The sequence below is a fragment of the Archocentrus centrarchus genome, unplaced genomic scaffold (genome assembly GCF_007364275.1).
Source record: "Archocentrus centrarchus isolate MPI-CPG fArcCen1 unplaced genomic scaffold, fArcCen1 scaffold_37_ctg1, whole genome shotgun sequence".
NCBI classification, from domain to species: Eukaryota; Metazoa; Chordata; class Actinopteri; order Cichliformes; family Cichlidae; genus Archocentrus; species Archocentrus centrarchus.
Window position 1 is genome coordinate 2625205 of NW_022060264.1, and position 72089 is coordinate 2697293.

The 72089-nt window shown below is 39.2% G+C and overlaps 1 protein-coding gene and 1 long non-coding RNA gene across 2 annotated transcripts; one reads left to right on the top strand and one right to left on the bottom strand.

Annotated features, from left to right (window-relative positions):
* Positions 1 to 35388: 35388 nt before the first annotated feature.
* Positions 35389 to 37003, bottom strand: LOC115776811 (uncharacterized). Its single transcript, XR_004019508.1, has 3 exons — positions 36487 to 37003; positions 36128 to 36232; positions 35389 to 35718 (listed from the first exon to the last, which is right to left on the bottom strand). It is a non-coding gene; the product is annotated as an uncharacterized LOC115776811 (long non-coding RNA).
* Positions 37004 to 37041: 38 nt separating this feature from the next.
* On the top strand, positions 37042 to 39759 carry LOC115776737 (uncharacterized). Its single transcript, XM_030724495.1, has 5 exons — positions 37042 to 37168; positions 37605 to 37726; positions 38264 to 38407; positions 39118 to 39264; positions 39503 to 39759. The coding sequence occupies exons 2-5, from the start codon at positions 37609 to 37611 to the stop codon at positions 39757 to 39759; spliced, it is 666 nt and encodes a 221-aa protein (XP_030580355.1). The 5' UTR covers positions 37042 to 37168; positions 37605 to 37608.
* The last annotated feature ends 32330 nt before the right edge of the window (positions 39760 to 72089 follow it).

Sequence of the window (72089 nt, forward strand, 5' to 3'; positions counted from 1 at the left end):
TCAGGGGGGGATGAGTCAGCATACCGGGACGAGGTGCAGCGGCTGTCAAGGTGGTGCAGTGAGAATAACTTGATCCTGAACACCACTAAGACAAAGGAGATGGTAGTAGACTTTAGGAGGACAACACATGTCATTCAACCTCTGTTCATCGAGGGGGATGAAGTGGAGCTGGTTTCAGATTTTAGGTTCCTGGGAGTACATCTGCAGGATGATTTGACCTGGAGTATCAATACGACCAGCATTGTCAGAAAGGCCCAACAGAGACTGCATTTCCTGAGGGTTCTTAGGAGCAACCATCTGACCCAAAATCTGCTGGTGTCCTTCTACTGTTGCTCTGTAGAGAGCATCCTGACCTACTGTCTGTGTGTGTGGTTCAACAGCTGCACAGCAGCAGACAGGAAAACACTCCAGCGAATCATCAACACTGCTCAAAAGATCATAGGCTGTCTCCTGCCCTCCCTCTAGGAACTGTTCAATGCCCGCTGCCAGAGGAGGGCACAGAACATCCTCCAGGACCCTTCACACCCTAGACACTCCTTGTTTCAGCTACTGCCATCAGGCAGACGTTTCAGGACAATGAAGGCCAGAACAAACAGACTGAGGAACAGCTTTTATGCCAGGGCTATCATTGAACTGAACTCTGTGTGGTTAAATGGACAGTGATGTGGGGTGGTAGTGCTGAGTGTGTGCGTGCGTTGGTGTGTGTATCGGGGCTAGATTCTTCTGTTAATTTATTATTGTGTATTGCATTTTAGTAATCATTTTTATCACTCATATTTTTATTATTTATTGTCTGAGGCACCTAGAAAGGAAGGCATTTTAAATTCCGTTGTGCAACTTGTGTGTACAATGACAATAAAGATTCTGATTTATTATCCCTCCTCTGTTCATGTCCAATCCATCTCAGCCTTGGCTCTCTAACTTTGTCTCCAAAGCGCTCAGTCTGAGCTGTCCCTCTGATGTACTCATTTCTAATCTTATCCATCCTGGTCACTTCTAATGAGAAACTTAGCATCTTCAACTCTGCCACCTCCAGTTCAAGGATCAAGGCCTCCAGTCATTTTACCAGAGTCACCATCTCCAAACCATACATCATAGCAGGTCTCACTACCATCTTGTAAACCTTCCCTTTCACTCTTTCTACTATCCCTCAGTGATACGTCGCTGATACACATTTCCATCCACTCCACCCTGCCTCTATTGGGCTCAGAGGGTTGGATGCTACCACCACTGGTCTGGAAAGCAGGATATTACACTAGCAGTGGCCCCGGAAACACCTGAAACACTGCATCAGTCTGAGCAGGGGGCAGAAGCAGAGGAGTCCAATACAATACAAGTGATTTTGGACAACAACAGCACTGGAAGCGATGCCACAGGAGCAACACAACCTGGTCAGTGTGCAGATCTGCCCAGTGATCAGGAGACAGAGTTGCTTGACACACAGCTTTACAGGGCCCAGTGAGAGAGATTACCTAAAGAGACATTAACCTGAACACACTGACACCACACTTACACACTGAACACACCGACACCATCATTTCAATTCAATTCAATTCAATTTTATTTATATAGCACCAAATCACAACAAACAGTCACCTCAAGGTGCTTTGTATTGCGGGTAAAGACCCTACAATAATACAGAGAAAACCCAACAGTCAAAACGACCCGCTATGAGCAGCACTTGGTGACAGTGGAAAGGAAAAACTCCCTTTTAACAGGAAGAAACCTCCAGCAGAACCAGGCTCTGGGCAGTCATCTGCTGCGACCGGTTGGGCTGAGGGGAGAGAAAAAAAAGACATGCTGTGGAAGAGAGCCAGAGATTAATAACAATTAAATGCAGAGTGGAGTATAAACAAAGTAAATAAGGTGAACGAACAGAAACATTTGGTCATTATAATGCACCCTGGGTACTCTCTCAGATGTTTGGCTCACATATGATTTATCCTACTCTTGTCCCTGCAGGATACTACTAAGAGACAGTCAAGGCGTTGATATGCACTGTCTGGAAATCTAGTGGTTACTGCCCTTGACGTGCAGTCTAAAAAAAAGGGGAAGTAACTGCTAATATGTTTATTTGTTGTTAATGTTCACCTGGTTAAAATTACTAAAGAAAGATTCTTGTTATGCGTTAATATGTTAGACTCAAAGTGAGTCATGTCAAATAGATAAATGGATTGTTTTCAGCTCAGTGTTATACGTTTTTGTGTCTACCTAGAATTAACCTGGGGAAAAGCCGTAGCACTGTTGGGGAAAATTGTTATTATGTCACACAGTGATAGTAATGCACTGTCAAGGTAAAACCTGAATTTGCCACTAAATGTGTAATGTAAAATATCTCTGCCTTACACCTTAACTGTTATATTTTGTACCGTTGGGCTTTTTGGCTAATGCTGAACCAAGAAGCAAGGCTTATGTTGAGGACAACATTTATTTTGCAGGGGAGGAATGTGGCACCTGTAGAGTGTATTTTCACTGTACCTGCCTAGTGCTTTAAGGCAAGGCTTGATTTATTTAGTAGTCTATTTAGTAGTCTATTCTTTTATTCCATGTATATACTTACCTGACTTGCCAGCAGGGGGCAGGATGGGCTGTTGGTGATGTTTGGGCGAGTGTGTGTCAGCAGAAAAATGTACGGTGGTACAAAGGACCCCCAGACTTGTGTCCAGCCTGGTTCTTTCCGTGTGAATGTTCTTTATACCTAACATTGTTGCAGTCTGAGTGGTGTAACACCTGCACTCTCTTCATCACCTCTCTTGTGCACTGTCCTTTGCTGTGGATGGTTAACCACAGTTATAGAACAGATATAAAACCTTTTATACGACATGTCAGATAATAATAATTAATAATATATGTACTTATATATACTTTAACATTCTACCCTATTGTAGACAGACATGATGAACAATTATTAAATAAATGTTTATCTTCCAATCCTGTCATTATCATTCTTATTTAGGCCAGGATAATGTTTGATTATGATTATTTATTAATGTGAATGATCTTTGATAGGGCTTCAGTTAACTGTAATTTATTCTGGTTGGTGGATGTGAAAACACAAAATTTAAAAGACCAAAATCTTGGTTGTCTGAACATTTTAAAATTTCCAAAATGTTCAAATTATTATAAATAAATTCTCACACTGGGGAAGGTGGGACAATCATATTGTTTGTATGATCAACTTTTAGATTGATTGGATGATCATTTCAGCTCATATTCTTACTACTCAAAAGTGCTGAAAATATAACTGAAAATAAATATTAACTAATTTATGCACTTGGATTCACCACCCAGTAGTTTTCAGCATATGTTGGATGGTATGATAATGAATCAGGTATTGAATAGTGACAATAAAAAGGTCTTTATAGTTGAAACTAATGAGCCCTACAGACACCCTCAAACTGAGACTTGCCATGAATGTTGACAAGTCAGCCAGGCCAAGCTCACAAAGTTGCATACTGATATTTCATTTAAGACACAGCAGAGATCATTTTAAAACCTGGTTCAAATTGACTCGTGAACCTGACAGCATGTATAATAGCAGGTGTGAGCAGATGTTTAGCTGTTTAAAGCATGGGGAAAAGGCCACCTTCTGGACTGCAGGGAGTCTGTTTAAATCAAATCACATAGAAGATCCTGTGACTGCTGCTGGGAATCCCACATTCAGACCGCAGGAGATTTATCATTAAATCCCTTGTAGCATGAGACGACATCTGACTTGTAAATATTTTACGTTTTCACTTGGTGCTTGTAGAAAATGTGATATGATTGTTTAAAAAAAAAAAAAAAAGCAAAACGTGATTTAGAATACTCTGTACAATCAGCTTTTTACTCCTCATAAATCCTTATATATAATTACATAACCTGCACCACATCCAGTCCTGAATTTTTCATATCTAATCAGTTATTATCAGTTATTAATTTTGTATTGGCCTATGCCTCCCTGATCTGCTTCTGTAAATCACGTGCTCATGTGGACATCTGCTTCTGTAAATCATGCGGTCATAGAGACTTTAATGTCAAAGATGCTGCACACTATATATATATTTTAGATCTTAGCCTCTAGCTGTGCAGGGTATTGCTCCTTATTGCTGTTCATCTGTTCAACACCTACACCCTGCCAGTTCTCAGGTCCCCTGATGGGATAATAAGCTGGCCAAAAGAGGAAATAGAAGCCACTGATATCAAGACAAGAAAGCTCCTTATCATGCATTGAGGGGTTTCACCCCAAATCCAGCACCCTAAGACTGTACGCCAAGCAGAAGGAAGGAGGCTGAGGACTAGTGAGTGTCAGAACCACTAACCTAGATGAAATAATCAAGATCCATGAATACATCAGGAAGATGGCCACAACGGAACTGGTGCTTACTGAGTACCTCAGGCAGCAGAAACTCAAGAAAGAAGAGGAGGAAGAACAGGAACCATCATGGCAGGACAGGCCTCTGCACAGCACCACTGGCAGATCAAAGAAGTGGCTGTTATAGAAAAATCCTACCAATGGCTGGACAAAGTTGGACTGAGAGACTGCACAGAGGCACTAATCATGGCAGCACAGTATAGGAACAAGCTCTGAGCACAGGATCGATAGAGGCTGGCATCTACCACACAAGGCAAGACCCCAGGTGCAGACTGTGCAGAGATGGTCCTGAGAGAATCCAGCACATAACAGCAGGGTGCAAGATGTCCTGCCTGCTCCATGTATACATGCATACATGGAGCGCAATAGCCAAGTGGATGGTATTGTTATGGATGGCCGCTGCGCAGGTAGGAAGGAGGACCCCAGTATGCAGACTCGGGAGTAGTACTCTCACACACGTTTATTTACAAATTTTGACAAAGTCACAACCATAAGTTCTTCCCGGAAAAACACCGGATGGGGGAGAAACATGAAACAGACCAGACTTCAGACATGAACAAGACTTGGCACAGAACAGCGGACAACAACCATCAACAATGATGCGACGAGGACAAAGTGAAAACACAGACAATATATACACAGCAGGTAATGGGCGAATGGGAAACAGCTGGGAGGGAAACACAGGAAGCACAACAAAACCCAAAGCGCACCGACAAAAGACCCACCAAAATAAAACCTGAAAGAACCTAACAGAGTACACAGAGCTTAACAACTAGGAACACAGACACCGAAGGACAACCAGCACAACAGAACCGAAACAGTGAAACCATAATGAAACAGAACTATATCACAGGAACATAGAATACTGGGCCACCGGCCCAGGACCATGACAGGTATAGTATACAGGAACATCTGTGCCGTGTATGACCTGGAGGGGTAGTTGAGAATGACCGAGCTAAGATCCTGTGGGACTTCCAGATAGAGACGGACAAACTTGTGATGGCTAACCAACCAGACATTGTGGTGGTGGACAAACAGAGGAAGAAAGCTGTAGTGATCCATGTTACAATACCAAGTGACAGCAACATCAGGAAGAAAGAACACAAGGAGCTCGATAAATACCAAGGGCTCAGTGAAGAGCTAGAAAGTCTGTGGAAGGAGAAGGTAACAGTGGTCCCCGTGATAATTGGATCACTTGGGGCAGTGACCCCCAAATTGGGAGAATGGCTCCAGCAGATTCCATGAACTACATCTAGATAAGATAAGATAAGATAAAACTTTAATGATCCCACGACGGGGAAATTTGTGCATTACAGCAGCTCAATACAGAGAAAAAAATGAAAAGGATGAGTAAGAACAGATAACTAAACTAAAAACTAAAATTCAATAGAATAAAATAAAATAGCAAAAAACTATACACATATACATAAGCACTATATACATAAATATATATATCAGTGTCAATACCCACATTTACATATACACACATATATACACACACGTCAAAACACTATATACAGATATCAAAATATTATATACATTTGTAGCCGGTAAGGTACACAGCATACACGGTATGCATTATATGGGTGAGTGTAATAAATAAAATGTATCTGACTGTATGGATAAAGTGATGGCAGAGGAGGTAAAGTGTCCAAGTGACTCAAGACATTATGATGTGTTATACAGTCTAACTGCTGTTGGGATGAATGACCTGCGAAAGCGCTCCTTCCTGCAGCGAGGATGTTTCAGTCTCTGACTGAAGGAGCTGAGATCTCTGTCCAGAAGATCTATTTATCTATCTATCTGGACACACAAACCTTATTGTTTTTATGTTTTTTCCTACATTGTAAATTAAAACTGAAGTCAAGTTTTAATCTCTCTCTAGTTTTGACTTGGGAGATCAAATTAATAAAACAAAAAATGAATATTCTGTTAGAGTTAGGGTTAAATGTTCTACTCAATTAATGCAGTTCTGGCAACCTGTTCTTAACCTGATCTAATTGTGAGGCAGAGATGGAAGACTGAACTAAAAGCATCTATGCACACATGCTGGGTGTTATGAGAAAGCGAGAGAGAAAGAGAGAGGGGCAAAGAAACTGTTTTTAATATATGTAACGGCTAACAGCAACAGTAGCTAAGCAGCTTAATAGTAACTTTTGTATTAAAAAAGCAAATCAACAGTGTTAAGACCCAGTGGAGAGATAGCTTAGGGCAGGCAGACTGCCATTTTTGTAAGACACTGGCAAGAACCCTGACATGATCTGCAGCGAATCACATTACATGTTTGTAGCCTTTATGTTTGAAGGCTTACAATATTTTTTTCTTTCCCCCTTTCCCTTTGTTAAAGTTTTTTCTCATTTTTAGTTAGTCTTTAAAAATCAGGAGTTTTGCATAACTTTAGCTGCAATTGATGAGATCATGTTGGCACTAAACTAGGTCACAGCATCTCCCAAGAGGTTTATTATTGAGAGTTATGGCTGCTGCTGATGTTGAGCTTAACAATAATGTCTTGTTAGGCTTTTATTTGACAGGGATGGTATATGAGACAGAAAGGTGGTGAGAGACTACGACATGCAGCAAATGGCCTGGGGCTGGCAGTACGTGGGGCACATGTTGTAATTCACTGCTGTCTCTAAAAAGACAAACAGTAAAAAAAAAATTGAAACTAAACCAGCATGAACATATGTAACTCCTACAGTACATGCAGTACCCACAGCTAAACTGTAGCCACACTGTTAAGTTCCCAGGTTTTTATAAGATATTTGTTGAGTCTGGGCTCTTGTTAAATGTGTTTGTTTTCTTGTGTTTCTTTGTGTGCCTAGTTTCTTTTGATGTTTACATTCCCCTGTGTCTCATCGTGTTTTGTGTTAGCCTTCAGTTCTCAGTGAGAATAGAGTGTCTTTTGGGTACTTCCTGTTTTGCTTTGAAGGTGAGGTTTTTTTTTTTTTTTTTTTTTTTTTTAGGTTTATTTCCTGTTTTTGATCCTTTGCAGTTATTTACCCTGTCCTCATTAGTTTTGCTTGTGTTTGCTTTTCTTCTCTTTTTCCATTTATGCTGAATCACCAAACTACCAATTGTCTTTGTTGAATCCTCCATGTGTTCCACTGTTCTTGGCCCCTGTTTTTGTTTCACTTTTAGGATTTTGTATTTTAGGGTTTTTATGATGTAGAAAATGCCTACTTTTCCTTCATAGTCACACAGCTGTGAGTATAGGTGCAGGGCACAGCAGTGCATTTTAAAGGAGCAGCTAACGCAAGCTTAAACCAATCTCCATCCATCCATCCATCCATCCATCCATCCAGCCATCCATCCATCCAGCCAGCCATCCATCCATCTTCTTCCACTGGAAGACAGCTGGGGCCGGCTGGAGCCTATCAGGCAGGGTACATGCTGGACAGGCTGCCAGTCTGCCACAGGGGTAACACACAGACAATCATTTGCGCTCACATTCACACCTACGGCCAATTAAGACTCACCAATTAACCTAATACACATGCTTTTGAACCGTAGAGGAAGCCACAGTATCCACAGAGAACCCACAAAAAAGGCCTCAACTGGGAGGTGGATTCACACCCAGAGTCTTCTTGCTGTGAGGTGACAGTGGAAATTACACCATCATGCTGCCTGCTGAAAGAAGCGCGTGCTGTTAGATAATAATATGAACATTTCTTTAGACTTTCTGCTGTGAAAAGCCCCAGAGGGGAAAAAAATGGCAGAGTAAGATACATAATGTGACAGGGCAAGATTCATAGAGTCACAAAGTAACAGATGGCAGCACGAAAAAATATAGTGTCACAGCTTGTCAAGCTCTTCTAAAACAGCGTGCTCACACTGAGTCATCGTTGTCAGTAAAGGTTCAGATTTAGACCTTAATTCTCCCATTTCACTTTATTTGTTGTTGCTCAGATTTTAGAAGATTTAATAAATTCCCTTACAGCAGGGGTTTTATTTGCAATTATAGTTCACACAGAAAGTTTTTTTTTATATGCAATTGAAGCTTGCTTGGGGAGTCTGAACAGATGGAATGAACCCATTCAAGCTGAAGCTAATGCCATTGTTGAGTTGAAATTACAGGAGAGACGCCAGCTGAAAGCATAAATTTGTCTGATTGCTTAAAATGCAGGTTCAACAGCTCTCCTCCTCAGCTCTGAGTTTTTTACAAACATAATGAGCTGTAATTGGTCAAGAGACAAGTGTGATACCACCAGTCATACTGTACAATTATAATATAATGGATTTACATGTTTGAAGCTAACAAGAAATAAATGGCAAAAACAATGAATTTGTGTAATTATGATATAATTATATAATAATTATCTGAATGTGTACAAGATATCTGAATGTTTACATCCCAAACATCAATATATAGCATTACTGTAGTGTTGTTCAGTGGGTGTAAGTTATCTTGATTTGCAGCTGTGATTGATTTAATCATGGATTAGCAGAAAGTATATGTGGAGCTTCATACATGACTTATACATCAGAACTTCAAAGATTAATTTTTGCACCTAGCAAGTAAAGAATACAGACAGTATGTTGCTGGTGGGGAAGTAGTTCAAAGGTTGTAGTCAGCCAACTAGAGAAATTGTGATTAGTTATCAGGTACAGCAATCGTCCACCAAAGTCCAAAAACCGTCAAAGCTGTGGTGGTTGGGCTACACTTTTGGGTCAAATTTGTGCCTGGAAGGAGGCCAACCTTTGATACCATGTCTCCAACTCCCTGGTCATGAAAGAGCAGGCACTGTTTGCAAATAATGTCACCAGCATACGATAGTGGTGTCCAGTTCCACTATAAATAACCTACACTTTTCTAAATGTGACATTCATCTTGTTCTGAGTGGTGTATACTGCCTCCAAGAGAAACCAATTTGCTCTCAAGCCAATGCTGACAAAATGTTTCAGCCTAAAGCTGCTGATGTGAATTCCACCTCTTGGACAGAATCATTATCCTCGACATTTCCCATGCCTGCTGTAGCCTGTTGGTCAAACAAAAACCAGACGCTCCAACAGGGCAATCAGGCCTCATATCTAAAAGAACACTTGAATCCAAAAGTTATTCATTTAAACTAGGGGATGATTTAATATTTTGGGTGGGTGGATAATCAAATATATAATTTCATTTCCACTAAAACTAAACCAAAAATGGTATCGATATTGAGTTTTGGTTTAGCTTTTTCTGGTGTACCTTTTGTTTTAAATCTGTTAACTTTTCTAAGGTCTAACTCAAACCCTAGGCAATCACAAATTATGTTGTTATGAAAGTCCTCAATCAGGGAACAAAAAAAAAAAGATCTTTCAAACAGGCACACATCAAAACCTATTCACATTTTCATTTACAAAAGAATCAGTTTTGCCTTTTTCAACAATATAGTCTTAGGTTAGGATTATGTTTAAGTTTATGGTTAGTGCAGGGATGGGCAATTCCAGGCCTTGATGGCCGGTGTCCTGCAGGTTTTAGATGTGTCCCTGATCCAACACACCTGAATCAAATGGCTGAATTACCTCCTCAGTATGCAGTCAAGTTCTCCAGAGTCCTGCTAATGACATCTATATGTGATTCAGGTGTGTTGGCTCAGGCACACATCTAGAACATGCAGGACACCGGCCCTCGAGGCCTGGAGTTGCCCACCCCTGGGTTAGTGCTTGTGATCATTTAGACTTTAGTGGCTCAAGCTTATTTTGAAATGTGTCAACAATGTAAAAAATGAAAATATACAATAGAACTGCTGAATTACTGTATATTTCCATATACAATAGAAGTTTAATTTAACCTCTGAACATGAATGTTTATAAGTTAAATTCCAAACATAAATTATCGTGGAAATTACATACAACATGTGTAATTGAACTTATCGATTCCTCTCTGTATCGTGATACCGTTATTGTTGTGAGGATGGTATTGTGACTTTTTACTGCCCTTCATGAAGCACAATTCAAAATTATTCTGCCTAGGAGTGTAAAGAAAGTGGAGTTTAAGGTCTACGCACACTTGATCTCATTCATTTTCTCTTGTCCAGGCCTGGACACCTTCTGAATGACTCCAGCCAAGTGGCAGTCAGACAGACTTTTAATTACATAATAGTGACGTGCTGTAATATACACTGCAACATTTAAAGCTAGCTGCTGTAGTTTAAGGAGAAAGGCCATTATGCAATCATTTATCACTCATAAATCTTCTTTACAATGAGACAAAATCCACTTCTCAGCAGAAGTGGTCAGAAGCAGCAGAGATCAGGTGTACAAGCTACATGTATTGGGGAATGGGATGTAGATAAGATGGAGTGGTGTTGGTCCCAAATCAGTCAGATAAGGCACTGTATGAAGCTAACCTTTTCCTGACCTTTTGGAGGTCAGGATGGCTGTTGCTCTGCTTCAGTCAGTTAATGACCTGCCAAACTGAATGATCTCTGAAAATGTTGGATTGTGACATGCATGAAACCAAACACTCACGCTCCACGAGTTCAAGTCAGGTCAAAACCATCAACTCGGCTGACACATCTTTATGAAATGATCATCAGACATATAAAGTAAGTTACGTTTATCTTTGGGCCCCTACAAAGTCCCTGTTATACAAAGTCTCTAATAAAACCCTGAAATCCAAACATGGGGTCTTTAGCAACCCAGAAATCTCACTACTGTCTTGAATGATGTAGACTGTGGTCTGAATAATGTTAGACATCATCTGTGATGACCCCAGCTCCAAAACCTTTTTTTTTTTTTTTTTTTTTTGGTGTATACCACAATGATTGAGTTATTTGGCCCCTGATTTCCAGGACTTTGGAAATAATAATAAAAAATGTTCTGAAAGGACAGTGTTAGGCTCATCAACAATGATGACTTAGACCTTGGGTTAGTCTCATATATTTTATATTTCCACCGTTGTTTTTTTTTTTTTTTACCCATAACCCACTGCAACTCTCCAGTCGACTTGTGGTTACAGAAAAAGTGCCGAAGAGTTTTTTTTTTTTTCAAATGTTCACAAATTGGAAGTTGGACAGGTAGATCCTAACTTCTATTTGGAGCCTTTACTGGACCCATTCAGAGCATGTTATGGAAAAGGACAAGAAAATACTGCAATATCAATGAAAATGCTACACTGTAGTAAACCTGACACCTGGGGCTGCACAATTATGTTAGATCAGGGGTGTCCAAACTACAGCCAGCGGGCCAAACATGGCCCAAGCTCAGATTTTATATGGCATGTGTTAATTTTGGCCCACCGGCATATGCAATAAATACAACTCAGCAACTGTTCTGGCTGCCAAGTTCTGCCAACTGCTTCAAAACCTCAAAAAGAAGATTGAATGATTTACCCATTTACAGCCCGTGATGTGTGATGCTCTGCAGCTTGGGTGACACACAACAACTTTTCAGACTTTTTTCCCCCCCAAAAAGCAACTAGTGAGAAATTTAACGATTTCCTTCATATGTATGGACTTCACTTTGGCACTGAGGTGACATCCACCCAGCCCCCAGACCTTGTTGCAAACAAATCTGCAACTTTTCCAGAGACACTTTTCACAAACAGAGCCCTGCACCACAAGCTTCCCAGCTCTGCGGACGGTCACGGTTCCTAGTACGGGTGTGCAAACGAAGTGGTATTTGGGTTTTTGCCATTATTGAAAAGGACACATTGCTGTTTGACCCAGCATCTGTCTCTCAGACCTTTTTACTGGTGTTATGCCAAAAGGTGATTTTTTGGATTTGCTGTATTTAAACTGGTGTAAATGACTTTTTGGCCAATAATCTGTCAAGCATATCTCTCATGAATTATATCAATTCATTACGAGTGAGAAAGAACTCTCCTGTCACAGGTAGAAGCTGCAATCACATTTTGCAGAGTGACTTTTATATATTCTTTATCAGGGAAAAAAAACATTTTTTTCAGAGAAATCTGACCAAGGGGGCAGCAGAAGTTGCAACAAATATAACATCACAGCTCTATAAACATAGTTGAAGAGGACAAAAAGGACTGGATTGATTATAATGTAGATACAGTAACGCAGTCATGAAGATACAAAACAGGTCATTTCTTTATTTTAATTATAAGGCCTTCATAAATCCTGTTGACTACAGTCTACTTACCAATATGAGCAGAGACATTATACATCAAAAACACATAAAAACGATCATGATCACTTTTTGGCGCAACACCTGTATAAGAACAAGTTTCCAGAGATTGTTTGGCTCCACACATTCGCGTGCACAGATTTTCTCTGTTCTGAACTTGAATAAGAACTGTTTGAGATGCAGACTAAGTGACTCCCACCTACGTGACATTTTACATGTCTACCACTGCTCTGGAGCCAGACCTGCCCCATGTACCTGTGTGCCCTTCACATGTCAGTAGCTCACCTGTTGCTCTGTTATCAGAATTACACAGTAGTATTTTACAGTTTTTATATGTTATAAATTTCAGTTGGAAATTCAGAGCTTTTATGCTCTGACGTGTTCCTCTGAATGCTTACATCTGGTTACTTCATGTTTGTTTGCTGCATGGAAATGAAAGTGTCAAATAATATTTATATGCATCTTTCATTCTTTAAAATAATGTCATCAGGGACTGTTGGGCCTCGAGCACTTTCACATTGTCAAATCTGGCCCTCCTTGAAAAAAGTTTGGACACCCAGGTTAGTTCTTAAGATGCAGGTTTGTCAGGCAGCAGTCCAGGGTTGCACTCCATTGGAAACTTTGTCTTTTGCATTTTGATTGCCTTTTCTCCCACTTGCTCAGATGTTTTGTTTTTCACCAGCATTTAACGTTTGCTTCCACTTGCTGCTTTGATTTAGGTACTAAATGGTTAGGTTCAGAGAGAGATTGTGGTTTGTAGTTTGCGTAGTAGAACAACAGTAACCCTGCTTGTTGAAAAATGACAAAACAATATCACTAATGTCATATCCCAGTACCTAGGGCACAGATGTACAGCAATGGCATTAATTGATGTCTTGAGAATGGGAATGGGCTTTACTGTTATTTCTAAAAGCAATTAAATATAACATACCTTGAGTTACTGGCAAATCTTTGCATTTTCTATGTAGAAATGTTAGAAATGCAAAGACTATTGTCCATTTTGACATTTTAATACAAGAATATTGACCAATAATTTTAGGAATACCATGTAGCAGAGTCCTTAAAAAAAATGTATGAATTATACAGTGTTTTACAGTTGCACATCACTAACATGGTCTCACAGGTTCAGCCCTCCTTTGGGCCACAGCTACAGTCAACCTCACACAAATACTGAGACAAAATATCAAAGAAAAGAACCATGGTGACTTCTCAGCTGAGTCAGCAAGCTCCTCTCCCAGCAACAGAGGAGAAGGAGGGCAGATACAGAGAAACAGAGGAAACTGCTGTGTCTTAGTTTTGATAACCAGCCAACAAAATCGCTGAACCTTTCATCTGGGGGTGTTTGGCAGGGTGGAGTATGTGTATGTTCTGCTGTGAGTGTCTGTGCTTCACCCGCCCGTTTCTGCTTCCCTAAGACAGTCAAACAGAGATGCTAATCCATCTTCATCTGTTACGGCTGCTGTGCTGTGTGCAGACCATGGCCTCTGAAGGGAAATGCATTTCAGTGCATGCACACTTAAAAACTCTCTTTCACCTAACGTGCTGAGCTAGTGCAAATTTGTTAACAACACCCCCTTATATTACAGGATGCCAAGTGACCCCGTGCTTCTAATCACAAGTCTTATGATAACTCAGAACAGCACAGTCATCACATTTCAGGATCAGTTATGATTGCTGATTAAGCTGGAACAGGAAAAAAAAAGAGGAAATGAGTATAATTCAAAAAAGAAAATAATTTTGGGGCTTGGAGACATGAATCATCACTGATATTACAGAATCTGAAATTAAGCACTTTGATGCAGCAGAGGGCCCTTGTCCTATACTGTCCCATATTTATAGTCACGTCAAGTCAAGTTTATTTCTAAAGCACATTTAAACACAACAGGAGTTGACCAAAGTGCTGTACATTTAAAATAAATACAATAACTTAAAACACAAGCTAAGGAGACAAACATAAAACATAAAACAATAAAAATCAGTAAAAGAAAACAACATCACTAATGTATCCAGGACTTAGGACTCATTCTGACTTAAAAGCCAAATAATAAAAATGGGTTTTCAAATGGTTTTTAAAGGTGTCAACTGTAGGAGAGGTCCTGATATGAAGAGGCAATTTGTTCCAGAGTTTCAGAGCAACAGCTGCAAAGGCCCGATCACCTCTGTGTTTTAATCTTGACCTCGGTACAGTTAGGAGCATTTGCTCAGCAGACCTCAGTGACCTAGTGGGAGTATGCAGGCTTATAAGATCAGAGAGGTAAGACGGTGCTAACCCATGCAGTACTTTAAAAACAAATAGTAAAACCTTATAATCAATTCTAAAACTGACTGGCAACCAGTGTAGGGATGCTAGTATGGGGGATATTTGGTCTCGTTTATGAGTGCCGGTTAGTAACCGTGCTGCTGCGTTTTGGATCTGTTGTAGTCGATGAAGTAGCATCAGACTGACACCTGAATAGATACTATTACAGTAGTCAAGTCGGGATGAAATGAAGGCCTGGACCGCTCTCTCAAAGTCCACGAAACAGAGAAATGGCTTCACCTTTGCAAGTAGACGAAGATGGAAGAAGCTAGAATTGATGACAGCATTAATGTATTTGTCAAAAGTAAGAATAGTGTCAAAGATCATCCCAAGTTCCTTGCAAAGGGTTTATTATATATCTTTAAGGGGCCAAGATCATAGAGGTCAGGGGTACCAAACACAATGACCTCGGTTTTCTGCTCATTCAAATTAAGAATGTTTAAGAAGAAGAAGAAGAAGAAACAGCCTTTATTGTCCCGCAAAGGGGAAATTTAGGTGTAACAGCAGCAAAAATGTCAAAACACAACAGGACAAGATTAACAATACTACTACTACTACTAATAATAATAATAAAAATAAAATAATATATACTGTACAGGATTATAACTAGAGGAAATGACAATATACTAGAGCCATCCATGTTTTAACTTCTTCCAGACAATCCAGTAAGGCCTTCAAAGGACTCATAGAATTTTGTTTCAGTGGCAGATAGATCTCCGAGTCATCTGCGTAACAGTGAAAGGGGATGCAATGTTTTTTTAAAAATTGAGCCCAAGGAGAGCATATAATTGGAACAAAGGGCTGGGCCAAGAATGGACCCCTGCGGCACCCCACCTGAGAGCAGGCTTTCAGAGGAAGAAGTATCTCCCAGCCTAACTGTAAAAATGTTTGTTAAATGGGATTTAAACCATTCAAGTGCAGTTACTTTGATTCCAACAAAGTGCTCCAGTCAAGATATAAGGATACCATGAGCTATGGTATCAAAGGCCACACTAAGGTCTAAAAGTACTAAAATGGCAGAGTCCCCCAAGTCAGTAATAGTTAAAAGGTCATTTAAAACTTTTAAAAGTTTAATTTCAGTACTGTGGTGTGCTTTAAACCTAGACTGAAATACTTCAGTAATACCATTCTGGTCTAAGAAAGTCTGGAGCCAAAGGAGGACAACTTTATCTAAGACTTTAGAAAGAAATGGCAGTTTAAAAATCAATCTGAAATTGGATAAAACTGTTGGATCAAGGTTTTGTTTTTTAAGAATAGGTTCTACCACAGCATGTTTAAAATCAGCAGGGACACACTCAGAATTAAGACTACTATTGATAATAGACATCACACTCTTTCTCACTGTGTGAAGAAAATCCTTTAGTAGGCGAGATGGAATAATATCCAGAGGACATTTCATGGGTTTTAATTGGCTGACTACTTCATTCAACAGTGAGAAAGACACGGGCTCAAAGTGGTCAAAGGTAACAGAGGTTAGTGTGTGAGCAGATGGGTCAGTGACAGGAGGGATAATATGAGACCTACAGTAGTATTAGCAATCCTGTCAAAAAAAATTTACTCTAAGCATCTGAAGAAAAGCTACAACTGTTAGTTCAATAAGGAAAGTTAATTTGAAAGAACTGAACATGATTTATTGAGATACAGAATTCAATTAAGCTATTTAACAAAACATAATTTCAGCCAGTCTCAATGGCTGAAATTGCTCGAGGCCATGGTCCTCAACCGGAAAAGGGTGGAGTTCCCTATCCGGCTCAGGAACAAGTTCTTGCCCCAAGTATCTCAGGTTCTTGTTCACGAATGATGGGAGAAGGGAGCGGGAGATCGACAGACGGATCGGGGCTGCTTCTGCAGTTATGCGGACGCTGCACCGGTCTGTCGTGGTGAAGAGGGAGCTTAGTGTAAAAGCGAAGCTCTCGATTTACCGGTCGATCTACGGTCCTACCCTCACCTATGGTCACGAGCTTTGGGTAGTGACCGAAAGAATAAGATCGGGAATACAAGCGGCAGAAATGAGTTTCCTTTGAAGGGTGGCTGGCCTCTCCCTTAGAGATAAGGTGAGGAGTGCGGCCATCCGGGAGGGGCTCAGAGTAGAGCCGCTGCTCCTCCACATCAAAAGGACCCAGTTGAGGTGGCTCGGGCATCTGATTAGGATGCCTCCTGGCCGCCTCTTGAGTGAGGTGTTCTGGGCATGTCCCACCGGGAGGAGGCCCCATGGTAGACCCAGGACACACTGGAGAGATTATATCTCTCAGCTGGCCTGGGAACACCTTGGGGTCCCTCTGGATGAGCTGGAGGAGATGGCTGGGGAGAGGGAAGCCTGGGCTTCTCTGCTTAGGCTCCTGCCCCCGCGACCCGGCCCCGGATAACCGGAAGAGAATGGATGGCTGGATGGATGGATGGATAATTTCAGCCATGATAAGAATTAAGTCTGTACACCCAGAGTCTAGAACCCCCACTTGTGGAGGTGAAGATGAAGATGGAGTCTTGGATGGAGCTCTGAGTGAGCAGGGTGAGATGGTGGTGGGTTGCACGAATGAGAATCTGAAAGGCACTGAGAACACTGAGGGTTAAAGTGCGCAGAATGGAGGCTGACTGGCTCGAAGAAAGAAGTCAAGAAGATAATTGGACCAGAGTAATCATGTCGATATAGGGTTTGACAGTATGGGGAAATGATGTAAAAAAAAATAAATAAATAAATAAATAGACTAGCAGCCAAACACCAAGGAAAGAAGGCAGATGAGTGATCACAGATTTTCCTTATTGAACTTAGACATAAGCTTCATTTTGATAATGCTATCTGATATGATATCAGTCTACTGTTTCCATTACACATAAACTATAAAGAAGTTGAAAATGTGATTAAAAAAAAAAAAACAAGCCAAATGTCATGACTTAATATTTCACCTGTTTGGCTGAAATCTGTCCTCTTGTGACCAAACTCCTAGACATGCATGTCCAATAATATCAACATAAATAACTTCATCCACTGAATTTCTTCTTAAATTTCTTTTTAAAATATGTTAAGATTTAACCGATACTGGGAACAAACCTTTTCAGCTGCCGTTTCAAATGAGCAATAGCATTCCCAAATTCTCTGTGCTGATGCAGAGCTGTTGAAGCATTAAGTAATTTCAGGTGCAGGAAACATATATGAAAAAGATGTAGAGCAGAGCCAAAGGGGGAGAGAAGCAGAGAGAAAAGACATGAACAAGACAGGACCAAGCTGCTTCACGGGCATCATGTTTTTGCCACTTATACTTTCAGTACAGTTTGGAACATTTTCCTTTTATCAAAAGGAAAAAGGAAAAGGACCTAATCAGCTACTGTTTTCATGGTAGACCATGAGGTCATACCTGATGTTTACTGTCCGGTTCAGTTTAGACTCTAATCCATTTGGCTACAAAAGCTGCAGATTCAAATTGTATGCTGAAAGAACTCTGCCAATTTTCTTTGAAAAGAGGGGAGTCTTTTAAACTCTGAAAGTGCAATCTGATTCATACCAACCACAGATATGAAGGTATGTAAGATGTAAGATATGTAAGAAGGTATGTTTCCTCTTGATTGCAGATCCAAATTAAGATCATTAATTATAACGTTCCTCATCTTCTCAGTGCAAAGTATTCACTTTACAAAACTCTGAACAGTAATGGTTAGTTTTAATACATGAAACCTAAGGTATTATATGTAGACTGAAAATTTCTTGAAGATTTTTCTTTGAAGAAATTTTTAAAGATGCTATCCATCACCGAAGGTAATCCAGTGGTGACTGACCTTATTACTAAGTGATGAAAGTATTGCAGTATTTATATATTTACAGTATCATAAACTGTGCATCAAAGGCAACTTCCTTCACTGTGATCTGTTGTTCACATTGACCTATAATGTGTACACCTTAAAATCAGGTCATTGTTGCTCACAGAATGATGGAAAAGATCAATTATTGCCTGGCTTCTTTATTAACAAAGGTAGCTCGTATTGCTGCCCCAGGACTGTGTGTGTGTACGAAACAACATTTGCTGTGAGTGTGTGAGTGACTCAGTCTAACTTGGTGGGTTTGTTGTGGGAAGTGAGTCTCTCAATATGTGAGAGAAATAGCTTTGGTAACAGAAAAGTGAGTGCTGTTAGTGCAGCCAGCTTACGTTAGTAAAGTAGTTAAGGGAAGAGAGCTGTAGTAAAGTAGAAACTGAGTTTGACTAAGTACTGGTGCTAGATCTTTTAAAATGTCATATTTTTGACATATATATTTTTTTAATATCACAGTTCTTCTGAGTTTTGACTAATGAGACTCTCTTCTCTAAGACCCTGGCATCTGTGCACACACTATAGTTCCCCTTCTAAACAAGTAGACCACCATCCCATTTTGCCAATCCAGAGACACTGTCACCGACCTCAATACAATGTTGCAAAGGCTTGTCAAGCAGGTCAACCTCACAACATCCAGAGCCCTGAGGAACTTGGGCCAAATCTTGTCCTCCCCAGCAGCCCTGCCACAGAGGAGTGGTTGCCCTCAGTGGAGGAGTACAAGTGTGGCACACCCAAAATGTATGGCCACTTTTGTGTTAATCTGTTAATTTCATTTATTTAATTTGCTTACCTGTGATTTCCAGCGACAAAGACTCAAAATATTTTTGGGAAACATGACCAATATTTGTGCTGATTTATTGGGCAACATGGACTATACAGAAGGACAGTAAAATTGGAGCAACACCTCAGGTGGAACTGTTGATTCCAGGGAAGATGCACCCCGGTTGCTTTAGGGGGGTGAATTTCCGCCCGCTAAACAGATGCAATCTGGAAGGCAAACCGAGTGCACTGCGTCTTCATTGCTCCTGAATGTTACCTGTATTTGCAGGTTAGTACTTGGTTAAAAATGATACCACTGTCTGTCATTTGGAGAAAATGTTATTCTGCATGCTACGTTTGTAAAGTTGCATTGTTTTACACTTGTGAGCAGCAGTCTGGAGACCTGCAGCAGCCTCAGCTAGGGGACAGGCTCTGCAGGCCGCTGGCAAATACGTCACGGTAACGTTGTGTGGTATTGTGGGTCGTATGCCCCGAGTGTGGTCTTGCAGGAGTGTCACTGCAGGTTTATTTGTTTTACATGATGAATATTTGTACTCCTACACACCTTACTGTTTAGAATAGAAATGTTTAAGATGTTTTGGCACTTTAAGTTTGAATGAGTATGAATGCCTCACATGTTATACGGGACTGTTTTATTTTCACAATGCTGTTAAGAATGTGTGATTAATTGCTTAGTTTCAGTATCCAGAACAGATACAGTGTCTACCGTAAATTGGAACAGCTAAAAGCATTGTTTTAAAATACAGTTGAGAATGACTGTAAGGTGCACTATAGACATGTAGTAGCTTTCCATTGCTTATGCAAGGGCAACTGTGTACTGTTATTCCACCTGCACAGAGAGGTTGTACATTGGAGATAGTGGAGTGTTGATGTGTGAACACATCTACTTCTATGTTTATAACTGTTGGAAATATGGACATATGTGAGTTGTAAAGACACTGGAACTGAAAGAAAGTAATGCATACATGAATGTTGTTAATGTTTATGGAAATCTGAAACAGATGCAATCTGGAAGGCAAACCGAGTGCACTGCGTCTTCATTGCTCCTGAATGTTACCTGTATTTGCAGGGATTTCATTTTTGTTATGGTGGCACCATCCCTGGGGCCCGTAACACAAGCATCTCAGAGTTCTGCACACGAGTGGGGAAGAGCACAGCATTCTATTACAAAGACAGATTGGTGCAGCATCTGCAGTGATTCAGATGCTGAGCATGAGTGTGAAATGATTTACTGGTTGATCAACATTCCTACTATTACCTATGTCCAAAGGCTGTGATCAGTGACCAAAAAGAATATAATCACAGATACATGTGGCAGAAAAAAGCTTCCACTTAAAGGTGTCTGAGCTTACCCTTATAGAGAGAGGGTGAGGAGTTTGGTCATTTAAAAATGGTCAGAGTAGAGCTGCTGCTCCTCTGCATTGAAAATAATGAGTTGAAGTGATCCAGCCTTGAGCTAGGGGGTGTCTAGGATGTTTTCTAGACACCTCCCTTTATGACCTATAATAGAACAAGTCCACCAGACCATATCTGTACATTTATACATGCTGTAGTACCATTTTGTGGAATATTTCAACTTACTGTACATCAATGGAATCTTCAGAACCCTAATTTTAATAATATGTAAAAAAGAAATCCATAGCAATTAAAAAAGAAATTAAAAGAAATTGAAAATTTCTTTTCCTCCTCCTGTCTCTCTACCCTCAGCCCCAACTAGTCACAGCAAATGACTGCCCCTCCCTGAGCCTGGTTCTACTGGAGGTTTCTTCCTGTTAAAAGGGAGTTTTTCCTTCCCACTGTCGCCAAATGCTTGCTCATAGGGGGTCGTTTCGACTGTTGGGTTTTCTCTGTATTATTGTGGGGTCTTTACCTACAATACAAACTGCCTTGAGGCAACTGTTTGTTGTGATTTGGCGCTATAGAGATGAAATTGAATTGAATTGAATTGAAAATCATTTTTTGTATTTATATATTTTGCTAGATACATAGTTGTAAATTCTAATGACAACGATAAAGTGCACGGAGTGCGTTTTGTTTTTTGTGCTTTTTACCCAATTTCTGCAAACCCGTCATAGGATGGATACAGTCCTCTGGGACATATTGAATGCATGATATGTAAGTGTAAATTCTCTGGTTTTATATGCAAAAAGAATTATTGGTTTAGCATATGTGGTTGCAATTACGAAATTGGGAGTGCCAGCGCTCTGGTTGGTCACAAAGGGCTACGTAAGGCATTTTGGGCATGTTCCTGCCAGGAGGTTACCAAGGCCAGACCTAGGACATGCTAGAGGTTTTGTCTGTCCACCTGGAAATGCCGGAGGTGGTGGCATGGAAAAAGGCGATCTGAGCATCTCTGCTTAGACTGCTAGTGATCCAAAGCAGTATAAGTGGATAGATGGATATCATAGATGGCCCTTGGCTTACTCCAGTAGTGTTTATACTCAGGTAGTCATCATACTTAATTAAACATTCACCAAATCTCCAACAACTTGTCCAGGGTTAGGATTAGGTTTGAGTTTAGTTTTATCCACAGAAACTAGAAGCTAATCAATGTCATATTTCAATATTTGACATTACATTTTTTCTGATAAATGATTCTCCACTTGGGTGTTGTGTGTTTTCTGTACATTGCCTTGGGTTTACTTCTCATGGTTAACTTTGAAATAGTCACCTTTGCCATTTCATCCCTTCTGACTAGGCAGAGGTACAGGAAAATATGTTCAAGAAATAAATCAATCGGTATTCAGAATTGGCTAGAGGGAGACACATATTTCTTTACATCTTCTATTCATCCTCCTACATCTGTCCAGGCTATTCAAAAACACTTGCTGACCCAGGTATATAATAGACCAGATAGATGTGCCATGGTCATGCCGCAGTCATTGGCCAGGGAGTCATCTAATTAGATGTGCTGAATTAAAAGTGGCTAGCGAAGATGTCTGTTAACAAGAGAAACTAAATATCCTTTGAATTTCCTGTCACCTTTCCTCTCAGTTCCCCCTATGTGAGCTTTGGCAGCCACAAAAAAATCTTTAGATCTTTAGCTCATTCTGACGGCTTCTACACATTCAGTACTGCAAGCAAGTGAACTCTAAAGAAACATAAAGTTATATACAATCCACATTCTGAATAGGGATATTCATTCTGGCAAAGTGCACCAACTGGTGAAGTGAGCAAAGCTACTTTGTGTTGAACTTACACCTCCAGGATGTTTCTTTCAGGTCATTAAACATGTTTTGCTGCCTAGTCTGAAATATGTTCATTAAGGGTAAAAACTGTTGGACCAGTCTGGATAGAGTCGGCCATCACACAGCCAGTAACTGGTTTTAAAATTCAGTGGAAATCTCTTCATGCTCCATAACTTCCAGTTTCTTACTGGGAGAATACTGAAACCAGAATAAAGCCAGGGCAGCAACACTGAAAAAATGAGAAAGTGAAAGCTGGGAAGCTAAGGTACAAGGCACGAAGACAATGAGGCAAATGACTAGTGAACAGCTGAGGCACCTACACTGTGGTGAGTGAAGAGAATAGGTGGGTCAGATAACACGGCTGGGGGGGAAAGGCAGTCCTAATTCTTTCATTTTAGTATGCATGACAAACTGTTGTTTACATTAACCTCAGTTATTTTGGTACGTTTTGCACAAGTGACGTGTAACACATTTTGGTAATTTTCACATCCTATTGCAAAATTGTGCAGTATTTATAGGGACTCTTAATTGAGTTACAACATACCGTGGTTTCCTTAAACAGGCCTAACTTTAAAAAAAACACAAAAAAACCCCCAAAACAAACAAACAATATATTACTCCATTTCTCTTTTAAAAATAAATTATCTCCAAAAGATTAATTGTGTTTCAAATCTGCTACATTATAAGGCCCAATTTGCTATTTTGCCCTCAAGACATTTGTTCAGTGCCGCTTCCTTTCCTCTGGTGGTAATTTGTCACTTTACAACTTTGTTCTTTTTGCCTTGATTCTCCACACACTGATGAACACTTAAACACCACCCCCACTGTTTCCAACATTTTCTCTACAAGTTTGACACTGTCAGATATTTGTTAGCTTCTCTCCTCCAGGCTTTGTCTGGAAATAGGAATTTATTGTCCACAAATAATGAGGTTAAATAAATGAGAGAATATGCAGATGGCAGAAATTAGCACCAGCTTTTTTGTTTGTGTTCAGAGATAGTTTTCAAATTGTGTGTTGGTGTGCATCTTGGTACTTTCAAAACTTATCTATGGTAAGTTCATAAATACATATGCAAAAAATAAAAAATAAATCAGACAGATTTCAGGCATGTCAAGCTTTCAGAAGAATGTTTATGAGAACCTATGGCTCTGATGGTGCATTACTTTTCCAAAGGCAAAAATTCTTACAACCGAATCCAAAAAACATCAATAAAATTATGTAGCCTCCTAACATCTACCAGGTTAGGTTAGTGTTAGTTTCATACCTAGTACCTTTTCATGTTGAACTTTCACCTTTATTGCATAATCAGATGTAAATCTTATAATAGAAGAACTGTGAGGCTGGAATACCTGGAGGTGAGCTGATTTTGAAAGGTAACTTCTAGTTTCTGAAACTGTGTTTGTTCAGCATGTGTCTAAAATGTTGCCTAACGTGACCTCTTGGTGGTTTGCTACTGACCTGGTGGATGAAAAGAGATTCATTGTTCCAGTGTTAGATAGTTGAGTTGTTAGCAACTTGTATACACAGTCATAGACTGTATACCCTTTAACCCCGTGAGGACTAAATCATCAGCAGTGACCCCAACCCTAATCCTAATGTTAACTTTAACCCTAGGCAATCAGAATATGCCTTTTTTTTTAATTAAAGTCTTTTCCTAAGTCTAAACAACAAGGTGCAAGGATACATACACCACTGTGCAAAAGCCTTGAACCACCCCTCATTTCTTTTGCTTCCAAGGAGCCAGACTTTCTCATAATTTTTCAAAGTGGTTTCGATCAATAGGTCTTCAGGTAGATCTGCTTCACAAAAAGCAACATCCATTTTTTTCATTTTGTTTTTTATATATTGTTTCTCATACAAGCTCAGGCTGATGAAAAAGAGGGCTATTGGTATTTTGGCTATGGGTATTTCCAAGGCATGACTTTACAGGTGTATAAATAGTGGTAAAACAGCATCAATGAGAATTATTCCAAAGGACACCTGGTGAAATGCAATAGTGCTTAATAGCTTATTTTTTTTATAATCTCACATTGTTTATTGTGTATAAATAACTGGATAGATCTAAATAATAAAATAAAAACAAAAGATTTTATGATGATTGAAAGGAAAGATTGCTGCAGTGTAGTAAGCCCCAGATGTTTCAAGAGCTTAATGCCTCCAGTGGTGCTTATAGTGTGTCACTCTATCGTGGGTATGTACAGGGCTGGGAGGGAATATGCGTGTACTCATCATAAAAACTATTTTGGTTTACTTTAAGCAAGCAAACAAGGGATTTTATTTTCTAGCAAGAAGCTAAGACTTAAATAGGAAGAAAAAAAGAAGCATTTTACTGTATATGTTTGTGTGACTATGTACTGTCAGGTAGTGGGGTAGCTCATGCTTCGTTATGCATAGTTCTGAGTGTAATGACTGGAATTTGTATGTGCACTGAGACATAATATGAAATCTTTTAACATGTGTATCTGTAAGGAAACAAGCTTAAAGATTTGTGCAGCAAAGAAAACAGCATTCTCTTAGGAGCCTCCGTTGACCTCCATCCTCTGTGCTTTTACTTGTCATTTACCCACCGCCTGCATCCAATTAAGTCTGAGATTCAGATCCTGATGTCACTGTAGATCCTGAAGTCTCTCTCTCTCTCTCTGTGTGTGCCTGTGTGTGTGTGTGTGTGTGTGTGTGTGTGTGTGTGTGTGTGTGTGTGTGTGTGTGTGTGTGTGTGTGTGTGTGTGTGTGTGTGTGTGAGTGTGTGTGAGAGAGAGAGAGAGCTTGTGCAATCAATCTGTTCAGTGTCTCTATCTAGACTTCATTAGACAGCGATTTCTAATTTGCATTGAATGCTGGCCAGACTGATGCTTCTAGTTAATGTCATCTTGCTCAATTATATTTATATGCTTCCTATATTACAATGAGATATTAAAATCTTTTGTAGCTCCGTGTATATGTCTGTGTGTACAGCCAGTCATGCCCAGTCATGACCAGTCATGACCACTGCAACCAGTAATGACTTCTTACGACAAAATACATTCATCAGGGTGCTGAACTCAAGGCCAATCGGGCAGCTAATGAAGCCTGCGGCGTAACAAGGAGCCGAGTAACAGTGACAAACTCTCACGGTGACTGACCTTGACAACTTTGTTCCAGCACGGGCTGCTTTCACATACACACATACACACTCCCAGCTCAGAAGACTCTCTCTCAAGTCAGAAAGCAGGTGTCAAGGAGATCTCCTCTTGCCACCTGGTTCAGTTGATATCATGGTTGCCCCTAAAGATCCAGCTCTAGCTGGCATGTGTATCCATGTCCTCTGACCTATGTCGATATTTACACAATCAAAGATCGAAAAAAGACATTCACACCGGATGCTATTCAGCTTGCATCTCCAAAATGTGATATTTGGTTGCAGTGTATAAATACCTGCTCAGCAGGTATGCTGCAGATAAAATCAGTACTTTATCAACAAAGCAATATAAATAGAGACTGAGATTAGCTGGCATGATGGTAGATCAAGGTCTACTCGTATCATAACTGATTGTTTGTTCACTTCCTGTATACATTCAGTTTTGTATGATGCAGGCCAGTCAAGTTCTTCCACACCAAACTTGCTCATCCATGTTTTTATGGACCTGCTTTGTGCACTGGTGTGCAGTCATGTTAGAACAGGAAGGCGCCATCTCCAAACTGTTCCCACAGTGTTCGGAGCATGAAATTGTCTAAAATGTCTTCCTTTCACTGGAACTAAGGAGGTGAGCCCAACAATTTTATTAATGAGCTTCATTCTATAAATACAAGATCTAGTGCATCACCCTTGCACTTACCCAGGGTTGAGTCTTTTGGAAAATTTAGTTTTTTTATACCGGCATTCTGGCATGGAATAGTCTTCCTTCAGAGTTGCATTTTATAAGAGATCTGACTCTTTTTATGAAAACTATAAAAAGGTACCTTTTGAAGAAAATTTCTATTTATTTTTCGTTTTTGTAACTTGTATGTTTTAGGTGTTTCTTTGGTGTTGTTGGTTGCTTTTGGGGACCACAATGGAAATAAGTGTTGTGCCAAGTTTTGTTTTTGTTTATGTTTGTGTGTTCTGGCATGACAAATCTGAATAAACTAAACTAAATTAAACTCCCGAAAAACAACCCCACACCATAATCCCCCCTTCACCAAACTTTACACTTGACACAATGCAGTCAGACAAGTACCGTTCTTCTGGCAACCGCCAATCATTTTATGTGGCCTCCCACTTCATGGCTGAGTTCTTGGCATTCCCATTGGGGTGGCTGTAGCTCAGGAGGTAGAGCAGGTCACCTACTGATCGGAAGGTCAGTGGTCCGATTCCTGGCTACTCCAGGCTGCGTGCCAATGTATCCTTGGGCAAGGTAGTTAACCCCAAGTTGCTCTCCGACGCAACCGTTAGAATGTGAATGTGTGTGAATGTTAGATAATTAAAAGCACTTAGCTTAGTTAATCATGGAAGTGCTTGTATGAATGGGTGTGCATGGGTAAATGTAAAACATGTTGTATAAGCGCTTGAGTGCTCAGACTGAGTAGAAAAGCACTATATAAGAACTAGTCCAGTTACCATTGGCTTTCACTTTGTTTATAACACTACTAACAGATGACTGTGGAATATTTAGTAGTGAGGAATTTCATGACCAGACTTATTGCACATGTGGCAACCTATCACGGTACCACGCTAGAATTTACTGAGCTCCTAAGAGTGACCCATTCTTTCACAAATGTTGGTAGAAGCAGTCTTGCATGGTTAGGCAGATGTTTCTTTTTTTTTTTACATCTGTGGCCATGTAAGTGATTGGAACACCTGAATCATCATGTTGCATAGCAGAGTCCCCAGGCTTGATATAAGACAGGTAAGAAATCTCACTTCAAAGTTTAGGAAGAAAAATCAGAGTTTTTAATTTTTGACTATGCATCTTTACACATAGTCAAAAGCTGTCACAGATGCAGTACAGCCCTGTCTCTTTTTGGACTTTATTAAGTATCTAACTCCCTCAGCTTGGACATTGAAATCGTCCTCACCCTGCCAGATCCATAGTACGAGAATCATGTGATAATTGACTACTCCTTTATGACATTAGTGCAGATTTCTGCCCAGTTTATTCACAGCAAGCAAGTAGATGTCAGAAAGTGCCTGATGTGGCCTCTGTATGAGAAAGGACAGCTTCAGACAGTGTCTTAATATCATTCTTCAACCACTGTAAGGACTTTATGTATGAAAAAATGAAACAGCTCAATGCCAGAAATGTCTTTGTTTATTTATTTTAGTGGTACAACCAACTTAAGAAGGTTGTACCACTTGAAATGGGGCAGCACGGTGGCATGGTGGTTACCACTGCTGCCACACAATAAGAAGGTCCTGGGTTCTAATCCATCATCTGGATGGGGACTTTCTGCATTGAGTTTGCATGTTCTCCGCATAGGGGGGGGGTCAGGCACTTTGTGCATTGGACAGTGGCCCTGGTGGACCAGTCACCAGCTAGGGGTTCACTGTTGTAGACTTTGCACCGGTCTGTCGTGTTGAACAGAGCTGTCTTGTGACAGACCAGTGCATAGTTGAAGATGCCAGTTTGGTCCTGATGAGAACATTATATCTGCTGTAGTGTTATGACATGTGCAGCTACTCAGTAGGTCAAAATGAGAAAGTAATTGGAAAGTGCATCTGCATTACAGGCTCTCTGCTCTCCTTTTGATCTTGGCCTTTCATTCCCGCTACCTTTCTCTTTGGCTTTGACGTGTCTTTTTTTTTTCTTTTTTGTCATCGTTTCTAGTGTTTCAGGTGCATTTGTTCAGCCTCGTCTCTGAACCTGCTCAATTTATCTAAAACCTTTCATGTTCTAAAGGAGTCACTGGCTTATGTCTTTTCACTTCAAAAGGTTCAACTACAATGACTCTGGCCTGGATTCTGTAAGAATTTATGATTTGTAAATATAATGATTCACATTTATAAAGCGGTAGCTGTTTAGAAGTGCATCAAATGTTAGCTCAAGGTTACTCATTCAGAAAACTGCAGAAATGTTACTTAGGTTTGAATGATTTTTCCCTGTGTTTTTTTTCTTTTCTTTTTTTTCCACTTTCATTTCAGATGTGTAGCCTATCTGTAAGGTTTAAGGCAGCCCATATGGATTAATCTGTCTACTTAAACATACAGACTGAAATGGTAAAAGGAACAAACAAAGCTTCATATGTCTTTCACCTGCTCCTGTGACCAAGTTAAAATCAATAGTTCACCTTTAACATGCATATCTTTGGACTGTGGGAGGACACTCTTGCACAGGTTGTAAAAAGGCAAATGATGCTGAAAAATGAAAATGGTGTAAATATAAACCTTTATCTGCCTGAGAACATAGTGCATTAGTGCATCTAAAAAAAGAGAACATTTTATGAATATTTATATTCATAATATTTTATTGTATATATTTAATATGTTATTTCATAATATTCATGTACGTCATTATACTTAAAATGAAATATTTCAAGCTTTTTTGGTTGAATTTTGATGATTATGGCTTACAACTCATGAAAATCGACCTCACATCTTTCATCTGAAAAGAGGACTTTTGACACTGCACAATAGTCCAGTTCTTTTTCCTGACCCCAGGTAAGAGGTTTCTGATGTTGTCTCTGGTTCAGGAGTGACTTAGGATATTGGGAATGCAACAGCTGTAGCTCCTCCTCAGGCTTAGCTGCTGACTGGCAGTTATTGTAAAGATGTTTAGATGCTGATGTGTAATGGATCTTTGCAGACACCCTATTCAATCCATGCCTTTGTCTCATCTATCACCAAACAGCTGGGCAAGGACTGACTTGTATTTTTTCCCCTTTTCTTTCTTTCTTTCTTTCTTTCTTTCTTTCTTTCTTTCTTTCTTTCTTTCTTTCTTTCTTTCTTTCTTTCGCGCACAATCATTAGCCTTATATTTACCTTGTTCATCAGCTTTTTTCTTTCAGTTTAATCTGTCTTGTGGTAAAAAGCTGTTTTGGCTGCAAATCCTTTCTTCACTGATGTAAAACTGTGTTAGCTGAACCATTGTGTTGTCTGTACTGACACCAAAGCAAATGATCCCAAGTGATTGACCTTGCACTTTCATCAATTTGCTATTCATTTAGAGACCAAAGGTTGGTCTGGGCCTCTGATAATTTGGTTCTCCTTGAAGTAATTATAATTCTATTGCCTCCTTTATTAGCTTTGTGCACTGCTGGTGTCTGATGTGTTCCAGTCATTGATGATAGAATCCAGACACCTTAAACAAAGAAAAGTACTCCATCCTTAGTATGCTTACCATTGTTGATCACACTTACATTACAGAGTCAGAGCATTAATTATAATGGGCCTTGTGGAGCAAGCAATTAAGCTGAAAGTCTTTAAATGAAATCTTGTTAGTTGCTGTTAAATTTAACCAATAAGCAGAGAAATATGTTGATTTCAGAGGAAAACAAAACAACGGTTGTATGTTTATATAATAATGCCAAAACAGGCCTGGTTCAGCCCCTTAGTTCAGTTCATCATCTGCTTGAAACAAGCCATTTTAGTTATCTTTAATTCAGCTTTCCTCTGTTTGGCGGGGCTTCTGTGGTCTGTGCCTGTGATGACCATATAGAGGCAAGAAGAAGAAAAACCTCAAGCCTGATCTTTTGGCTCACAGTTGGTACTTATACAGAATCTAAATGCTTCTTCTAACCTCTGAACTAAAAAAAGAGCCATGCACCATAGTTTATGCACCAGGCACTTTAAACTAAAGGGTATATTATATTTAGGGTGTGTGGGGGTGGGGAGGTCTACATTATTTTATCCCTGGTGGGGATAAAAATGTCTTCACCTCTCTGATTTTTAACATTGCATCTTGAAAGTAGCACAACAGCAATGTGTGTGTCGAAGGGCAGGTCTGTCCCAACTTTTCACTTAGCCACTAAAACTGCCGTTAAATAGCTGTTAAAATCTAAATGAGGAGATTCACAAAAAATATCCTAGAAATATTTCCACTGTGTGTGTGCTGACCACCAGTGTGATAGTTGACATCAGAATTCCCTACAAAGGTGAGTTGTGTAACTTTTGCTTTCACATTGTTAAGCCGCAGCTATGCACTGGCTTCTGTCTGCAACATCCTGCAGTTAGAAACTCTTGCTTTGAAGGGTGTCTGTGAAGAAATTACACACATGGCTTTTTGGCTTTGCAAGTAACGGTGCAGCTGCTGTGATTGGCTGATAAAGAGGAGCAGCTACACTCCTGTGTCAGGAGTCACATAACTGATAGTCACTGCATCATTCACATATCAGAACCCGTGCATGACGATGCAGAACATATTACAAAGCTGATTTTTGTATATTTATTTATACTTTCAAACTCCAAAGGTTGAACAGGAAAGATTAGATTCAGATCAGAAGTCAGATTAGCAGATGTGGTCCATCTCATTGGTCCAAACCTTATTCTGGAGCAGGAAAACAGGCATCTCATTTATTTTCTTTCCCTTTGGTTTATTGGGAGGGAGGAAGTCCCCCACATGGCAATGGTAAAGGAAACACTGGCAGCAGACCATGTACGCTAAAAAAGTAAAAAACAATGTTGAGCTAGTTTAACGACAAGGAGGACTTCTACCAACTATTGGTTTGGTTAATATTCTCTCACTTTACTGTATTTTGGATGAAATTCAACAATAAATTTAACATTGACAGTAGATTCTGAAAGCACCTTCACTTTATGTTGAATGCATCCATTTTTCCTTAAATAATAAATGTGAAGAAATCTCATCTGTGATTTTGCTTAACTGTACAAGCTCCTCTGTCTGATTGCTGCAGCTCTAATGACTTTCCACCCAGGCCTAACATGACGCTGTGAATCACAAAAGCAACTTAATGATGTTTGTCGGACTCATGTAATGGGAGTCGACACAGTCGGGGAACAAATCACGCTCCCGGTAAAAAGAGGACGATTGCCTCTATTCTGTTAAGAGTTCTCATCAGCATCGTCTGATCCACATGAAAACAATTCACTTACTGCAGACGTGCGAGACAACAAAACAGCTAATGAGAGAGTAAATGGAAGAAACATAGCTTTCACACAAGAGACGACGTGTCAGCGGAATCTGTGTTTTCTTCTTTTTTTTAAGATTAACAGGAAACTTGGAGGGTTTTAAATGCAAAGAGATTTAAATATGTTAAAAAGCTTGAATTGCTGTAAACTTAAGTCCCTGAGGACAACAGCACAGGAAAACAAAAAGGAGGATTCAGGGACACTGATTGGCCAGGTTCCCCCCTGATGTCGGGGTCAAGTCGAGCTCATCTTTGTGTTTGTGTCTCCCCCCTTCATTAAAAATCCATTACACTTGCGCTAATGGAGGCTTAATGAGGACAAGCCTGCTGGATCGTCCTTCATATGTGGCTCAGGGGAAACTAATCACTGCCTGATTCCCCCAATTGGGCTGTTTGGCAGGATGGGAAGAAAAAAGCAGACGGAGGAGATTCACAGATGCTTGTTTTGGTGATTGGCAGCACCCTCGCTCGCGGCTCTCCATCTGAAGACGAAGGTTCAAAAGGTGGGAACAGCACTGCTTGCTCAAGGTGAAATGCACTGACCTTGTAACCTGGATTTGAATTTCTTCTCTCTTACATGCTTTATATTTTCTTTTAAGTGGATAAAATTAGCTCATTTGGTGTATTAACATGCACACATGCAGTCGAGGTGCTTCAACCTTTCAAGCAATAACCTGCTGACTACAAGCATAATGAAATCAGCCCGCAGAAAATTTAGGAAACTCCTTGACTCGCCCCCCCACACTTTTTTGAATCCTGAAAGAAATGAGCTTTGTGATGAGTTGAACCTCCAGCTACTGATTTCCCGACCCTCTCCCATGAAATTTTGTGAAATGAGTACTATGGCTGGAAATGCAAATAACCCGCTGCTTGCACCAAAAGTGAGAGAAATCCATTTTCACACAGTGGGAACGTTCAGGTGAAGGAGACACAGCTGGAAAAGAGGAGGCTGATGCAGAAAAAGTTGAAAAGAATCATGTTGTAAGGTGAATCAGCAGAGACTTCCTGACAACTATGTAGGAAAAAGGAACAAAAGTTCTTAAAATTAGTCTTTTCCCTTGTATACTGGATGTGAATGGAAACATAATTATTGAGGGTACGATTCTGTTAAAAGTAACTGGTAACTCCAGCCATCAGATTAGCGCAAAGAGCACACTGTGTTTCTACAGTATGGGGATATGTAATTTCAGCTGAAGAAACCACCTGAATATCACTAGTGAGAGCTGCTCAGCAGTGTCTTCCTCAGAATGCTATCCTAAATCTTCTTGGCTCCTTGAAGGATTATCTGTGGATCTGGAGAAGCTTTGATGAAAAGCTGCAAGCTGTGACTCAATGAGACCACGGCCTTGACCTGTGACAGCCGGGGTCGGCCTTCAGATTAAGGTAAGAATAATTCTGAATCATGCAAGTGTTTGGTCAGTGGAGAGATCATGGTTAAAGAAAAGATTAATGAATTTATCAATAATGCTTTTTATCAATATTATACCCCAGTCATAAAGAACAGCTATTACATTTTAAATTTCATTCACTCACTTAAAGTGGACCATTGTGCTTTTTTCTGTAATATACATTATATACTGTTGCAGTGGTGGATGCTAATATTAAACATGGCAAGTTTCAAATAATGACGTCAGTGTCTTTATACTGTAAGCAATTCCTGTGAGCCAATAGTTCAGGATTGAGGCTGCTCTAAATTTTCAGTTTCAGGCATTTTTTTCTTTCTTTGAGTATATCAGTGAGAATAGATATAGATAACATTGTCTAAGCTTTGCTAAAAGAATCTCAAGTTGAAAAATTCAGGACATAATAATTGATATTGTTCCGCAATTTTCAAAACTATTCCAGTAAATTGTTGCCTATGCGTCCCTTTACTGTTGAAATAACCTGCTAATTGCACCACAATAATGACAAAACACTGACAGGTTTCTTTGGTAGCACTTTCTATTACAGCTCGGTAATAATGTGGTAATAAGGGGGTAATAATGGGGTAACAAGCTGGAAACAAAAGGTAATAATGGGGTAATATACAGGACATTATCATCCAATTACCAAGGTAATTACCAGCTAATATCCAAGTAATACCACTAGTAACAACAGCGAAAAAGCTGGAAACAGAAGGTAATAATGAGGAAATTTAACGGTTATTGCCATCCAATTATCAAGGTAATTACCAGCTAATATCAAGTAATACTGCTGGTAACAACAGCGGTTACAATTGAGTAATATTCCACTGAAATTTATGTAAATGGATCGTAAGGCCCCCAAAACTGATGGTAATGCTGTGGAAACAGAGATATGCCCATGAGGCTAAACCCTTTAGTAATAGTAGCTTAAAAATGTGGTAAAAATATTGTATGGAGATAGCAATAAGGAAGTAATGTTTATGCATTTAACTTTTCATAATTTTTAATAAATTGTAATAAACGCAAAATTATGAAGTAATATTGGCTAATGTTTTAACATAATAGGATGGTATTACCATGTTATAAGGCTTGAATTAATTATACCTTAGGTTCTCAGCATTCTGCTTTGCTTAATAGCCTAAATATTATGCTTAATGCTTTGGCTTATTAAATGGAAATATTTATGGTAATTTCTTTGTAATAAGAAGGAATCAGGGCTGCAAAATACAAAACCGACTGTTTCTATGCAATAACCTATTAAAGCAAACTACAAGAAGTGTGAGCATTATCTGGAAATAATGGTGGTAGGTTCTGTGTAATAAGCAAGAATCAGGCTTGTAAACTGACTGTATTTATTGCCAAGTTAATCACTGAATAAAACAAAAGTCAAGAGTTCTGATGATGAACTGGAAACACATGGAAAATGCTAAACTACCTGTTTGAAAAACATTAAGTATTAGATTTAAAAAAATAAACATGCATAAAACACTCATTAAAAGCTCGCTGGAAAATAACTGCATTGTATTTGTTTGAGGATCACAATATTAAGCATAGCTAAGAGGTCTATTTAAAATAGTTTTTGAAATTGCATAGGAGTGTAGAAGTCACAGCACATTTTATATCTGGATGACAATGGAATACATATTTTAAATGTCCAATACACAAAAACAAAATGCCATCTATCTATGCATTTTTTCCAGGGGAGCGGGACCCTGTCTCAGCTGTCATTTGCGGGAGATGGGCTACACATTGGACAGGTCACCAGTCTGTCATCGGGCTAATGCCGAGACGAACTATTCACATTTACAACTAGGGTCAATTTACACAGTCAGACCTAGAGCTAATCACCAATTTATCTAACCCCATGCATGACTGTGGGAGGAAGCCAGAGTAGCCAGAGAGAGCCCACACAGATCTGGAGATAACATACAAACTCCATGCAAAAAGGCTCCAGCCACAGGGGTGATGTTATTGTACTGGATGTATGGCTCTTATATCCTTGAAAAGGCGACCAAGGGGTCCATTTCTGTGTTGTCTACCCAGCCAGTAGTTCCACTCAATAAAATGTAGGATCTCTCTCAGTGACTTCTCAGTCATGTTGCCTCTGAAACGGTACACCTCTTGCTTAAAGGTTCTCCAGGACCTTTCTATATGCTGGGTATGTGCTCCTGTAGCAGGGTGAACAAAAAACCTCTGGTGATTGACTTGGTAGTGTATATACCCATGTTGCCTCAGTCTGCAGTAGGAACGCCAAGAGTCACTCAAAATTGTACTTGCAGGTCTAACATATCGCTGTATAATAGGAAGTAGTCTTTCAGAATTTCGTCTGCGAACAAATTTCAACACAGGCCTCCTTCTCCGTTGATTGACTTCCAACAATCCAAAAACCCAGCCTCTCCTGCACCAAGTAGCACCAAATCGCCCGCGTGCATACTGAAAAATTAGAAGTTTTTGGAAAGAGGACAGTGTTAAGGCATGATTTATTTGCAGTTGTCTGAACAACAATTTCATAGATACAGATGTACCTATCACCATTATTCACCAATTAATATCTTAAATAAATTCATATCTTTACCTTTCTCTTGTGACAAAACTTGCTCTCATCAATGACAACAAAACCATGTCTTCCACCTATTCTCATTTTCCCCATCCTCTTCAGGTGCTTAACTGCTTGCACACACACCCTCCTTAGTGTCTTGGACATCTTGGACAAAGTGCGGCTGCTTCCACAGACTCCCTCTTCAATTAAGTCCACTTGCCTCAGTCTTAGCCCTTGTGCAAACCTGCAGCAATGTAGTAAACCTATATGAATAATGTTAATGTGATATTAACACAGTTTATTACTGACTTCTTAATCATGTAAAAGGTGTTACTGTTATGTCACATGTATGAAATTATTATAAAATAATAATGTGGTAGAATAGAAGGGATATTACTAAAGGTGGTTCTACACACTACTTAATCATGGGGTGTACTTAGTTAGTACTTAATTTTCATATACTGCTTCTTCATTTTTGCGTAGCTTTTATTAAATAAATAATGAAATGTTGTTGCTGCTCATTCAAGGTTGCATTTACCTAATTTTACAACAGTTTGTGTTTAATATTATGCTATGAGTCAAAATAGTTTACTACATGCAGTACATATGTACTTACTGTTTATCATGACTATATGTATGTCTGTGTAACAAACCTATGCATGAACATCATCCAAGAAGTCAAGGAGGAGCGAGAGCCTGAGAAAATAGACCCATCTCTTATGGATTTGGACATGAATCTATTATGTCTTCGACACACCCTTTGAACAAAATATGCCATTTGGTAAAACATAATGAATACATGAATTAATACATTAAATATCAATAAACAACAATAATAATATTTTAAATTTTTGTGACTGTGCTGATTAGCTGATGGTATTTTACAAAATGTCTTACTAAAGTACTTTCAAAGTACTCTCCAAATGCAAATAACTAACCTAGAAATGTGTAATTCAGGCATATGGAAGACATAGGTCAAATTTAAGAAATTTATAGGAAATCAAGAACTTACCAGCGATATCCATCTCTTGTGTTGCCACCTTTTCTCATTTTCATTTTTCTTTCACACAGAGAGCATCTCTTCTTTTTTGAGAGTAATTTCAGTTTTTGAAGCCATTTTATAAGTACAAGCTTCTTCTTATTTCCCCTTTGTGTTATGTTTAATAATTTTTCAGCGGTGTTCATGTTGAATGGACTGCAAGTCGAGTATGAATCACATACTGGCGCCAGATAGTAAAGCAGCTGTCTGGTCCGTCAGTTAATGGTCCCCCATTCACTCTGCTTCCACGGCAGTAAGAAAAGTAAATAAAAAATAATAAATAACTTCATTCTTTAAGTGCAAAAAGCAAATTTATTTGGATTTATTGTCAATTTAGATTCAGTTAAGTGGGACAATGTACCCTGTTTTCGTTACAGCCGTAGGAGTGCCTGTGCATCACTTTAAATCTTCCCCCTCCAAACTAAGCTCTGCTGGAAAGAACCGGCTGCCAGTAGGTGGCAGACTGCGGTCTGGTGGGAATATGCACATTTTCTTTTATCTCTGGAGGAGAGAGAAAGAAGAAGTTGGCGCCAACAGCCACACTTTGCCTCCTTTTTTGGCGTACCTCGCAGTTCCAAGCTGGCAAAAACCACTGGATTACAAGAGTGTCTTTGGAATAAAATCGCCATACTTTCTACTGTTGTAAGGTTGCAAGGTAAGAACATGAATTCTTAATATTACAGAAAATTATGCACATTTTTGTCTTTTTTTGATAACATGCTGTGATGTTTCGGGGTTGGCACATTTTTATTATATATATATATATATATACATACATACAACAAAGTAACTAGTTTGTGTCAGTCTGAATCACTGTGTGGTTTATTTTGATCCTGATAATTGATGTTTTGAGGTTTGTCAAAAAATACTTGATATTGGACCATTGTGTATATGTGTAGACCCAGAGGGTTATTGGTTTATAGTCAGGTGTATTTCCTGTATCCTTATTTAAAAAAAAAAAAAAAAGTTAAATTCTGCACTTTGTATTTGCTTAACTATATTACTGGCTCATTATTAATGATAGCCATTAAATATTCCAAAGTTACCAGTAAACCATTGAATGTTTCCAATACAATATTCTAACATTTCAGAGCTATGCCTTTAAGAAGAAGGTACAACACAGCCAACCAGGTACATCCATCTGTGAGTGCTGATGGCAGTGCTGGATCTGCACAGGTGGAACAACTTGACAATGTAGAGGGTAAAGGAGAAAGTAAGTATACAATCTTATCCACAAGCATTAATTGACTACACTCATGTAGGCTTTTTCAGTATGACACCTTTAATGCACCAGTATTTATAAATCACTACCCCCTAATTCTATACTCCTCTCAAACTTCCTACAGTTCACTATTAAGTCTTCAAAAATACAGGGGGAAAATACCTATCATTACTCATTTTTGTAAGCGCAAACTGTCATATATGTTAAAAAGCATTCTGTTGTAGAATTTGACTGTATTCACAAGTAAAGTTTGAAGCAAAAGTTAGTATTTATTGGCAGCCATAGACTGAAACGTAACATATATTTTAGAATCTGCTAATAACACAACAGTGAAGACACCGAAATAATTTAATTGTTGTAGAAGAAGAACATTATGGAAAAGAGAAACTCAACAAAAAACCCAACAATGTTGCCATACATTGTATAATACAATTAAAACATCAAAATTGATTCCTTGGTTTTCATTGTATCTAAACATGTCCTTTTTCTTTTGTTTTGTGATGATATATATATTTTTTACCATTATAGCGCCAGGAACTCCATCTACGTTGGCTCCAACTGCTACAGCAATAATTCAGCAGCTAAGAGACAAAATTACTGTCCTTGAAGATGAAAGAAATTTCCTCAGAGAACAGCTGAAAAAAGCACTGGATAACATCCCTACTACTTCAGGTGAAACACAGAAATTGTGATCTGCTTTGATTGATTGATAATTTAAAAATGCAATATGGCTTATATATATATATATATATATATATATATATATATATATATATATATATATATATATATATATATATATATATATATATAAAAACAGAGGACACCTACAATCTAAAGCCTCATCCATTTTTTTAGAGTTTATAATCTAACCTGTTGAAGAACTTCAACTGTCAGTCATCTTCCATCAGTCCGGTCAATGAAAAAAATGGTTTGTTTTTAGAGTCGTGGCCAAAGGCTTCAGCAGTTGCAACACTAAGAAAGCAAAATTTATTTGCCAGTAACAGTTTTTGAAAAATATGAATTGCTTGCGAGTTAGCACTCTGTGTTGACCCTGCGACAGGCTAGCGACCTGTACAGGGTGTACCCTGCCTCTTGCCCTATGTCAGCTGGGAGAGGCTCCAGCCCCCCCGTGACCCTGAAAAGGATAAGCGGAAGAGAATGGATGGATGGATGGATGGACGGACGAATTGTTTGTGATAGATTTTCACTGTGTCATAGACACATTTATAAATAATTTAATATAAACATGTAAAAGTAGATGGATACAAAACTTTGTGCCATTGTCACAACTTTTGATCACAACTGTATACTCCACTTGTCTCTTTTTCACAGTACACTTTATTTTATTTTTTTATTTATTTATTTTTTACAATTCTCAGCAAAACGACATCATTCCCCCTCAAGTTCCAGTTCCTCAGATTCATCAGCCTCAGACTCTGAGTCGTCTTCTTCACCGAGTGACGGGAAAAAGAGCAAGAAGGCCAAGAAGAAGAAGAAGAAGAAAGTGTCACAGTTTGGCAAAAGAAGTATGTTATGTAGCAGTTAACATTCTTTTTTTACATTTTTTTTTAGAAAATGTCAGATTTGCTGACACAGTCATATAGCTATGTGTCACAGTGAGTTCTGTCTTGTATGACTGCTCAGTTGTGTGATTTAACATTTTAGGTATTAAGAGTGTAAATATTGGAAACAATTCAACACATATATACTTACTTGTTCATGCCTCTGGATGTGTTGTGATTGTTTTGTTCTTGGCTTTTACAGTGAAACACCCAGAAGATGTCAAACACAGGTATATGTTTGTTCTTAAAACATTCAAGAAAACACACAGCCTGAACCGAAGTTGTGAAAAACTCAACGTGGATCGAAACACTATTGCCTACACAGCCGTCATTGCTGAAGTCCTTTTGGTAGCGGACAGCGAGGAGAAATGTAGGGTTCCACCCTTTACTGGCGGCTCACTCCTTAAGTATGCAAAAGAGGTGAAGGTTTTCCTTTATGATGAGCCAGAGCAAGAATAGACAAAAAGAAAAAAGAGAGAGTTGTTTGCCCATCTCTTACAAAATCAAAGGGAATTAGGAAGTTCTTTTTGCTTTTTTCTGTTTTTCTGTCACAACCTTTTGAGAAAATGTTTGCAGTTTTAACATGAATAGTTTAGGTAATGAGAAGTCTGTTTTTCCAGCTATTTCCAGGATTGGATGATGTTTTATTAATTTCTTTGTGATAAATATTCATGTGTGATAAGTGTTTCTTTGAATATTATCCATATGAAGTGAAAACATAGGGTTGTTTTACTGATTTACTTGGTTTTATTTTTTCGCATGTCTTTGTGTTGTTGATGTTGGTTGTTTGTTTGTATTTTCATTTTGTAAATCCTGATCTCATATCTTAGAATACAATATTTCTTTATTTACTTATGTTCAGGCATTGATCAAGTTATCATTTTTATAAGGTTGCTTCAAGTTTATCCATGTTGTGTTATACAGACATTGCTTTGTTCTTTAAGGAAAATGACAATAAAACTGCAAGTTCATGAAGGAATTTGGTCAGCATTTTTAGTTTAGTATATGTAAACAAGCAGAAATTTCTTCTTGTAATCTGATGGTTTTTGCAGTTATTGCTATAGAACCTACCACCATTATTTCCAGATAATGCTCACACTTCTTGTAGTTTGCTTTAATAGGTTATTACATAGAAACAGTCGGTTTTGCATTTTGCAGCCCTGATTCCTGCTTATTACACAGAAACTACCACCATTATTTCCAGATAATGCTCACACTTGTTGTAGTTTACTTAAATAGGTTATTGCATAGAAACAGTCGGTTTTGCATTTTGCAGCCCTGATTCCTGCTTATTACAAAGAAATTACCATAAATATTTCCATTTAATAAGCCAAAGCATTAAGCATAATATTTAGGCTATTAAGCAAAGCAGAATGCTGAGAACCTAAGGTATAATTAATTCAAGCCTTATAACATGGTAATACCATCCTATTATGTTAAAACATTAGCCAATATTACTTCATAATTTTGCATTTATTACAATTTATTAAAAATTATGAAAAGTTAAATGCATAAACATTACTTCCTTATTGCTATCTCCATACAATATTTTTACCACATTTTTAAGCTACTATTACTAAAGGGTTTAGCCTCATGGGCATATCTCTGTTTCCACAGCATTACCATCAGTTTTGGGGGCCTTACGGTCCATTTACATAAATTTCAGTGGAATATTACTCAATTGTAACCGCTGTTGTTACCAGCAGTATTACTTGATATTAGCTGGTAATTACCTTGATAATTGGATGGCAATAACCGTTAAATTTCCTCATTATTACCTTCTGTTTCCAGCTTTTTCGCTGTTGTTACTAGTGGTATTACTTGGATATTAGCTGGTAATTACCTTGGTAATTGGATGATAATGTCCTGTATATTACCCCATTATTACCTTTTGTTTCCAGCTTGTTACCCCATTATTACCCCCTTATTACCACATTATTACCGAGCTGTAATAGAAAGTGCTACCGTTTCTTTATATGTTCATGTGTTCAATATCAGAGTAAATAGAGACAGGACACCCCAACAGCTGCACAGTGTGAAGAACCTTTTCATAGCATAAAAAATAACAAGCACACATACAGTACAGATGGTATAACTGAAGATCAAATTGGTGTCACAGATGGCTGGAATCCAATTTACGCCATTTGTGACACACACTTTTAACAGTTTGACCTTTGTGTGCTGCATATGCATGTTGTATTTGTGTCTCGCTCTGTTTTCACATGTGTATATGCTGCGTGTTTAATACTTACTGTTTAGTTTTTTGTTTTTCTTCCTTAACTCTTACAGTTCAGGCTATTTTTTTTATATTTAAGAACTTGTGTTTGTATCATTTAACTTGCTGTGTGGGTTCTGAGCTGAAAGTATAGATAACACAACTGGAACAAGGAAGATGTGTATTTTTTCTCTTGTATGTAAACACTTTGACTAGATGTTCCTAAGATTTGTTGTACATGGGACAACAAGCATCATCAGCCCTACTTTTGTAAAGAATAACCAATATTTCAACCTTGCAACTAAGACCAGGTTGTGTGTGTGTGTGTGTGTGTGTGTGTGTGTGTGTGTGTGTGTGTGTGTGTGTGTGTGTGTGTGTGTGTCTAAGAATAGCTAAAATGTTTCACAAGTGCCAATAACCTCAAAAATAACTGTTACTACGGTCTCAGTAGTGTTACACTTTGATCCCGTACTGACCTTTGACAAAAAGCTTTATCTTAGACGGCTTGGAAAAGACAACGTTTTGCTGTTTATGAACATCATGCTCTCCTGGTTGTGTTGTTCATATGGTTAGGTCTCAGCTAGAGCTTAACTTACCATATGTAATGTAGCAATTAAAATAAAAGCCAAGTTTTTATAAGTCTGTGAGTGTAAATTTTATGTTACCATTATGGGGAATAATCCTTTAAGATCTGTCACCTATCTAGCTTAACCAGTGTAAATCTAAACTTAACCTACCTCCAAACAGACAGTATCAATATATTTTAAATGTCTTTTAAATAGGACATATAGATATATCTTGTACACTGAAATTACAACAAAAGGTTTCAGTTATGCAGCATTGCTGGCAATATAACCTGATCTGAGTAACATCTATTTTTGGTGAGAGCAGTGCAAAACAAGCTGTATGCTGAAACGCTACAGCATGATGCACTATTGCAGCTACACTCGAGTTCTGCCTCAGAACTGTGTGACTGGTCTAAGTTGTTAAAATAGGCACTTAAACGAAAAGGAAGAGGTCCACCTCAACTCCACAGATAAGGAAAGACATTATTCATGGTACAAACCAAAACTTTGGAGCCAAAATGAGAGAGGAGCTGAGCAGACGGAGGTAGGTCCTTTGTTCAGGCCTCCTCTGTACAATCAGAATGAATGAAAGGTTAATCCTCCAAAAATCGATTATATCTACCAAACTGCTAGGCCCACCAGCAAAATAGAAATTAAAGGAGCAAAATAAGATATAAAACCTGCCTATCCTATGTTTTCAAACAGGGAGCCACTACTGAATATTCAAACTGAAAGTTATACTCACATGCAACTATATCCCACTGAATTACATTATGAGGACTTCCTTTTGGGGGACAAAAAGAGAGTCTAGTCCCTATCATGTAATTCTTCCTCACAGTTCCAATGACAGGATTAATATGCAGCAAAGAATTTATGCATAGCTCATCTCTTTCATGATTTCATTCCTACCTTCTATGCACCCTTCCTTCTTTTTAAGCAGGACTTTTAAAAAAGCAGTTCATGTTCAATTTAAATTCGTTCGTGGATTCATTCTTGTACACATTTCAAACAAGCTTGAATACACACACAAGCATCCTATGGATACCAGATCCTTTCCCCCTTTCCGACTTAGGTCTCCTCTCTTCTACTGTGCCTTCTTCCGCTGTCTCTCCACAGTGTAAATTACATTAAGCTCTAACAGGCAGCTTAGGTGAGCACCCAAAGCACCACGGGCCATTACCGGCTCCATTTTAAGAAGAAGATCTCTGCAGCAATAACTGCCGGTTACTGGAAATTAAGTCACCTGCCTTCTGGCCAGAACAAGTAATGTCCAGAGATTGTCAGATTATCGAGCTTTCCACTGACATTTCAGCAAGGATGTGGGGTAAAGGTAGGGTGGGGTCGGAAGACATCACACATAATGACAATTTGGCTGAAACTCAGATTGGGTACTGGAACCACAGTTGCAGGTCCAAATCCAGCCTCAGGAGAACAGGTGAAGAGAATGACTTGCAAGCAATCTTTTTGGTTGTCACAGCAGCAATAAAAATAATTCAAATATAAGTAATCAGCTTTATTTGCACAGCTGGTTTCCTGCAGAGTTACAAAGTGCTTTACAGAAATAAAAGGCACAGAGATCATAAAACACCCAGGGATAGAGTAAAGTAGAAATATAAAATAGCCAGAGTGGAAGGTTAAAACCCAGCTTCATATTAAATATTTATGAACCATTTCCTATAAAAGAATGTAGAAAGAAGTTTAAAAGATGCTCAGGATGAATCCGTTCAATATGCAGAGTCTTCAACATTCTGGGGCTCTGTGAGTCTCAGTTTACCTTTGGTCACTAGCCAAGACCGTGAGAGCCGTGTCGACTGGGGAATCAAAGCCTTAATAGTGTTGATCGATAGAACTTCAAAATCAGTATGGAACATAATGGGCAGCCAGTGTACTTTGGCTTCCACATAAGTAATGTGTTTGCTGTTCGTATGCCAAGTTCAGACAGCAGGATATTTTTGTCTGACAGGATTTTTCATATCTTAGATGAGGAGATTATAGACTCCTGAAACCTTAGCAGGAAGTGCTCAACCAGTAATGGCTGTCAGTCATGAAAAAAAAGATTTTATGAGTCTATAAATGCCTAATCTGACACAGTAACCGTCATAATAGATGGTCATTGTAACAGAGAAAAATATTGTAGCATCTGAAGGCAGCAGAGTCAGAGAACAAAGCTAACTGTGTAAATGGTTGGTAAAGTATGCTGGAACAAAAATCAACATGGTTACAATGAAAATATTACATTACAACACATTTACATTTGTATACATCTTGCCAGTTTTTGGATATTTACTGTACCACTGCACAGGTTAAAGGCTCATTGCAATATTTCACATTGAAGTTCCTTACCATAATGCTCTCTCTTATTGATTTTATGGCTCTTGTATTGCTTTCATATTAGGTCACTGTGGCCCAGATTGAGGTGGTGCCAGTGAATCCCTGCAGAACCAGACACATACTCTTGAGCTAAAGCAATCACACAACTAATGGCTCACACTGGTAGAGTGGTTAACACTGTTGCCTCACAGCACGATGGGTTCAAATCTCCTTGTTCCTGTGCTTTCTCCCACAGTTCAAAGATGTGCATGTTAGGTTAACTGGTGATGTGATTTTAATTTAACTGTAAATTATATTGTGGTTAGGTTAAGGTTGTGGTTATGAATGTGAGGTAAATTACGTGTATAGACTGTTATAAAAGTAAAGTAGAAGTGTTGTGTGAATGCATGGGTATGTGTGGCTTGTTTAAAGGGCATTGATCAATCAGTTAGACTTCTAATGTGCTAAATATTTGCCATTTCCATTTTATTTGAGAGAAAAATATTACAGTGAAAAATGTCAGCTTCCCAAATGCGAATATTTGATACTTTCCTTTAGAGTAAACTCAATATATTTGTTATTTTGACAGTTTGTTGGACAATATCAAGACACGTCAATATCTTAACTTGTGATTGAGGGTATAATGATGGACCTTTTTCACTGTTCTCTGACTTTGATTCACTGAACAATCGAACAGCTATTAAAGAAAATGTCAGCTGTATGAATAATTGAAAATATTTGTTGGGTGCAACCCTGCAGTTCTTCTATAAAGAATCATCAGCATGTTTCCTGAGGTTTTCTGTATGTACATTATTTGGCAGGCAAAAACAAAGCAGTCTGATGAAATGAAAAACTAAAACAAATCTTAAAAGGAGATCTTGATGCAGAGTTCCAAGACCAGAATGCCCTTTTTCGTGTTTTTGAGGTCGTGTTTTGCCTTTCTCTGTTGAGGATGCTGCCTTTGGGGAGTGCCATTACTACAGGGGTATGTGCTCGACCTGCAACAATGCTCCACATGAATGCCAGGACCAAAGGGTTTGCTTTACAGCACTGCATTCTAACAGGATGACCAATGCTATTCACTTTACATGTCAGTGATTGTAAAGTTGTAGTCTAGGCATCTCTGTTATTATTAATCAGTGTACATTTTACCCATTAATTTCAAATGATTGTTTTAGTAATTCAGAAACTATCATCTGAAATGTCTTGCACTGGGTATTCTTGCACCACAAGAATAACAAAGCTGAAGAACAAACACTGAAAAGATAATTCGAGTATTAAGAAAAAATCTCAACAAGTAGATGTTCCAAGTTCTCTTATGTGATCTCCACCAAGAATCCTTCACCTAAAGTGTTTCAGAGGTACTTGTTCTGATTATGCACAGAACAAGTTAAGAGATCAGCCAAGGCTGATCAAGTAAATAAAAAAGAAGTACCCAGCATTGCCATCGCATGGAGACTTAAAATATTGTTTCAGTTTCATTGAGGCAGCTGGCTTATGTTTTATAACCAAGGCTGAATCGTCAGCGGAACAAAATACGCAACCACCAAGTGACCCCAGAGTTCTTCACCAGGTCACATTAATGCTCAGTTTAGACTACTAGTTTGTTCAGTTTTATAATCACTTAAGAGATTTACCAGAGATGTGAATGCTGGCAGTGATAACAAAAAAACTGACAACATTCTTGCATTTGGAGCCTCATTGTGTCTCTAGACATATATATATATATATATATAAAAACATAAATAAAAGAGAAAATATAAAGAGAAAGGGGGATGGGGATGTTACATACACACATATTATATAACTAATACATCACCAAAATACATATTACATATTGTCATGTTTTCACAATGTTACAATTCTTAAATAATAGCAATTATATCTCACCTATAGTATATTCACATAATAATGTTAAACTAAATAGTAATACATAAATATAATATATTTAGTTGATTCTAATATTATAACTAATATATATATATATATATATATATATATATATATATATATATATATATATATTTTAATTACACATTATTTATTATTAGGTTTTAATGATGACAAAATATTAGCACTGCTATACTAGTTGACAATATATTGTATATGTCTTCATATTTTCATCATCATAATCATGAATACTATAACAAAAATAGTGTATATGGCAGGTGGGTCATTATATAACACTATAACAGTAGAGCAAGTGTTACAGAAATAAAAGAGCTGCAGTTGGCAGTGGATAATATTAACTAAGATCTTATATAACGAGACAGGGAACAAGCAAAGTGCCATTTCATGTTTTGATACCCTGTTTCTGACAGTTTCATGTTTCTACAGTGTTCCCCATGCTCAACACAAGCCAAGCAGGGACACTGTGCACAAATAGATCTGACAACAACAACAGCAACAACAACAGCAGCAGCAGCAGTAACAACAGTAATAGTACAGATAGTAATAGTAGTAGTCATAGACTTCGTAGCATCAGTAATAGTCATAGTAGCATCAATAGAAAAGTAACATTATTGACTTTATTTTTTTAATTGTTGTCTATTTTAAATCATACTCACTGAACCATTTATGGTCATCTATGCATGAAATAAAAACAATAATTGCCTATAAAAGTACTAAACCTGCAATAACAGCAGTAACAGTGACAGACCCTGACCTTGGCTGCAGGGCTGATGGAGACAGAATTCTACCCCAATGATTTTGGAGCACATAGGCCTTTATGAGTCTGACATAGGAAGTACACCGCATGTCCATCTGGACCTAAGAGGCACCACACAGCACGATCTCACTGGAATCTCACTCAAAAATTACAAAAAAATGATAAAAAAATAATAATATGTTGAGGAAATGCTGCACTCAATCAGTAATAAGACATATGAGGCCACAAACTTTGTACAATTCTAATGAGCTTGAAAGTCAATATTTAGTATGACCACACTCATTTTTTTCAACACAGCCTGATCTCTTAGGAAGCTTTCTTGTCATTTCTTTAAGTACTTTTCAGGAAGAGTTCTCCAGGCTTCTTGAAGGACATTCCAAAGTACTTCTCTGGATGCTGGCTGCCTTTTGTTCCATTTTCTGTCACACTGCTTTAATGATGTTGAGGTCCAGGCTGTGGGGAGGCCAGTCCATTAATGATAGGGTTCCACTATGTGCTTTTCTATCCAGGTCTGTTTTTACTGCATTAGCAGTGTGTTTAGGATCACTGGGCCTCATACACTAATTGAAGAAGGAATGTTCTTGCCCTGTGCAAAAAATAAGCGTGCATGCTAAATTACAGTCAGATTCATGAAATGTGTTCACCACAATATGTTGTTCTCACCACTTTTCGTATGTTAGTGAATGAGCATCAATCTAAACCAACAGAAGTGTGCAATCTGCACCACCACAGAAATGGCAGTATGGCAGATACCAGGATTTCTCTGGAAACATGTTTATCTCCAGGTGAAGAAGACAAAGCAGCAACTATGTTGTAAGAAAGAAGCCTGCACCTCAGAATCAGTGGGATAGTTCCAATAAATTAGACTAAGTAACAAATGACATGGAAGCCATTTTACAGTCATTTGGAGCCAGAGAATCCTGAGTATTCTGAGCAACATGTGCTGGTTAAACCTGAGCCATCTTCTGAGCCAGTTAACTCAGAGACTTTGCTTACTGTGGTTGGGCTGGCTTCTGAGTCTTCTGAGTATCCTGAGTTCTGTCTAGAGAAGCCCCAGCCAGTGAAGTCTGTGCTCTGCACAGCCTCAAGTCAGTGTCCAGAGTCACTGGGTCTCATTTTGCCCTAATTGACCTTGCTTTGTCCCCAGTCTCCAACCTGGCCTTCAGGCAGGCACTGCCTTCACTGCTGGCCATCTTGCCATTGCTGGCTTCCAGCCAAACCTCCAGGGGGTTCCTGTCTATTTCGCTGCTGGCCGCCAGAGTTTCTTCATCACCTCAGTTGATGACCTCCAGAAAGCTCTGTCCGCTGTACTCTGCATCCTGGCCGGCCCACTGAATGATTTCTCAGCCTAGCTCCTCCTCTGGATCAATCCCCTGAACTGTCTCTCTGCTGTGCCCTACAAATGGGTCATCTGCAGCCACTGTACTTCTGCTCTTCCTGGCCACGAGGCCAGCCCCCTGAACTGTTCCTCTGCTTTGTTTTGTCTCCAGCTCGACCCCAGAACTGTTCCTCTGCCTTGCTCCATGGTCAGGTTGACCTCCTAAGCTGTTGTCTCTGTTTTTTGGATGCACTGTTTTTTTGTTATTGTTTTTTTTGTTGTTTTTTAAACTTTGGATATGTGTATATGCACTGTTTGTGAATGAGGGTTCTTGCTGAAAAAAAGAAGCCATTGCCAATCAGATCCTTTCAAATGGAATTGCATGGTGGCTCAGAATCTGACAGTACTCTTCAGTGTTCATAATTCTACAAGACAAGATCAATCCATAAGACCTGTTGGCACTGATTTTTAGCCCAGTTCTTGTGGAAATTGGCATATCTCAGTCCTTTCTTCCTGTTACCCTGCTTTGAGAATAACTTCTAGACAGCCACTATTCCACTGAGTAGATCTATTTAGGGACCAGAATCCTGTGTCAGGCTGGATTTTTTTTTCTATTTCTTAAGGACATTATTTTCAGACACTACTCATCTGCTCAAGATAGCTTTATAACCCTGGTACTTCTCCTCCAATTGTCCAATTTCCTCCAATTTTTTTTAGGGCCACACTAGGGATACCATTTAAAATTGGTTTCTTGCAAAGTTGTCTGTTATGTTCAGACAAAAAAGGTTCATCCCTTAAGTTAGGTGCCTTTTTTATTCTTTGATTCAAATGTAACTGTTAAGTGGCTCAACAAACAAAAAATATTCCTCTGAAAATGGTCAGGTACAGGTAATGAGTTAAAAAAAAGCAGCCAATGTTCAAAGAAAATTATTGCTCAAGCCTACATTAAAAGATCATAAGAAAGTCTGGCTCCTCGAAACCAAAATATAAATAAATGAGTGGTGACTCAAGAACTTACAGATTACTGTGTGCAGTAAAATTTTTATTTTTGTTTTAGAAATATTGATTTCTTAGTATTTGTGCAAAGTAGCAACATTGCATTTGCATGTCCTCTGTAGATACCTGATTTACACTGCTCAAAAGAAATTAAAAGAACAACTTAAAATGATACTCAGTAGTTTGTATAGTGAAAAACTAGTGAAAAAAGATGGTGGGAAGAACATGTCAGTGGCCTCCACCTTTAAAACCAACTGCAAAAGCAGTTGTCTCATTGTTGCCCCTCTAGTGCACTTATTGGTAATTTCATTAACACTAAAACAGTTGAAACTGATTTAAAAAAAAACCCTCTGCTACTAGGACCACTCACATCAGAAGACAAAACAATTAGTTGTCATAAATTCTACACATTTTATGAATACCATTAAAGCATTCCTAAAATTGTTGCATGATATGTGACGAAAAAATTATGGGCTGATTTAAGTTAGCTATGCTGATGTTCAAAATAATCATCTTGTTAATCATGTTCAAGATAATTATCTTGGAAACTGTGGATTTTTCTGCTAAAAATAGACCAAAACTACCCTGTCATAGCTGGAGACCCAACTGTTAGAGCCAGCTTTCATTCACATGAAATTCAGGTCAGTTTAAAACAGAAGTTGGTGTTTATTACTCTCTGTTTAAGTTTGAGGACCATGCTGAAATACAACTGCAGTACAACATAACCCCTCAAAACTGGACTTCCAATGAGCAATCTAGAAAGAGTAGCAATGCTGGAAGCTGTCTGGACATTTTTAGGCCAAACTTTTGAAGACACCTCATACTATATTTTACACAGTGGTGCTCAAACCTTTACGCAATAATTGTAAACACCACCATTTGTACTATCTCTATTCAGAGATAGTACACACGGTGTTACTGGGTGAATGTCAGTAGAGTGTATCAGATAAAACAGTTCTTTTGTTGCTCTTGACTTAGTATGAATGTGACCTTTTCTGTTAACTTCTATACACAGTGTTGGCATCAGAGGTCCATCTGGATGCTGTTGTACTGCCATGACAAACAGTTTGATAGCTGAGGATAGAAAACACTTGCAAGAGAGACAAAAAAGAAAAGAGACAGCATACCTGCTGAAAGCAGACTAAATTTACATAATCAGTGGACAGCAGGTTGAGACAAAGTCAGCTGAAACCAAGTTATACAGGGGCAGGAGGTAAGAGTTTTAAGAAGTCTAAAATAGGTGACAGTGGGGCGTGACTCGGTGATGACCTTGCCAGCTGTTGAGGTGTGAGATTAAGTGTGCAGACCAAACTGGGGACAAACAGGACAGTGCTACATTTAAAATTCTGCATTGTTGGTCCATTTGTGCTGTCATTTTTGTCATTTTCATAAATTTGGCAGAAAATTAAGGACTGGGAGTTGGATGTTATAAAGTGAACTTCAGCAGTCTGAAACCCAATCAAAAGACTATTATCAACAATGACAGAAGCCGCACACTTCACTCAGGACAATTTACAACCTCTGAAGGCAGGAGGATGAAGGCTGTAAATGTCTTTAGTTGATCGAGAAACAGGGCTAGTCATGCCTCATTGTTTCCTGACCCGTTTGACAACATTTGAGAAGGTATTCATTTGTATGTATGCTTTTCAAAGCCTGTTAGCCATAAGTTTAAAATCACAATTAAGTGTGAAAACCTTAACCTAACACTGACATAAAATCTAATTCTAACTTTAATCCTAAAACCAAGTCTTAATCCTCAAAACAGCCTTTTGAAGGAATGTAAAGAAATGAAAACTGTGCAGAAGCTTAGGTTGTAAGTTCAATAAGGAAGATATGCGTTCACTCTGCTGTCTGCTGTCTGCTTCCTGCGTATTTGGCTGCTAGTTTATTCTTCTCATCACTTCTGCTTTCCCATGCTGTCAAACTCAAAACTGACATCATTGCTCCAGTCCAATCATTTTTCTGCCCGCCTTCTTTGAGCCAATCAGCCAATCTGCGTACTTTAAATCTCACCACTTACCTGTCATTCTTCCTTGCAAACTCATTTGTGCAACCCACCCCCACCCCCTCCCCATCTCCACCTCACCCAAGTCACTCAGTTCACCATCCAAGCCTCAATCTTTCTTCACCACCACCAGTGTCGAGACTCCTCCTGTCCTAATTCCCATCATTGATGGGATTCCATTCTGCTTCGATGGGCCATTGGAGTCTAACCGCCAAATAGCTTGATTGAATTCTGCATATCAATAAAATAATGTTCAACTCTTCTTAATGATCTCTCCTAATTAACTGCTTTTACAATATTTCACTGTATCTCTGAAGTGGTCCAAAAAAAATCAAAGTGGTGCAGGCAACGCTAGCACTGACTAGTCCATCCAGCCTCACACTTGTGTGTCAAGCTGAATGTTGATCTCAAAGAAGCAGCATCGGAATCCAATTAGAGGTGAACCAAGGCTCCCCTTTCCAGCCAGTGTCAGTCTGTTTGTTTAGTTCATGCCAGAATTTGAGTGACAGCTTTCGCACCAGCCTAAAGTTCATTTGAGCCAAACCAAACAGCTTGGGTGTGAAAGAACCCGCCCGCAGTGGTTAATTTTGATAAGCCATGACTTCAGTGAACTTTCCAAAGCCCAAACACGCACTAAAACACACAGCAGTGTGGCATTCACAGCACTGTATTTGCAATGCTTTTTTTTCCTTTACTCACATCACACAAGTAGCAGAAGACATCCTTGTAGGACCAAACATAGAAACAGTGTTATCTAATTTCAACCTTTTATTCAAATGAGTCCTGGCAAATATAACTTCAAACACTCATTAAATACAAAAGTCATAAACAGACAATTTTTCTCAAGACTATTTCAGTGGTCAGTAGTAACTGTCATGGTCCTGATTTATTACTCAGTGTTTAGCATTTTCTGGACATTGAAGTTTTGTTTATTTAATTATTTCTTCATGGTTCCTCAGTTTGTGGCTCAGTGTTTTGAGTTTTGTCTTTTCTTCATTCTTCTGGAATTTGTGAGAAACAGGTTTTTCTCCTAGTTTCTTCTTTCAGTGAATTGTGTTCTTGTTCCTTTTGTCACTGAGTTTATGATTAACCTTCTTTCAGCTTTTCCTGCCTTCCCTGTGTTTCCCATGTCCAGTTGTTGAGTCTCCCCCAGTGTAGATGCTTCTTTCCACAGTGTGTCTGCCTTCCTGTGTTGTGTCAAGTCTGCCTTCCTGTCTCCATGTTCAGTTGACCTGATGAACCTGTTTTATTTTGTTAGTCTTTCATCTCATGTGTGTTTTACATTGCTTCCTCTGCTTTGTTTCCTTGAATAATCAGGCCCCATCTTATCTTAAAGACCTCATAGCACCATATCACCCCAATAGAACACTTTGCTGTCAGACTGCTGGCTTACTTGTGATTTCTAGGATACTTAAGAGTAGAATGGGAGGCAGAGCCTTCAGCTTTCAGGCCCCTCTTCTGTGGAACCAGCTTCCAGTTTGGATTCAGGAGGCAGACACCCTCTCTATGTTTAAGATTAAGCCTATGTCATGGTTGTGGGCCGGTGGCGCAGAGTCTTGAGTTCCTTTTTGTGTAGTTCTGTTCTGTTGTATTTTTGGCTTGTGTTTCTTACAGTTTAGATCCTCACTTTGTTATGGTTAGGTGTTTTGTTTTAGTTATTTGTATGTTATTCAGGTGTCCCTTCGTCGTATTCCTGTGTCTGTTTTGTTCCCGTGTCTTGGTTTCCCTTCCCGTTGTTTCCTTGTGTGATGTTTAGATGTCCTCTGTCAGGTTTTCTTGTGTTAGGTCTGTGTGTGTTATGTTTAGTCACTTCCTGTTTTATTTTGGCAGTCCCGTGTTCCCTGTGTTTTGTGTTGAGTTTTGCTTCCTATGTTAGTTTCATTCAGTTCACCTGTGGTGCCCAGCTGTTTCCACTCACCCCTTGTTCCCTCTGTGTATTTAAGGTCTCAGTGCTGTTTAGTTCTTCGTTTGGGTCCTTGTCATTGTAACACCTAGGTTGATGGCTGCTGTGTGTTTTGTGTTTTTGAGTTTCTTTGTGTAGCTGGCTCCTGGCCAGCCTGTTTTGAGTTAAAGCATTTTCAATAAAAGCTAAGTCCTATTAAAGCTCTCACCTCGCGTCCTGCATTGGTGTCCTCCCTGCCTTGCCTGCACCAGCCAAGACAGCCTAAAACTTTACTTTTTGATCAGGCTTATAGTTATGGCTGGATAAGGTGACCCTGAACCATCCCTCAGTTATGCTGCTATAGGCCTAGGCTGTATTTCTTTGTCATTCCCCTCTTTTTAGTCTGTTTTTACTCCACTCTGCATTCAGTCATTAGTTATTATTAATCTCTGGCTCTCTTCCACAGCATGTCTTTTGTCCTGTCTCTCTCCCCTCAGCTCCAACTGGTCACAGCATATGACTGCCCCTCCCTGAGCCTGGTTCTGCTGGAGGTTTCTTCCTGTTTTCCTTTCTTTTAGCCTACTTTACCTACAAAGATGAAAATCGAAACCATAAGCAAATTAAGAACCAAAATGAAGATATTCAATAACAGAACTTCAACGATGAAAAGACACAAATGACAGATAATTGTCATACTAACTGCAAATATCCACAGCTACCCTAGACATTGAAAATGATCTTGCTAGGCATCTAAATAAAAGTGAAAAGTTAATAGCTGTCCTTCAGGTTGTTGAAAATATCCCTAAACCTGGAGTCCAATGGCATTCATCATCTTCAAGACTGCTGCAAACTCCTCAGACAAGCAACAGATTCAAACCTAGACCCTCCTTACTGCAAAGCAGCAGTGCTAACCACTGCATCATAAAACACATAATGAGACATAACCACATGAGACACATAATTTACAGCACATGCAGACATATGTAAAGAGGGCAATAACATCTGTGGATATCTAGTGGTAGGTGGGTCTTTTTTCTGCACACCTATATGATTTTTTTCCACTAAAGATGAACAGATCAATGAACAGTTACAAGATTTTTGGGCTGCCTTTTTATTTTCGAGTTTAAGAATTCATTTGGGAATGAGGTTGGCTTGGAAGATGAACCTTTGGACTTAGCTTGGCGTGCCACTTCTTCACTATGGACAGACATGCTAAATTAATTCACAAGAGACAAACAAACAGCAAGAGTACAGCATGAGACCGGTGCCTACACCGCCCACCAGCATTCTGCAGATCACTGGCAGCTATAGTTAAATTCACTTCTGCCCACTGCTCTGGCCCTGAATACTGAAGTAATAAAACTCAGACGGACAAGACAGTTATGCATACTTTAGCAAAGTTATAGTGTCAGAAGTGCAGCGTTGAAAGAGAAGGACGTGTTTAATTATGAGTTATGAAATATAGATGGAACAACCGTGTGCGAGGAAAAAAACAGGCAGTGCCTGGGAATGTGAGGAAAAAAGATTCTGCTGGATTGTGACGAGAGAACAAAAATGGGATCGAGGAGCAGATGGTACTTTATCTCTCTTTACAGAACAGCATCACATTACCACCAAATTTAATCTAATCTCCACAAAACTGCGACAGATCCATTTGGATACGGCCTCTGAGAAGAGCCTGAGGGCAAGATGTGTGTATGTGTGTTTGTGTGTGTGTGGTTTGTTTATTTATTTATTTAGTTTTTATCACAGCAAAAAAGGCCGTTACTCCATTAATCTCCTCTTCTGGCAGCTCTTGGCTTCAGATAGGAGCTGGTAATGAGACCCTCTGAAGGTTCCTGAGCAAACAGAGAGGTTTCTCATCACAGAAAGGAGGAAAAAGAGGAGGAGCATTTGAAGACACATCAGAGCTCTGACAGTCTGATTGAGCACAACCATACTGTTGAGAGCAGCAAGTGAGAGCAAAATACTGTGCAAATAGTGATATGAATACAGTACATCTATCAGATGTCTGTGAAGGAGCACAAAACAACAAACAAATTCTTGGCCACACTGAAGCATTTAAACACATCTTTCCTGTCAGAAAATGCCACCAATGCACCCTTAAAAACTAGACTCAAGATCATGTTACACAAGCACTTACAGTAAGTACTATGTTTTTTCTGGTTCCCAAATGACATCTAATGAAGAATATTAAGTTCACTGGAATGTGACCTTAGGCACACACTGGGATGGTTTTCAGGCAAGTACAAAGTGTCAACAGTTGCTGGGCCACTGTTCTCTGTGTTGGAGGAAGTGTTGTTGACATGACTAATGGAGTTTAAGATCAAATCAGCACTGCGCCACTCAAACTGAGCTTTTTCAACTTGTGCAATGAAAGGCTTCTAGGTTCTAGCATGGGTTCTACATGAAGGTTCTAGGTTCAAATCCACCATTGGGGTCTTTCTGTGTGCAATTTGCATGTTCTTCCTGGATCTGCTTGGGTTCTCTCCAGGTACTCTGTCTTCCTCACACAGTCCAAAGTTCTTAGCCCTGTGATAGACTGGGTGTACCCCCAACTCTTACTGCTTTGCAGTAAGGAGGGTCAGGGTGGCCCGGGGACACTTTGAGGTCCCCCTGGATGAGCTGCTGGGGAGAGGAAGGTCTGGGCTTCTCTGCTTAGGCTGTTGCTCCCACAACCCAGCTCTGGATAAGTGGAAGAAAATGGATGGATGGATGTTTGTTTTGTTTGTGTGTCACTGATTTATGATTTTTTTTTTAACCCAACTGTCTGTGGAATGGTACACCATAGATAAAAGACTCTAAAAGTGCATTCAAACCCCATGTTGGTAGCCCACGGTGACAAAAAACAAAAAAAAACAAAAACAAAACATCAATCATCAACACAGCCTTTACTGCCTGAAGTCTGTAATTGTTGCTTTGAAATCTTGGTTAAGGGAAAAGAAATACTGCACTTGGGCTGATCTTACTCAGGGGAGTGTCTTTGACCTTGTGCAAAGTAACCACAGCAGTTTTGATTTGGTAAATGTTCTCTTCTGATTCCATCCTTTAACTGCAACTGAGTGTTTCATGTACAAGTTGAAATCTCTCTTACTTATTTTCTTTCCAGTTGAAAAATGTAAATCTACTAATGGTGGCGATCTCAGATGGCGTTAAACAACAAAGCCAACCTGTCACTCACACCTTCTAAAATATATTTATAAAAGAAAACTATGATGCTGAGATGACAAAATAAGAGTTACAGACTAACTACTGACAGTCTAAAATTCTTCATCCACAAAATTTTTTTGTCAAGTTCTTGAATTTGTACTATTGCTCTATGACAAAAGAGAAAAGTTTCAGTAAGACAGTTCAACCACCATTACCCAACCCTAATTAGCAGTATTTATTCTGCACACAAAAATCTTAATACATCCAAGCTTTTATAATGTCCTAACGGCTTTCAAGATGAAGGAAGTAGATTAAAAGTCTGTGTTGCAGTAGCATTTTCTCCTGGAGAGCGCACTTACTCTGCAGGAGTAAATTATCCGCTTTGACTGAAGGTTTGGATCAAGCAGTTTGTTGTTTGAAGTACAGCAGAGATAATTAAAACATTGTGCTAGAAGGAAGGCGCTGATAGAGAGGAGCAGATGAAGTTGGTATTACAGGCAATCACATTCATTAGATGCATTTGCAGCTTAATACTGAGGCAATGTGTACCTTGAAATACTGACTGTTTACTATAAAGCAATCCAGTATTCTGTCAAACCGTTCAGCATGTGGAAAAAATAGAATATTTTTATGCTTAGAATATTAAGTTGATACTGTTTATTACTGGGGACCCACCTGTTTTACAAAGAACAGATGAAAGATTTCATGTTACCATGACTGAAAAGAGCTGTAATAAATGTTTTTTACCCTTGGCTGCAATAGAAAAAAAAAAAAGGCCTATTTAAAAAAAAATTTTTTTTATTAAAGCAACAGGATCAATTACTTAAATGTCACTTAGTCTTTCAGTGACAGTATGAAAACGTCAGCTTTGTGTGAAGCAGTGACCTTCACCACGTTAATGAAACGAGCATTGCGTTTCTTCAGGCACACCATGAACTCAAGCTCAGCCCAAATACTCGCAGATCAGCTGATCTCAGTGCTAGTCCATATCAGCTGGTGGCACAATTACACCCTTTCTATACATTCAATTAGTAAATATAAAGGGTGTGCTATTTAAGCTACTTTGATTTGCCCACAGTTGCTGCAAAGTTTCTGCAACCCACCTCCTCTCTTGCTGTATTTGACTCAGTCATTGTCGCCTACTTTGTTCTGTGCGTTCTGTGTAGGTCATAATGCTACAGTCTCTGCCTATGGCTTTACTCGTGCACATGGAAAGGCACAACAGGGCATTTAAGCTAAGTTCAACTGTTTTTTCTCTTCCTAGTGGTTTATTAGCAAGGACTGAATCCTTTGTTTCTCCAACTCTGTATCTCAGTGAATTAACTTCTAATGGTCACAGAACAGTTGTGGATTATAACATGCATCAATGTATTTATTTGACATGTTAAATTTGCCTTAAACACATGGACATTGGAAGGTTGGATAGTATTAAAAACCTGAATATTTACTTATTTATTCATTGTCTCAGAGCAGTCACATGGTAGTAGATTGTGACTTAGCAGTGATTGTTCAGAAACTAATGCTTTGCTCATCCATCTGAAAGAATTGATTAAACAGCTCAGCACACATGCTCAGAGGATAATCTTCAGGTTCTAGTCACACAAATGGAGTGAAGCCTGCAAACTGGTTCAGGCACACACTTACATGCCTCACCTCACATCATATACCAAACACACCCTCCCAGACTGGCAGTGTATTTATGCTCCAAGTTATTAATGTATTTGAAATTATTGCAAATTACTAACTTATTTCCTTTTGCGAGAATGATGAGGTCAGAGTTTATACACCAAACACCTCCGATATTCTACTCCTTTGATAAATCATTTTGAGTTTGGCTAAACTGAAGATAACCTTGGGAGTTTTGCTTGAATTTTTCCTTACATATATAATTTCCAGAAGCTTGTACGCTTAAGTTTTAACAAACTGGATGATTTCTAAGACAGTTTTGTTTTCAAATTTTTGTACTTGTGATTTTTTTTTTTAATAAAGTCTCCAAAGAGATTTGCTTATGTCATAAATATGTCCTTGCATAAACTTTCAGAAAGTGCAAAACAAAGGCATATTTTAACAAGGGAAACTACCCCTTAAGACTTTCCTGTAAACCAAGTCTGGTCACTGCAGCTAAAACTTCAATAGCTTTTTCTTACCATTCTCTTTGCTGTCTCCTACTGCATCAAAATTAAGCCAAACAGACAAAGAAAAACTGCAGTTCATAACACCTGGATTGTGAAAACAAAACATTTCTAACCTGTGATAAAAGTTCTGCCAAGACCCCTGCTGAGCCTCTCCAGTACCCTTATATATATATATATATATATATATATATATATATATATATATATATATATATATATATATTCTTTTTTTTTTTTTAAGAAGAAAAAGAATGCATTGTGGAACAAGAAAACAGGCAAAGTTGTCTTTGTGGGTTTTGTGAGACGCCCACAAATGTATTAAAGTAATACCAATTATTTTATGAAAAACATATGTCACAGCATGTTACTGGAACATTTTGGCTCATCTTTGCCTAAATTGTGTTTTACTGGCCAAGATAAAATAAGGGGCAGATATTTCTGAACACACTGTTTGGGCTGATTCCATCATTTAGATCATAAAAAAAGTGAAATTACTGACAACAACTTTTATCCAAAAATTTTGTCCATCTATCCATTTTCTACCATTTATTGAGGCAGCAGTCTTAGAAGAGATACCCAGACCTCAAGCTCCCCAGACACCTTCAGCTGTTCCCAGGGGGAAGCAGAGGCTCTCTTAAGCAGAGGTGGGAGACATAATCTCATCAGCTTGTCCTGGGTCTGCCCCATAGTATTATCTATATTCCCAAAAGACCTTACCTCATGAAGACACCTCATGAAACACCTCACTGGCTCCTTTCAACGTGGAGAATCAGCTGTCTCGCTCACCTTATAAGACTCCTTTAAAAATAACAAGGGTCTATATGTTGAATTCAAGGAAACTTTTTGAAATACTGTCAAGACAAATTTGAGAACGTGTCATTTCTCTCTTCATTTTTCTTTTGGTAACACTGAACAATGGGCTGAGTTGCATTTCAGAGCAAGTACTGTGTAGTAATTTTATTCCCCTACATTTTTTATTAGGCCAATCCCAGTTGAGTTTTATTTTAGTCACATACTAAATGGTTTTTCTAACTGTTGTTAGAGAGTTGCTGCAGCATCTACACCAAATCTATCCAGTGACATTGCTCTATCAATAGAAGTGTAGGCACTTTTGGCTGCTCGCTTATTTCCCATGGTGTCACCACAGCGGATGGATTTGCATGTTTGATTTAACACAGATTTTGTCAGTGCCTTTCTTGATGCAACACCATCATCTATCCAGTCTTGGGCCCAACACTAGACTGGTATTATGTCTCCTCCTGAAGTCAAACTATGAATCTTTCATCAATAAGTTAAATGCATTAACTGCTACACTACTATCCACCTATGAAAGTGTAATAAGCTTCAAAACACCTCAAGCCACAAGTTTTACATTTAAATTCAAACTAATAACTTTAACAAACTAATAACTCCAATCTCAATTTATAACGACAATAAAGGCATTCTATTCTTCTATTCTATTCTATAACTCACTGCCAGGGTGGTGATTGCAGCATATGGCCACATTCAAACATGGACAAGTCTACTAGCAGCAAATTTTGCCAAAGAACAAACTGTAATACGATGGCCCAGACAGGCAGTGGCTTCTCGAGCTCTCGACAGTGTTCCTTTGCCTTTAAAAAAAGCTGTTTTACTTTTGTAGATACTTTTGTAGATACCTCCAGCCAGTCATCGCTCTTACACTACGACAGTGCAATACCTGACAATATGATGTGCAATATCAGTGCGAACTGCTCAGGTACCAGATCACTTTTCTCTGTAGTTAGATATCTATATATTGTATTTCTCAAATTATTCTATTTTTTTGTAAATATATTTTAATATTTAAAAAAAAGGCAGCTTGCACAGGAGGGACCTCAGAAACTAAGTTTCATTCCTGTCATGTTTCACATGAGAAAAATGACAATAAAGCTCTTTGAATCTTTAATATTAGACCAACAGAAAAATGTTTAGCACATAACCCATTTTGAAAGAAATACAGTTGTTGTAGCCAAAGTTAGAAAGGAAAGCTGGCAATAAAAACAAACAAACAAACAAACAAGCTGTGTAAAACAACAAAAGACAAATATAAATAAATAAAAGCATACTTGTATATCAGCAAAAATATTTAAGTGCTTTAATCAGTGGTTTACCTCTAAAACCTGCCAAAGAAAGGCAGTATGCTCAGCATGCTGAAGAAGATAATTTACCATGTTGACATACCCTGCTAAGAAGTGAATCTTATGTTACCTTGCTAAGACCAAAACCAGACATGGACAACCATTCCTAATATTTTTTGAAAACAAGTACTACTTAAAAGCTGTATTACAATTCAACTGTTTTATGATATTGAACCATAATACAAATATTCATTTCAGTCTGCAGCCTCCTGCTGGCTGTGAGACGACCACATGCAAAGCACCAGACACTGATTCGTGTGTCTATTCAGTAATAAGTAGCCTCTCTCTGCTGTTCATTTCAATGACACCTACTTCCTCTCTCTGGATGAAATATCAGACAACACTTTTCTTTCCCACCCTCAGATGTTGAGCCTTCTGCCATGTCTACTATCAAGACAGAAGTCTGTTGGATATTTTCATCAGCAGATTTTGTTCAGAGCCTGTAAGCTTCAATATGTAGAAGAATAGAGCCTAGTCCAGCTGTCATAGGGCAGGAGGCAGGACACACTGTGGACAGGTCACTCTCTAAGAAAGAAGGTTCAAACCTCCTGGTTTGCTACGGCCTTTATGTGTGGAGTTTGCAGGTTCTAGGTTATACACAAAAAATACCCTTAGGGATGTGAGTGGGTAGAAGATAAATTGAATGAGTCTTAACTGTCCATGTTATTAGAAAGTTGGCTCCCTTTATAAGCTAATGCTACATGGCAAATATTATCACAGCTCCTACAGTACTATGCAAAAGTCTGTCACCCCTTACTTCTCTTTTTTTAAAGTGGTCTTGAGCAATAGTTGTTCAGGGTTTCTGGAGGTCTTTCAAATTCTTTTGGACATTGGCTGCTTTTTCACTCATTTTCAGTCCAGTCCTTGTACCTGACCATTTTCAGAGAATTTTTTTTTTGTTCCTTCATTCAATCTTCATTTATAGCGCTTAACACAACCAACTAAGGTGACCAAAGCACTTTACAATAAAATTACATTAAATATGCAATAACATTACATCACAAAACACACACAATCGTTCCACTACATGGTATTAAAAGCCCGTTTAAACAAATAAGTCTTAAGTTTAGAGTTAAAAATTTTCAGATCAGAAATTAGCTGAAAATCTAAAGGAAGGCTGTTCCAGAGTCGGGGTGCAGCCACTGAAAAGGCCCGATCACCCCAATGCTTTAACCTGGTTCTCGGAACATCTAGTAAAAGATGATTTGAGGCCCTCAAAGATCTCTCATATACAAAAAAACTTAAAAGATCTGATAAATACGGTGGGGCCATTAAGCCACTTAACACTGACTTATGATTTATTTAAACACAAAGAAGGCACCAAACTCAAGAGACGAACCAGTGTTGTATCTCCATATAGCAGACAACCAATTTTAAATTGTGTATTTAGATATTTAGGCACTTTGTTACTAGCAGCCTGTCAAAGCAACACATATTTTGTTGCCATTTCTTTAGCTGAATCTGCAAAAAAAAAATACCAAAGATAATAGTTTCATAGGCATAAGATTATATTTTTTCTAGATGATTTCTAGGTAAAACTGGAGTTTAAAATATTAAAATAATGCAGTGCTTGTCTTCATGTCTCGCCCATCTGATTTAGCTTCAGCTCATATCACAGATTCAGCCCTATAGTTTGCTGCTTGTGTTTAAGGGACAGTCAGTCTAACAGCATGATGAGATAATTTCAGACAAATGCTTCCTGTCTGGCCATAACTGCAGAAAAGCTGCTGCCAGCTGCAGTGAAGAGAAGCAGGTTTTGAAAATGTTAGTTGTCAGGGAAATAGCTGGTGAAGTGCATAAATTTTCATTTTCTTCAAATTATCCAGGCCCTATACACATTTAAAAAAATAATAATAAGATTTATAAATTGTTGTTTCTAAAAGAAAGTCATGACATACTGTAAAAAAAACTTATTTTAGGCAGACTACCTTAACTGGGTAATAAGGGCAGCAATTAAATTCTGATGAAACTAAAATATAACCAAGTTTAGCTCAGTCAGAGCAAAACAGGGAGATCTTATTTTTCAGGTCAGCTGCTCTGGTATTCAGCATACTAGTTGTTATTATTTGGGTTTGGTACCCAATCTCAGAGTGTGGGGATGATGATATCTCCCCCGACATGTTGTCCTGGCTCCCCCTTGCCATAGCATTTGTGTTGTAACAGTTCCAGAAATGTGTGTATGTGTGAGTTTGTGCTATTGATAATCAATTTACAATGCAATTGTATGTTTTAACAAATTTAATGAATGAGTGCAAGCATTGCAACAGGGGATGGCTGCATCTATTGTTCCAAGGGGACCCTTGAAGGTGCACTAGTGGTGGTGATAGCAAATCCCACAGAAGTGAAGAGAAAAAGGGTACTCCACAATGGATATGATGGTGGGCAAATCCATTGCTGGAGGCATGGACAGAGAACCTAGTGACTACTCTAGCAAGTCCTTTTAAAAATTTATGACTCTATGACACTAAAGACACTGGCAAATTAAACAGTTATTGTTGGGCTACTTGTAAACCCAGAGCATGCAGGGGGCCTAGACAGGCTGCAGAATTGTCAAGACTGACTGGGAGAAACTGCAGATAGTAGTGGAGCAGCTTACAGCAGCGGGACTGAAGCTCAACCTCAAAAAATGACAGGATTACGACCCTGTGGTGATTGTGGGGAACAAGGTTGGAGGTATGGTAACTTTGTGGATCTATACATTATCTTCGGTAGAGAAGAAGTATCCATCTGAAGAGTAAAAGCTTGCTGTGTTAGCCAGGTACTGGGGTGCCCTGAAGGAATTAACCTAAGGACAAGACATTAAAATTATCACTTAGCAAAGTCCATTGCTACCTACAGAAGGCTATAGTAAGAGCACCAAAAAGTGAGGTGGGGGAGATGGGAGGACATCTTAATGGACCCTGACCACAAGATTTTCCCAACACGACCAGTCAGTAGGAAACTACAGTAGCAAGATGAGATTAAAGATTAACCAAGTGGCGCTTGTGGCATAACTGTCCCCTCAATTTTAACTGCACCCTATACACCTCATTCACTCACAAACATTAACACATAGACCTACAAGTTGGGGAGGAGGAGGGGTGGATGGGTCATCTTACACCCCGATTTCTTGCGTCTCGCCCGGGGTAGGGGTCGGGTGGTTCCTTGGGGACCGGGCTGGTGGCGTCCTGGGGTCGCTGTTGGCCCTGGGGTGGTTTCCACTTGCCCCGCCTTCAGAGGGTGGGTAGCTATGGATGAATGTGTGTCTTTGTGTATTTGTCACCGTCTCCGTGAGTATGGGTGGGTGAGTGAATGTGTATGTATGGCATATCTGTGTGTGGGTAAGTATGTATGGGCATGTATGAGTATCTGTGTATAAATGTGTACACGGGTGTCTGGGTGTGTTTGTATGTATGGCTGGACCTGGGTCTGGGCCTTGTGCCTTGCCTCCTGGCCACTCCTTGCTGGTTGCCTCCTCCCCCCTACCCCCCTGGGATGGGGGTGCCTCGGGGTTCCTGGGTGGGGCTGGGTGTTCTGGCGTGGGTACTGGCCTGCCCCCCTTGGGGGTGCGGTGCGGGGCTGCGTTGGCTTCTTCGGCGTGGGGGGGGGCTCTGTGGAGGGTCGGGCGGTCCTTGGGTGCCGTGGGCCCGGGAGCCCTGCCGCCGGCCAGTGCAGGGGGCTGGCCGCTGGGGGGGGGCTGGCTTCTCATCGCCTTGGGTTCCCTGGAGCCCTCGCTCCTCGACTGGGGGGGCTCCGTCTGAGACCACCCTCTCCCGTCTGCTGGGGTAGGTGTGCGGTTGTCTTTGGACTGAGTGGCCGGGGGTCTTCCTGGCTCTTGGTGGGCTGCTGGTGGCCTGGGGTTCCGGGGGCTTTCCGTACCTGCCTCTGGCTTCTGATGGGTGGAGCTGCAGCGTTTTGCCCTCATTGGTAAGTACGTTCCATGACACAGACACAAACATGACACAGACACAAACGCCCACTCAATCACAACTCAACAAAATTGTTGGTGTGCGTAACATGCTTTGTTAGTTTTGTTTTTCACACACAAATTTATTTTTGCAAGTATTGATAGTATTTTTTTATATGTTAAAGTGATGAAGTATCTGATTAATAGACTTGTGCTCTTTCCCCTTTTTTTTTTTTTTTTTTTTTGCTCCCTTTCTCTCTCCCTTTTTCTTCTCTTTATTTTCCTCTTCTTCAGCCTGTCAGCTCTGGCTGTTACATAGTATGTGGAAAAATAACTCAGATAAATAAAATAAAGGGTTAAAACAACAACAAGAAGAGCCTATTGAGAACCTATAGAGCTCATCTTGAAAAAATGTTTGGCACAACAACGCATTCAGAACACAGTTCTGCTTGCAATATCTACCAGACATGACAGGCTAAAAAAAAAAAAAAAAAAAAAAAAAAAAAAAAAAAAAAAAAAAAAAGATTAACCAAGTGAATAGATTTTGACAGCAATCTTGGAAGGGCTGCTGAAGTTGCAAACATGGAAGATAAAAAGAGCCACAATAATAGACAGGCTCTGCTGCAGATAGGCATATAGCATATAGCTCTCATCATATGGGAAGAAAATGGATTAGAGGGAGGAAAAGGTAAAAAGTAGCTCACAAAGACCTGTGGAAGACTGTTAACAGTGGGACAAGCAAAAGGTTGGCAGGTAAGGAGAAGCAATATATTGCCACAAGCATTTGCTCATCTGCCTTCTTACACATATGAAGTTGAATGAAATCCCATTCTTAATCCATATGGGTCTAACATGAAATTGCCCTACCCTTTGCAGCTATAATAGCTTTCCAAGAGGTTTAGGAGAGTGTTTATGGGAATTTTTGACCATTCCTCCAGAAGGACATTTGTGCCGTCAGACACTAATACTGGACCAGAAGACCTAGCTGACAGTTTCCACCCTAATTCATCCCAACGGTGCTCTGTCAGGGCAAGGTCAGTGCTCTATGCAGGCCAAGTCCAGTTCTTCCACACCAAATTAACTGATCCATGTCTTTATGGACCTTGCTTTGTGCACAGTCATGTTGGAACAGGAAGAAGCCATCCACAAACTGTTCCCAGAAATTTGGGAGCATGAAATTGTCCAAAATGTCTTCGTATGCTGAAGCCTTAAGAGTAAGAGGATGTTGTGAATTCTTTTGTATTTTTATTCCCAAGCACTTTCTGCTAGTGAAGATCTTGTTTTTTGCTGTTTCTTCCTGCACGAAATGTGCATTAAATGTGAGGACAATATACAGGAAAAAGAATGGTGTAAATTATTGATCATGACTCTGGTTTTCCTTGGCCTATCTTAGCAATTTAAAAACTGGTACATAGTTTGAAGTATGCACTTTTGACTCACGTTAACACAGAGCCTCAGCGAGGCAGCATCCTGCTGCTACATCATCTTAAATCGGCAATGCTATTTGGACGTGCCAGCGTGTCTGTCAACCCCAGAGGGTCAAGTGACTTTGCATAGTTATTGGTGCCAGATGGGCTGGTCTAAGTATTTTAGAAACTGATGGTCTACCATATCTATGGTTTACAGGTCTGAAAAAGAGAAAATATCCAGTTATCTAGAAAAAAAATGCTTAATGATGTCAGATGCCAGAATGGCCAGACTGCTCAGAGCTTACAGGAAGGCAGTAGTAACTCAAATAATTTACAACTAGGCTATATAGAAGAGTATCTCTACACAACAAATTGAACCTTGAAGTAGATGACTACTGCAGATGAAGAACAGATGCAGTGGTGTACAGAAGACTACAACGGGTTCTACTTTACTAAAATCGAGTAACCAAGGCTAAAATTTGTATGGGCTTACCAAAATTGAACAATAGAAGATTTGGAAATTTGTGACCTGATCTGATAAGTCTTGATTTCTGTTGTGACTTTTAGATGGTGAGGTCAGAATTTGGCTTAAACGTGTATCGACGTAGCAACCGCAATATCCATTTGAAAAAGATTTGTATAAATCAGCTATGCTGATTGATTATGCCGGCTTTCCTTCAATATGGTCCTTTAAAATAAATACTTGAAAATAAAAACATGGTGTCAAACCAGATACTTACTCTGGATGGCATTACCTTGGCCTCCAGTAACACTGTGAGAAATCTTGGAGTCCTTTTTGACCAGGATATGTCCTTCAATGCACATATTAAACAAATATGTCAGACCACTTTTTTGCATTTGCGTAATATTTCTAAAATTAGAAACATCCGTTCTCAGAGTGACGCTGAAAAAGTAATTCATACATTTATTACTTCTAGTTTGGGCTACTGTAATTCATTATTTTCAGGCTGTCCTAAAAGCTTCCTGAAAAGCCTTCAGCTGATCCAAAATGCTGCAGCTAGAGTACTGACAGGGACTAGAAAGAGAGAGCAGATTTAAAATTCTTCTCCTCACATACAAGTTCTTGAATAATCAGGCCCCATCTTATCTCAAAGACCTTATCACCCCAACAGAGCACTTCGCTCTCAGACTGCTGGCTTTCTTGTGGTTCCTAGGATACTTAAGAGTAGAATGGGAGGCAGAGCCTTCAGCTTTCAGGCGCCTCTTCTGTGGAACCAGCTTCCAGCTTGGATTCGGGAGACAGACACCCTCTCTATTTTTAAGATTAGGCTTAAAACTTTCCTTTATGATAAAGCGTATAGTTACAGTAGGGCTGGATCAGGTGACCCTGAACCATCCCTTAGTTGTGCTGCTATAGGCCTAGGCTGCTAGGGGGTTCCCATAATGCACTGTTTCTTTTCATTCACCTTATTTACACTGTTTATACTTCACTCTGTATTTAATCATTAATTATTATTAATCTCTGTCTCTCTTCCACAGCATGTCTTTTGTCCTGTCTCCCTCCCCTCAGCCCCAACCGATTGCGGCAGATGGCTGCCCCTCCCTGAGCCTGGTTCTGCTGGAGGTTTCTTCCTGTTAAAAGGGAGTTTTCCCTTCCCACTGTCACCAAGTGCTGCTCATAGGGGGTCGTTTTGACTGTTGGGTTTTCTCTGTATTATTGTAGGGTCTTTACCTACAATACAAAGTGCCTTGAGGTGACTGACTGTTGTGATTTGGCGCTATATAAATAAAATTGAATTGAACTGAATTGTTTGTATACTGGCAATCAGCAATGAAGATATACATCTTGCACCGGCCCTGTTTTACTGATGTAAACATCCAGGAATGCATGGTATAGCAAACATCCTGGAGTAATACAAAAGGGTAAAGATACTTTCCATGAACTGACAAATTTCCTCAGGCAGCTCATGGCACCTGTGTGATAAGGCACATCACCAAATTCAGAAGCTATTTCCTCCAGAAAAGACGGAAACTGTCGATGATTTAAACCTTTGCCTCTTTTAAAGTTAACTGTTTGTGTTACGGTGCTTATGACACATTCTGTCTTCAGGACTTTGCTGCGCACACTGGTGTGTGATACAGTGGTGCACTGTCAGCTCACTTGTGCAGGGCTCCCTCTGAATCTTTTCCCGCATCTGTCCCACCAATCCACTCTTTTCCCTGCACATCGCAGGTGGGGAAAAGAGACACATGGGTTTACCTCCGATGTCAGCAATCAGGTCCTTTGCCTCCCACCTATTTTGAAGATCCCTGTTTTCAAAGTCTGCTTTGGCAGAATAGCTTAAAAAGTGCTGACTGATGTTTTTAAAGTAAATTGTCCTTGCGTGTCATGAAGGGTGCTTAAAATAAAATGTATTATTATTTATCCCCTGACCACTGATCAATGTTTCAATAGGTTAGTGCACAGGTCTTGACCTGTGTAACAGCTGTTGCAGTGCATAGTGGGATTTGTAGTATAAGTAGCGCTATTTACCAGCAGACCATTAATCAGTTTGACAAATGTGTCATAGACTGTGGTGGGGTACATGCTCCAGCAAAACTTTACCTCACTGATTTCCTGCAGTTCAACTGAGTGTGCATTTTTCAAGTGTGCATTTTTCAGGCCAAAATGAGTTTTATACACTGATGACCACTGAGACTCAACCAAGTACACGTTTCTCCATGTGTTTATGATACATAATGAGATTTTGGTAAAATGTGTCATTGTTTTGGTATTTCAAATAAAATAAAATTAAAATGCTATGTATATATTATTTCACAAGAAATATTGAAATACAATTGAAATACAATTAAAATAACAAATAGAACAAATCTGAAGCCTTTATGCTTGTGCACCTTATTCATTATTATTATTATCCTGTGCTTTCATTGAAATGCCTTCATTAAATTTTAACAAAGAGAGTAATTGATTGTGTGGTCAGTTATTCAACCTATTTTCACGTTCTTTTGTAATTTTCCATTTTGGACCTGAAGCCAGAACACTGTTCATTGTCATAAAAGGGTGTCATGACAACTGAAGATGAAGACACATTGCTGTGGAGCCTCCTCGATGATTCCCCATATTTTTGTTTATTGTTTTAGCATAAGCTAGTAAGTTACCACCAGAAGCACCACTTCTTGGACTAGTTATTAATCGGGGGAGGGAGGGAGGCAAACACAGAGGAAAGTAGTAATAAAATAAAAACAAAGTATAAACACACAAAACTGAAAGTCACCAAAGAAACAGCAATGAAGTTAAACAGGAATCAAAACACAGTACCGCAGAACTGAAATGCATTGCTAGTATAACCAGAAAGTTAAAAAGACAAAAAGCAAACAAACAAACAAAAAAACATATCCAAAAATTCAGCAAACAAAAAAATGAAATATGTACACACTACAACAGTGTCCACATGTACATGGGTATTTTTTTTTTACATGAAAATCTTCTGCATTTCTTTTAAAAATGTCTCCCTCCACATAAAAGCGCAACAAACAATCTCCAGTGCTTATTTGCCTGTGTAGGTTCTCAGTCATCCAGGTCACAGTAGGCTCTTCTTTAAGTTTCTTGAAGGTGTTTGACTTCTCTTCTTCTTCAGAACTGAAGAAGCCTTTCAGATGAGAGGTGAAATATCCTCAAGAATCTTAAAGAAGTCCAGTCACTTGTTTTTTTCAAGCTTCAGAATCTTCAGTGCTGTCAACAGCATGCCAGAACAACAGGTGGCTGAAATTCCTCATCGTAGGAACCTTCAAAAATGAGCCACAAATTAACCACAATCCAGTTTTGTTGTTGAGTAGTGTACCGTATTTTCCGGAGTATAAGTCGCACTTTTTTTCATAGTTTGGCTGGGGGTGCGACCTATACTCCGGAGCGACGTATATGTGACATTTATAACACATGAACCAAAATACTCCAGCCACTTGACATCTCCGTGAACTGCAGCTTTAAGGCAGTCTTGCGTAACCTGTGGGCGCAGTGGATGATGGATGGAGAGCACAGCTTAACGGCAACTGGGAGAATGCGCCACCCAACTTTCCTGGAAGTCATTGGATGGATCAAGAAAACATGGGCTTCAGTGACAAACCATCCTGTTGGGATTCAGAAAGGCTGGAATAATTGGAACTGCAGCTGACGACGAGTCTGACTAACGCGACACAGAAGAGGAAGCGGCGCTTCCTCTACGGAGTGTACGGAATTGTTTAGAAGTGACACCGAGGATGAAGAATTCAATGGATTGATGGTTTGGTTAACTTGTTAGTATGTTCTTTATGCTATGGTTATCTGAATAACTTAATGTTACGTTAACATACCGAACACGTGTTCGTTGTGCGTCATGTAGCTGAATGTGTTACGTTAGCGTAACGTAGGCGTAACCGTGTTCGTCCTGTTCTTTAATCCATTATTATTTTAAATTGCCGTTCAAGATGGTATTTCTGCTCTGGGTCTCGGATTCTATCAACCCCCCCACCCAAAAAAAAAGTGCGACTTATAGTCCAGTGCGACCTATATATGTTTTTTTCTTCTTTATTATGCATTTTTTGGCTGGTGCAACCTATACTCCGGAGCGACGTATAGTCCGAAAAATACAGTAATAATGGTCTCAGTTTTCTGGATGCAAGTCTTAAAAGTTTCCTCCATCCATTCTCTTCTGCTTATCCTGTTCAGGGTCACTGAAGCCTATCCCAGCTGACATGGGTACACCCTGTACAGGTCAACAGCCTGTCGCAGGGCTAACACAGAGAGAGAGACAGACCATTCACACCCACAGGCAATTTAGAGTGACCAGTTAACCTAACCCCAGTAAGTGCATGTCTTTGGACTGTGGGTGGAAGCCCACGCAGACAAGGGGAGAACATGCAAACTCCACACAGGCCTGGGCCAAGGTGTAATCAAACCCAGACCTTCTAGATGTCATTGTAACTGTGTGGCAGTAGTGCTAACCACCACACCACCGTGCTAAATGTTTAAATTTTTAAAAACATTATTATGTGGCCATTTCTTTCTTTTTTAAAAACTTTTATTAGATAACGTAATGGAGAGTAGACAGGAAAGGAGAGAGAGAGAGAGTCAGCAAATGGCCTCAGGTCTGGCCTTGTGGTTTATGGTTCGCCCTGTTAGCTCAACTGGCTCCCCAAATTCATAATCTTAATCCACTTAACTTACTAAGGGTGGGTTTGGCTCAGGAGGTAGGGCAGGTCATCTGCTAATTGAAAGGTTGGGGGTTCAATCTCTGACTGCTCCAGTCTGCATGCCAAAGAATTCTTGGCCAAGATATTAAACACACTCTGATGTATGACTGCTAGACAGAAAGCACTTAGATATAGGAAATGCTTGTATGAATGGGTAAGTAGACATGAGTTGAGTGCTTCTGTAGAGTAGATATAAGAACCAGTCAATTTACCATTCACTTATTAAGTCACACATTATAACTTGAGGTTATAATGTGATCAGTTAGCCAGCAAACAAGACAAAAAAAAGGGGCAGCAAAAGTCCAAAGCACAATCTAGTCATACTCTGTTCAGTCACCTGTAAATTCTGTTCATAGTATCAACTTCTTGTGTCTTTAGGGATTTGCTAGCTACACTAAGTAGCTATTAGCTTAGCTTTCAACTGCTAGCAGAATGGCTTCTTCATCTGTCCCTTCCACGCTTTCCTGCTCAGTGTGCTTAGGCTGCTGCCCCCGCACCCGGTCCTGGATAAGTGGAAGAAGATGGATGGAATAATAAAAATTATCCAATTTTTTCCCCACGATTGTTTTGGTGAAAAACTTCCATGATGGCACAACATATCTGTTATTTAATGAACAAATCCATGTGAAATTAAAGACATTTTTGTGTCATTTTGTACTCAGTGCACCAGATTTTAGATATGCATTTACATCAACAAACTGGAATTTAACAGTTTTATCTTGAAAATGAACATTCATTCTCTTCATTGGCTCCCTGTTAAATCCAGAATCGAATTTAAAATACTCACATACAAGATCTTGAATAATCAGGCCCCATTCTAACCTAAAGACCTCAAAGTAACATATCACCCTAATAGAGCGCTTACTTGTGGTTCCTAGGATACTTAAGAGTAGAATGGGA

Coding starts and splice junctions, on each gene's coding strand:
- LOC115776737 (XM_030724495.1), top strand. CDS start 37,609: ATGCCTTTAAGAAGAAGGTACAACACAGCCAACCAGGTACATCCATCT. Junction 38,408..39,117: donor TAACATCCCTACTACTTCAG/GTGAAACACAGA, acceptor TACAATTCTCAG/CAAAACGACATCATTCCCCC. Junction 39,265..39,502: donor GTCACAGTTTGGCAAAAGAA/GTATGTTATGTA, acceptor TGGCTTTTACAG/TGAAACACCCAGAAGATGTC.